This window comes from Strongylocentrotus purpuratus, unplaced genomic scaffold (assembly GCF_000002235.5).
Source record: "Strongylocentrotus purpuratus isolate Spur 01 unplaced genomic scaffold, Spur_5.0 spur5_scaffold_5, whole genome shotgun sequence".
NCBI lineage: Eukaryota > Metazoa > Echinodermata > Echinoidea > Camarodonta > Strongylocentrotidae > Strongylocentrotus > Strongylocentrotus purpuratus.
The window spans coordinates 19,173,871-19,245,959 of NW_022145611.1; the positions used below are offsets into that span (position 1 = coordinate 19,173,871).

The following is a 72,089-nucleotide window of genomic DNA, read 5'->3' on the forward strand; positions in this document are numbered from 1 at the left end:
ATGATAACCCGCTTAATGGGTGATTCGTAGGGACATATAAACCTGTGTTCCTCGTCAAATCGGTGCACCATTATGTGCGTTGAGATGTCACCGAGAAGATTCGTTGAACGCCATTCAGATTTATCGGCTACGATATAGGGTTATATGACGAGACCCTTCCCCTTTAAAACATAGGGGAGTGGAGAGAGGACGGAGGAATGGTCATCGGAGGATAGAATGAGGCCTAGCAGCGGACATCAGCTGCCGATTTGAGAGAAAACTGATCGAATCAAAGGCGCCTAAGACATGAGCCAAGGGAAAAGGGCGGGAATAAATTCATCATTGATTGAAAGAATGGTGGATCGTCTGCTGAAAGGAATGAGGGTGTTGTTAGCCAGCAGCGGCGGGACTTTGTTAGCTTATTTTCCAAAGCACGTCACTGCTTGGTGTGTGTGCATGTTGCTATAGAAAAGCTGATTAAAAAAACTACATTGTGAATGTCCCCAAATAATAATCAGCGTTGAATTTTTCTGCTGAAATAGCGTGCCTTGTTACGCTTATTTTCTTGGTGATAAGCACGTATTATTGACACGAATATCGTATTATACCCCCGGTCTGTTTACTCTGCTCTGTTTTTCATTTTCTGTTTCTAAAAGTTGGTCAAATAGTCAGAAGGGTCTACTTTGCCAAAAGGCCCCGAGCTTGCCCTCTGTGAATCAATAATCTGTGTACCATGTGACATGTTAACAACACATATTACAATTTTGGATTGTTTGAATACTCCACTTTGGCACGAGATGATCACTGTCTGCTTTGAGAACGTGGTTTGATTGCTGTGGAGCAACTAATGCTTTTTTTGTCTTTCTATTACAACATCCTACCCCCCCCCCCCCCCCATTTAAGAAAGGAATTTGAGGAGGGCACTCTTGCAGGTTATTATTTCCTTTTTATTTGAGTATTGCTTAATCTTAATATGAAAATAGTCATTAAAATATTGTAACGTATCATGTCTGGAGATATTGTCCTTCTGTTAATGGTGAAATGTTAATCAGAAATGTTATAAATTCCTTCTTTATTTGGTTCGGAATACTGCGAGAATTTGTTTTGGTTTAAAATGGGACTATTAATGCGTTTTTTCTTCTTAAAACATACTATCCGCGTTTCTTTTTGAAAATCTTACCGTTTGAAACATTTAGTGCAAATCTTCTGAAATAACGTAGCTGTGGATGATCATGTTCTGTGCAATTACGTTCCAGGTATGGGTTGCATTGACACTAATTGAGAATAGTTGAGACTGCTACAACTTTCAAGCAAAAGACGATCAAAATGTTTTTCTGATGGTGTAAATAAATAACCAGTTTATTTTGCCCACACCTGCCTGTGATAGTAACTGGGGATGACCTTTTGGAGCCCGAGTTATGCTGTCACAAATGTTGATGCTAGCAGAACGGTTGGTGATGTGGGCGGATGGAGAAATGGGCTACCCTTATATAGAATGGGCTCTAGCAGTCATAACAAACCTCGTGGTCCTCGCCAACCTCACGACCACGAATATGGTGACATAATGATTTCCCCTCCTATTGTTCCAGACAAGCACACACACACACACGCACACATACACACGCCCACATACGTGTACACACGCACTCTAAATACTCGTTCAGATACGATGGAGGCAAAACGGATGCGGTTTTTTAAAGATAACGTTTCTATATCCTAAAACACAAAGCTCAGTAAAAACCCACAAGTCCTTCTTCTACACGTGAAAATTGTCTTAAAATGTTACCAAGTGAGCATTTTGTATTCTATTGCATATGGAATGCAAAATACGTAAATAATTTGCATTTCAAGGAGAGACATTATAATCATGAGTAGAGTGGCATAGTCACAAGGTTACAAATATAACCCATAATCTGTGTATTGTCCAGAAGGATGTGGAGAGACCATTCGTCGCCAGAATGATCAACATTCTGAAATGCCTACTCTCCCTAGTCATTGTAGACGTAAAACGGCAAGGACCGGTACGTCCAATTATTTGCACACACCGGTACCGAACTATTCACGTGATTATATCGAAGATGGTGGTAATTTCTATTCAATAAGCGGCAGGATCCTTCATAGAGCCGATCGGATGTTTTTTCAATATGTTCGCAGTAGAAGATTTGCTTTACATTTAGGAAAGGCCTGTGTAATTAAGTCTTCTTCTCTGAAACAAACCTCGGTGGATGTGTGTTGCAACCGACTGAACTTTTCTGATGTTCACAAGGCGATTTAATTCTCAAGAGAAGTTTCATTCAGGTTTAAGTATTGGTCCACTCCAATTCAACCAAGTAAATTGCATTATACTCTCAATGTGCACGAACACAGCGCAATGCTACGTTCTCTAGAGAAGTTATAAGGATTTTGCCTCGTGGGTGCACGAATTTCAAATAGGATCAGAGATCGTTCCCGGTCGCTAGTTTTTATCTCACCTGAATCTCTATTTATAACTGGAGGACTATTTGCAGTGTCGAAAGGTTGATACAATTACACTAATGGTTTTTAAGAATCTATTGGCCTATATTATTTCATAGAACATATTGTATAACTGGAAATTACGGTAAAGATGTAGGTACATGTTTAGTATATTTGGTCATGTGAGAATTGATCAAAGTTAGATCTAATTTCTACGAAAATTATTCGAATAGCTGTTTTTCCTTTTTTCCGAATCAATTTTTATTTTTTATTTCCACTGATAATATTTGAGAATTGGATGGTTTCTGCGCAAAGCATTTTGATGTTGACCGGAACGCTTTTGTTGAAGAATTCATCTAACACCCTAAGGGCTTAGCGTTGACATTTGTTCAACCCTCACTGAACAGTATTCACCTGAGCAACCTTTCGTTGCATGGCATTACGAAAAAAAAATCTATCCACGTTCCATGTTCGTCAACCGAAGCTAGCAACAACTATTTCCCAGGAGACACTCCTTTAAAATGGGGTTTGTAGCGGCTTACACGTGTGTGTGAGGATCTTAACCCTTCGAGGTTTAGTCTTTAAATGAGATGAATTGAGAAATGGTGAATCCGATGGGCTTTTCCTCGCAGCTCTGCATAAAGATTTCATGGCGATGTAGGTCGAGTCTGTGCGCTGTCCCGATGGCGCGTCTAAAGATACCTTATCCAACTGAACAATAATGACTTCAATTTCCACTGTGCCAGTGCAATGGCATCCATGTATCTGACGGGGTAATGTAATCATTAATGGAACGGTTTGCCGTCTCGAACTTTATCAATGATAATTATCGCAGTTTCAAAGATATTTAATATGAGGGAAGTTTCTATTAATTGAGAAGTCACTATCTATAGTAGATGTGGACTAATCAATATGCAAAAAACAGGTTTGTAGGATGTCGTCATATACTCTTGAACATTGTACAATGCGCGTTAACTCAGTATAGCTCATCATAATTGTCATATTTAGTAGAATACGGTTGAAGACACACACAAAAACAGCTGTGTTTCATTTCTGATAATTCTTAATAATATGCGTGTGATATTTTATGCCAAATTTTAAAGAAATAACAATTAACCGAAAAAAATAAAACAATTGGTAGAAAAATTGAATTTATATGGATTAATTCACCCTTGCTCCATGATGACTGTCACGTTTAACATAGTTTTCCCTTCCCTAGTATTGGTGATATAAACACTTTCTACAGTCACTTCTTTCGAATCATTAACGTGAGACGTGAACGTGACAATAACTCGCGGGATTTTGGATGTAGTCTTGAAAATCCGATTCAGTTGCATCCCTCTTTGATAGGAGAATGCTCCAAGAGATAGCATGTCATTCATAAGATTATGAATGCTGGAGTCTGGTATCTTTCAAGACGTCATCGTTAATAACTTTTTAGCCTCCATGGATGCCCTCCATCTCCTTGGATGCGTATCTCGATCATGTGGTGCTGGAATGGCTCCTTGTCTTCCTCCGGTTATTCCACTCTTTGCTATTAACAGAAAAGGTGTCGGAATTCCTCCATAAAAGATGCGTCATTCATATCCTATGGGATGTATACCCCTGGCAGATTGCATTGCCCTCCCAGTCTGACGAGGGGTTTGGCTTGATGTCATGCTTCCTCGTTTGCTTGATCTTTTTTTAAGTCGTCATTTTGGTGCAACCAACAGGCATAGGGTATGTAGAAAAGCTATCGTTTTCATATGGAAAGGTTTAAAATGGCGCACAAGCTCAGTTTGTATTGTTTTGTTTGTCTGCTTTTTAAAATTATGTAATAGGATTTTCAACTTGAACTTTAAACAATAACAATTTCACTGAACAAATTACTCTAAAAATATTAAAGAGTAATTGTTCTATCATAATATGTTAATGATATTTTTTTAATACTACTTCTACTTTTCTGTTGACTCTGCCTCTTACACTCTTGAAGAATCCTGTGCAGGTTGTTCTCTTTAAATAGTTAAGGTACAAGTAAAAAGAAATGTTCTGTCTAGTTTTAGTTGAGCCACTGCATTCTGTCAGTCTTTGACGGAATGCATCTACCGATGACGCCATTAATACGTCTGATTGAGCCATTCAAAATCTGGTACTGCTATATAAAATACTAACCGTGGAAAATAGGAAATAACAACTGATAAGATAGCTTCGACCATACATATACATTTATAAAATTGGAAACACCATAGATGGAGCATAGTCAGATCCCTAACTCGTGCCTTCTGTAAATAAAACAGTGGGTTAATTCGTCCACTTTTTACAGATAATTACTACAACAAACGAACGTGTTGGTACTGGACTTTCCATAGCAGTATTAGTATGCCAAATGGCAATGCTAATGCGAAAGAATCCTCCACGCTTTTCTGTTGTATATTGACTCTGCAGTATGACGCCAATACGGTTAAAGTAAACAAAGACAGAAATACAAACGACTGTTCACCTTAATTAGGAACCTGTTCCATACAGACGGACGAGACGCAGGGTTAGATGGAATGATTATGAGAAATGAATTGTGAGATGGAGAGTGTAGACAAAAAAGAGTGGTGTGTGATACAGGGAAACAATGATAGACGGAAGGGGTGGGTAGGAAATGATGTATGATATTATCAAAATTGAGAGCGCGGTTATAGGAAGAAAATGAATATAATAAGAAGGTGTCAAGGAAGACTATGTCTGAGTGCGTTTGTATGTAATTTAATTGAAGTTATTTTTCTAAAAGAAATAAAACATATGATATAAAAAACGAAACCTGAAATATATATTTACTTACGAGACGTATAGATTGAATATATTTAACTAGCTTTGAGTAATTCGTAATTCACAATGCCAACAAAATATGCAAAACTATATAGATCCTTTTTTTTTGGATGTCGAATATTGACATAAATATTTTAAAGAATATTTGGAAAGCATTGAGACTAATCAAAGCAGCAACAACAAAATGATGTTCAAGACAGTTTTTATGTGCGATATGCATGATACTAGTGAAATAAAGTATTAAAATAAATTATATATGTCCGAGAGAAAAAAAAAAAAAATCTTATTGCTGTAAGATAAAATACGTTTAAAAAAGAGGAAATAGGTTAAAAAGAAAATGAGAATGGTATTTATTTTGCCCAGGAAAGAGAGTGACATAGAATATGATTGTTGTGATTCCCCCACTCCCCTTTCCTGGACCCCAAACCGTTACGCACATCAATTCTCTGTATGTTTATATGCCAATTTACTGTCACCTTGGACGAGTTATTGTGATGAAAGGCCAGATTAATCGCGGGAATTTTCATTTGGGTAAACGTGTGCTCAACAGTTGAACCTTCCCTGTATTGTTAGCAGGTGCTTTAGAAATTTAGAAATCTAAAATGTCAAGGAATGAATGCATTGTGTATTAGTTTAAGTCCAATCAGTGTGTTTTTTTCGTTCGTTTTTTGTTCTCATTGTGTATTCTTTTTTATATGGCGGAAATAACTATTACAAAAATGAGTGAGTTACTATCTACTTTGCATTCCTCTCAGAATTTCCTATTTTCGGTGGATTAGCATATGTTTTGCCTTGCTTTTTACAAAGAACAAGGGATGTACATCTATTATGAACCTTAATATGACGAATACGTGTGCAATTGAATGCTCAGTGTAACAACAAGAAATACTGAATCAAAGAAAGGTTACTCCTTTGTATAATTAACGTTAAAAGTCATTATTCATTGATAATAAGGGTGGATATCCTGTATGATTTTTAACATGAAAAGATAATCACATTTAAAAAGCTGAAAATTTCAGAGGAAAACGCTTAAGTAGAATCTAGTGACACGTTTTGCGTCATGTTCACCATTTTACTGGCACATGCATGCATGCGTACGCCTAGTTTTTTAAATAAAACTGCGGAATGAACATTCATGTCATGTCTCCCAACTTATAAGAGATAAGGGGGTTCAGAAGAAGTTAAACTTTGAATATTGATTGCGATTCACTATATGTCCTACCGGAGGGGAACTTTTGACAAAGTTGGGCTGGAATATATGAAAACTTCAACTTTTTTTGGACCAATTTTTCTTCTTCAGACGAATGATTTAAGTATTTTTCAATATAAATATCAGTTTCAATCTCTAAGTTTTTTAATCATCCTCCCTTGGGATTAAAAGCTTTTAAAAGTATGATATGAGCCAAGAACTTCAACGAAACATGAACCGGGGAAATGCTAGAGCCCTGTATGATCGAACCACGTGTCAATGCTCTAGGGAAACACATGAAAGGTGACCGACACTCCAATTAGACAAGTAGGGTATCATGGTTAATGGGTGTCATAGGTTGCCCTCATTCGCACCCCTTTCTTTAGGTATATTTGGGGTTTATTGAAAGATCACGAGCAGAATTGCAATCACCGGCTCAGCTCGTGTGGTAGGGCTTACAAACCGAGTTAATGCTCGCCTTGTAGCGTTCTCAATATGACGTTTTTTTCGGTCCAGGAAGTCATCTGAAGTTAATCATGCGAAGGGAATACTGAACGAGATCTTTAAGACATTTGACCCCTCTTTCATTTGAAGAGTAACCTATTTTTGAAATACCCTAGCCCAATTATGATAATCTCTTTTGGAAGGTAAAGGGCAAATGATGCTATGAATAAAATATATGCATCTGGGTCAAGTAATAATGGAAACTGTCAAAAAATTATTTAAAAGGAGGTTTATTTTTTTCTGGAAGTAAGAAAATAAGGTTTTTAATGATCATGTACACGCACATGTATGTACTAAACTGCTTTAGGTTGATGCGAAAAAGCACTAGACATACTTCAAATTTGATCAGAAGGGCTATCAACCTGCTTCCATAATTTCTTTCATTCCAATCATTTTACCTCAAGAACAGATTCATTAAACGCTCTCGATTCAATCAGCTGTGTCCCAAATCACACCGAAACAGGTTGTCCTCTGAAGCACAAGATTCGCTTCAATTTTTTTCTTGAAGGAATCTGGAAAGAGCACAAAAATAGGAAGTCAAGTGTGAAACGGTTAATGTCAAATTACTCCGCTAAACTCGACAGCCCAAATTTGATTTTGGCTTGCTTGCGTCATAGATCTGAGCGATCTGCCTAGTAACGGAACCAGTGTGCCTAGATACGGGAGAGCTACTCATAAAATTAGAGGTCAAGTGAACATTTAAAACTGGTTCAAAGACTACGAATTTCATAATGTACCCCTTACTTCTTTTCTCTGATCTAATACAAAGATATTTGTTTAACCTTTTTATATGTATTCATTTTGTACGCAACAGATTTCTGCCTACACCACTGGTTATTCCACGTTTTAAACACACACTACATGCAACGTTTATTAAAGTATATTATTTTTCTTCATCTTATCATGTCGTTCAACTATGAATTCTTTTTAGTTTCTTGTATATATGTATTTATGTACAGATGTGCGACTATTTTTTTCTTCAAAACATACCCATTCACCCACCCACATACAATATGCATAAATAAATAAAAATAGTTATGCATACTGTATATACAGTTAACAATGAAACTCTTGATACCCTTACCAAGTTTGTTATATTTCAAGTTACTATATGAACTTTTTGATTTGTCACGATTTATGTTTTGTGAGAATGTGACATTAATGAATGTACATCTAACAGTATTTAGCAAAGGCAATAATTCAACATTTCCACCTTTCATTCTTGAGTTACGAAACACACACAAAACATAAAATTTACAAGGGGTATGAATAATTCAGTTTTAAACGGTATACATATATACGGTATTATATACAAACATAATTATAGTGTTGAGCCAATATGCTTTCTCGTCCATGAGGTACCAGAAATCCAACCTTGCTCCTTCTCGGAAAATGCACCCTTTTCACGCAGGTGAATCCTGAGTATTAATTGTCAGCAGAGTAGAAAGAGGGACCTTGGTTAATGGTTGCATGGAAACAAGCAATTCCATTGACTTTCACTCGCTATTAATAGGCTGCAAACATTCAACATTGTAGTGATTGATACTATGTCGAAGGTAACGGGAAGTGCATATTCAAAGAAGTACATTTTATTCGTGCGAACCTTTTATTTGTATAATACCGTTATAACAAATTATGAAATGGACCGTTACTGATGATTTCCCAGTGCGTGCATGAATGCGTGGACATTTTGTCTAAGTGTTGTGATTTTTTTCTGCTGGTCTTTTTTCCTGCACATTTTCAAACATGAGGGTCATAATGATGGACAGCATACTATACTTACACATGTGGTGTTATATGTTGACACGAATAAGTGGACTTTTGACATGGTGCTCTTATGTTCTATTCCACTGTTTGCAGTGCTCCTTTTATAATATACGCCCAACTCGATTGAGGAAACGCTTTATGTATAATTATTATGCTACGTTTATATGCCACAACTCAAGTTTAAATCAATATGCTTCCCCCAACCTATCGTATTCTGAATCGGAATCCGGCACTATCCTTTTTGTGTGGGCCAGAGCCATTATACCCCCACCCCCCTTCCCAACCTATCTCTTCTCTCACTCCTTTTAGTTGTGTTTTTTATATCATACTTCCTCTCCCCTCTTATTAAATGTCTTAATTTCTTTGTCTTCTTAAGTATATTCCATCCAAAATTTGTAGAATTTGTAGAAATCATCTGCCAGTTCTGCCCGAGATGACAAGAAAATTTGTGCGACATTATTTTGTACAACGACCGTTGTAGAATCTTACTACGATTTACTTCCGCAATGAGAAACAACAACAAACGCATCGAAACACACACGCGTTCACATCTACTGCCCGCTATCATGGCGGAAAGGGTTTTGTCTCTAGCCTTTGTTCACATGATGGCCCATGATAAGTTGGCGCCTGGATGCCAAGGTTTCGAGTCTCTCACTTAACCTTATACTCATGATTGACAAACAGTACACGTCATTCTTTAAATTTTCGTTTGTTTTCCTACGATCCAATCATGATAACAAATTCACCAATATAGTGCAAAGGAGTGTCGGTGCGTGGTTCTCAATTTACCATCGTATTGTGCATGGTATTTCATACATTAAAAATAGTATTCTATTTTAAACCTTATCTATGTGATAATCGAATCATTTAAATGTTCAAATGGTTTGCGAAGATGGAAAATGAAAAAAAAGTCATTAAAATTAATCATTCATGTCTCTCGAAGGTATACGTTTTAACATTTTTGCGTGCATCAACTTTTCACATTGATAACTTTGTAGGTCCGTATACACTTGTACCTTGATAGCAGATCTATTTTCTATTAGCTCGAGATATACGAAGAAATAGAATTTATAAGGCATTTTTTTGCGGAGAGGGGGGCTATGATAGTGTTTTTGTTAATAGATTAAAAAATAACAGTACACTGTGTTGTTGTACACATTTTCACCAGGTCGGGGAATTTAAAATGCGTCTTACCTATAGGTAAGGCTATAGGCTATAGCCTTAAGATATTGTCAACTTGTACATCTTCTTTGTTAGTACAGTGTAATTTAAAGGCCTTCAGTCGTGGTGGTTGCGATATAATAATCTGGAGTTAATTTAGAACACGGAGAAGGGAAAAAATCGAATCAAAATGTTATGGGTACGAGATCATTTGAAAATGATTTCATAAACTTTCTCTGATATCGATTTAAAGACAGACCAATATTTTCTCGGAACGATTGAGGCTTAGAAAAACAATTGAGAGCTAATAGAGATAAGGTGATGCAATGTTTTTTTTTATGAAAAGGTGCTTCCTATTTGTACTTGGATCATTAACATCGTGCTTCGCGTTGGCACTAGCGAAACCCTTAACTTAATTGCAAAATTTGATTTTCCCAGCTCGCATTAACGATTTGTTTTATTTGTATGACGTCACTAGCGTACAGGTGTCAGAAGTATTATAACTACCTTCATCCCACTTGATGCTTAAATCACGTGCGATCAATGATGCCAGATTGTGAGATTCAATTAACACCTGTTCTTAACCCTCTTTCGCTTCAAATGAAGCCATAAGGGGGTATACTTAATCTTCGAGAGAAATTTGGATACCAATGTCTCCATAAGGACTACGAAATCTTAATTGCATGTTAGGAATGAACTTTGTTCCCACTTTGTTTGAGTGGGAGAGATCTATATTGACTTGGAATCTGCTTTCTATAGCGGGTTCTGGTGTTGTGCATCTGAACAAAGAGTTTCAATACTGTTATGTATGAATGAATGTATTACTATGGCGACCTTTATTTACCATAAAGGCGTTTGCTCTGCTTTGCTTAACGTTACGGAAATGATTTGCAGGAATTTCTTCCTAGTTGCATGTTGGTATCATTGCAAACAATTACTTATTCCAGTCTAGACTGCTGCGACAAGCTTGGTGCTAAACGTCAGTGTTCAAATTGACAGATTGACAATATGCGGTGTTGAGGTGTTTCTATAATCGCTATTTAATTGATGATTCCCTGACTCACGATGTCTGCTTCATCCACAATCTAGAAACACGAAGATATTTTAAAGGTAAGTGATAGAGCATAATATAGAATGTCGATGTTTTAGGGGTAACATGATAATGATGACATTTATATATTTTTTTTTACTCTTTACGATATTTTACTAGAAAGAAATGTTAATAATTTTTTAAAGGCTAATCATACATCCTTGATATAGTGATTCCATTCCAATTTAATAACCAATCTTCATTTCTAAATACCACCTTAAGGTGTAAACTACCGGTGTTCCTTTGTTCCTAAAAGATCATGCATTTTGAAAGGGACAACTTTGTGATATTAAGTGATTCTGCGAATGTTTTCATCATATTGGCTTGGTTTATTTACTACCACATTCGTCTTTATGATACGTTGATATTAGACGAAATGAACAACATATCATGTACTTCCATGGTATAAAGTACGCTGCCCTTGTTGTTCAAAATGGATTTGAGGGCTTGCAAATCCTCTGAAAGTATGTCACGGTCAAACATTTAAGAGCTTCACTTTCCTCCTTTAAGCTGTTCCATCCTTACCGTTTTATCGGGCACGCAGATGATAGGAATAGTAATCTGCACGTAGCCAATGGCGCTTTTTTCCCACGTAAAAGCTATCTACCCGCTCACACCAATCTCGTCTGCATTTCCTTTTTTCTTCACGCTCTTGTTTATGATCCTAAATCCGGTCCGCTGAGGTGTATTCCGACTGTCCCGAGTTTGTCAGAGCATGTATACCATTTGTTGGTTCGAAGGATACCAGTATAATGAAATGTGTACAGCATCTTGCAGTGCGCAGTATTCAAGATGCATTCAGTGAAGGTGGTCGAATGCGTACGTGCTCTTTCCATTTAAATCAATTGTCGCGGTCCACCTCTGTGTGAAATATTGCAATTTTAACCTTAATTAAGGTTTAGAGAAAAAAGGTCACAAGTACCTATTTATACTGTGATCTTTTCATCAAATTTGTCGAAGTAGGTTATAGGTAACTTGCCTTTGACAGTTCTTCTTCCGTCGGAAAAGTTTCAATTTCAGGCCTTTCAGGAAGTGAGGTGTTTTTATTCGGTTTTAAGGTTTCTTTTCGTTGTAATAAAGGCCTAGGCCTATATTTTGGGTGACTAGAAAGTGTTATTTTGATAGAATAGCATTTACTATTTTAGTTCAAACATTAGCTACTTACTAAGCTTCATTATTACAAGTATTGCGATGTGCAAGTATTATTTAGTAGTAGTGCCAGTGTCTCTTTGATGTGGCACATTAGGTAAACATATTTGATCCAATTCAGTTCTATAATACATTCACAGACCAGGAGGACAGGAAACAAAATCATGTTGCAATCATAGAGCGATTTATGTGGCACCAATATTACTAAGGGAATGATAAATACTTGTTATAACATTTAATGTTTCTTCAGTTAATGATTTACTGCAGTGTGTACACATTGTGATCATTAAAATGAAATGTGTATGCCCCTCAACATCTGAGCAGTCAGTTTCAATGTAAAATATGGACTAATTTAATGTTCATTTCCATCGTACTGCGGTATCGAATAATCGGCTTTCTAGGGTGTTCAAATTAAAAAGCTGAAGTAACTTATTTCGAAGACAACAATACATTATTGTTTTAAATATAAAAAACACTCAAGAGAATGCTTGGAAGGCGAACTGCATTGAACATATTTTATTAAGAGCTCAAAACAGTCTGTAATGCTATGTAGATGGATTCAACATTTGTTGACATGTATGATATCCAGATAATTTGTCGAATTTCCCATCTGTATGTGGTGAGTCCATGAGACAAGCGACATGATTATAACTCTGTGTATTCGTAATGTGATTAGAGGTTGTCATAAGGTATTGTATTTGCTAGCGTTGATGATCAATGCCTTGTCTATGATTTTCCACCCCCTTATTTTTTGCCATTTCGAAACGGGGGCCGGGGAGGATGAGCAACTGCCCCAATAGTAGATTTATTGAGACTTTGTTTACACAATTAATGTTTGAAATATGAGTCTGTTTGTTTAAATCATAGGAATCTTCGCCTGGACTTCCCCCAAACAGTAATGTCCTCATGCACCCCCAATTACTACAATGAGAACTCGTGTCTCTCCCTTATATGAAAACCTGGCTGCATATGCCTTCCTGTTCGTTCCGCCATGCCATCTTCATTTTTTCCCTCTCTAAAATCTTGTTCCAATAATGCCTTCTCGGTAATGAGGTTATTAGTGGGTTAGGGCATACTCTTTGTCAGAAAATATAGTAAGTAGTGCTAGAACAACATAATTAGGATAACGGGGTTGATATCAAACGTGGAGAGAAGGGAAATTAATTTTGTTTTATAATCGAAGTCATCTTTAAAAATTAACACATCACATTTAGATATTATAACATTAATTAATATCATGGCCTATATCACTGCATTGATTGCGATCACACATGAAAATAGTTGTTCCAGCAACAATACATGTACCAGTCCATTTACATTACCATTAACCTTCAGCTTTAATTTATTTACTCTGTACAAAATATGTTGTTATATATACGTCGTTTGTGTGTTCATTTAAGAAAAAGTGTTATCCTTAAAGTGTAATGAATACAGTTGTAGGGAGAGGGTCCTTCCCCTTCCAAGTGGTCATTTAAAGACATTTTCGGCATATACATGTAAAATCTTGTACCTTCAAAATAATGTAGGTTTATTAATCGTGTTCCTTTTTCTGTAAATGTGCTTGACTTTCCAAACCCCACACAAACCAACGCCAATGATTCTTTCATTTGACCTCCGCCCCTGGTCCAATGCCCCCCCCCCCCCAAAAAAAAAAAAAAAAAAAAACAAGAGGAAAAAATCAAGGCAATTCATGTTGCCCGGTCCGTACATCCAAATACAATTTAATTCCATAATGCTGGCGAGTTGTGCATCGATACTGATAAAGCTTTCTGTGGATAAAACTGATGACATCCAATAATGCAGACCGACGTTTGGCGGACAGCCGCTTTTGTCATCTATTACATGTATTAGGTTATACAGTCTTTCTAATATCCACAGTGCGTTATGGCAATCATCATAAAATGAACGTCCCGTCTGTGAAGATTATGTCCTGAAAGGTTGTAATATGGATGTTCGACCCCCCCCCCCAATCTCACACAGACAAATTACAACTTACTCGGTCATCTATACCTGTTCTGGTATGTTTGTAACAGTATTGATGTTATTTTGATATCATATTTTAAACCCACTTTGTGAGAAGTTCGGAAGATTATTACCTAAATAATATTTTTTAGAAGTAGAAGTGGTATTAGTAGTAGGAGTAGTAGTAGCAGTAGTAGTAGTAGTAGTAGTAGTAGTAGAAGTAGTAGTAGTAATAGTAGTAGTAGTAGTAATAGTAGTAGCAGTTGTAGTAGTAGTAGCAGTAGTAGTAGTAATTGGCAACCTTTTCAGAAGTAGAAGTGGTATTAGTAGTAGGAGTAGTAGTAGTAGTAGTAGTTGTAGTAGTAGTAGTAGTAGTAGTAGTAGTAGTAGTAGTAGTTATAGTATTAGTAACATTATTAGTAGTAATTGGCAACCTTACAGGTGGAGTCAAATGCATCGAAGTTCATTGTTCCAAAATCAAATGCGAGGAACATTATTGCCTTACTAACTGCAAGCAATGCTTATCTTAAGTAAATTCATATCCACTCATACTAAGAGACTCTTTAAAGAACATACAACCATTGGAAGAAAAAAAAGATCAAGTGACAACCCCTAAAAGATATCGGTTAAAGTTCGTCGCCAACACGTCCTCGATCCTTTTAGAGCGTTTAGACTGTTCCTGGAAGGGAGGGAAATTAACAGCACACTTCGCTTGAGCATTAAATAATTTATATTGTCCTTGACTCAGCTACCCAAACACATTAAATGACGATAATGGCGAATGATGACACTTGTGAGGGCGAGCACAAATGACGAAGCATTGTGCATGTTACCTAGCAACAATTTTTTGACACGATATGGAGAAAATGTCCTTTTAATGTAAAATGCTGCTCTTGATATTACTACTGAGGTTCACTCTGTATAACTTGAGGAGCTTGGCATCCCTCCCTACCCTGCTATCCCATATCCCTACACCCCTTTTCCTGCTCATGCCATTGTGCCTGTATTGGTAATTACGCACTGGCCGAGGTTATATTACACTTAAATGAGTTCATTAGATGAGAGGGGATGGGTTCCTTTTATGTCGGCATTCCTCGTCATTACTTGATTCCAATCAACCTGAACACAATAATAGAGGCCATTATCAGTAGCCAGCCAGCCATGCACTTGAGGCATGCGCACGCAATGCAATGCCATGGGCTAACATTTACATATAGTGAATTACCTCAAATCTCGATCCGTCAATTTGTTTTTTAAAGCACAACGGGAAAGTTATTTTATGGACGTCACATTGTGCAAATTGTGATAAACACAATTCAGAATTTTTAAGAGGAACTTGAGCGATACCAAAGTGATTTCAAGAAAGTGATTTGTTTTGTTTTGCAATAGTTCATTCTCACAGCACCCTTTTCCCCCTTCTTTTTGGCATATGTGTATTTCTTGCCGTTCATAACCTCAATTACGAGCTCATTGACGATAAGCGCACATGCATTTTAACTTTTTTGAATTATGGAATTTGGAATTGGTGAATTTCAAATAATACCTATCACTTAAGGATTTACAGACCGGAATGTGATATGATTTAATCAGACTGATGAAATGATTTGATGCAGTACCGAGTACTGAACTGATAAAATAATTGAATTTGACTAGATAGTATATTAATTTACCCAAAATAGCAGAAGCAAAGGTAATAAACGTCATTCTCTGGCTCCTTAATGATGATTTTCAATTGTGTTTAATTATTGCCAGGTCCGTTCACAAAAACCGACGTCTTTTTACGGTACTACCAGTGTAAGTCTTCTTTAAGCCATTTAACTGTTGATTATCTTATTGAAATGTACAGTACACCATTCCTGTAAACACGAGACAAGCCCTTAATATAAAAACAGCAAATTCATTTAAGTGTTGGCATTAGCTCTGTTTGTTTGTGCGGTCATTGTCCAGTGTATTACTCGGGTCGATGATGGGTAAAGAGGATGATCATTATTTCTGCCCTAATTGGTAGTTTGATCTTGCATCGAGCCCCACTCCCTGTGGAATGAATGTGAAATGAGATGAAACTAAAACTCATCAAATCGGAAAGTGCAAAGAGGACGATTTCGGAGCCTTGCGAGACACTTGCCGTTTGACAAAGTTGAGAATTTTAGATCAGCAAGTGGTGCCTAAGTAATGATCTTTTAACGGCTTGTGACCTTGATGCATGCAATAATTTGCCTCTCCATTGGTTACAAAATGTGTGAATGATGTGAATCCGAAATGACTTTAGAATGGAGTTGTGATGACTGTTAAAATAAACATGTAAGGTTCTCTCCATTGTATATTGGTCGGTAATGTCAAGTGCACATGTTTACTACTTCTTGACTCATTTGGTAGATAACATTCCGTCCTTGTTAATAAATAGTTTGTGATGATAAAACATATTAAATATGACGATTTAATAATTTGAGCTTGCGTTCTAAATGAATAATTATTGGTATTTAAGCTGATTCAAACTCTTAACAAAATCATATTCATTTACCACTAACGTCAAAGGGGCGTTAACATTGGACGCTGAGTATTTGATCATCTTGAACAAATAATGCTCAATTTATCGCGCATGTAAATAAGAGTAGGGACTGCATGTGGCCATGACGAGACACGTTGTATTCTCAGCAAGGCAAATATCTAATCGTTTTCCTTGATAATTGTATTATCCATAAATAGAAGATTTTCTCCTCTTGATGAATTGTTTTTACCCACTAGTTGAGAAAGCTTCACATTACGCTTTAAGTCATGATCAATCATTCTGCACACATTAACAACGCTAAAAGGCGATACGCTTTTATGTCATGAACAGTCTTTTCCTCAACATTAGTGTCCGTTCATACTCAGAAGGGCGTTAATCGTGAATAAAGTTACATGATATAAATCCCTTACCTCCGTCCAAAATCGAGAGAAAAATAAAGTACAAATTTATTCATATGAAAGGAGTTCGTACAATGGTCATACTGTCTATTGAGCGCCGACAGTGGATCATGGCTTGACGGTGCTATCGTAATTACGCTTCGATCGTGAATATTTCATAAATGTCATGCGAAACGCGCGATTAAATCAATTAAATTTTCACCGAGAGCACTGGAGATGAGTATTGAGCAATGCAATTTTAATTTATGCTCCAAGCAAGGAGAGTGGCACGTTCTCCATGTCTTTGTTTGTTCTTCAATATGACATAACGAAATAGGATTAGAGGGAAGGTTTATGCCTCATTCACACTGCGGCAAACTTTTTAAATGTTAATCACGAATTGTTGTCATCTCCTAACCACAACTGCACCTATAGGATTCGCGGATCCGCTCTGACAATTTGGAAAGATCAATATCGTAACTTCGCCGTGAAACCTGCGCGAAGTCCAAGTTGAGTTTGTCAGAACAAGATAAACTGAAACAGAACAGTTCAAACCGTCTTAAAGTTGTTCTCTTCACGAATATACAATATTACAATGATAGTTCAATTTCTGCCATGAAAGGAAGAGGTGTAATGAAACGACGTACACTATAATTGTCGATACACTAGAATAATTGCCTTAGTTTGACAGGGGCATTAGGAAGACCCTGCCTGACTTACTCCTTTGGGAACAATATTGGAATATTGCCCAGTGCAGATCGGACTGTCAGTATTTTGAATGGATGTACTTTTTTCAGCCTTGATTTATCAACCTTTACAAAGGTTAATGTATTTCAATATTCATATTATTGATAAAAATATGCACGAAAAGTTTACCATGGCAGATGATTGGTTTAATGACTGAAAACCAAGAAATTCCAAAGTGATTTGCTTAGTGACGTACACTGTTAGAAAAAAATTAAACAAGTTGTTTAAAATTTTAAACACCCCGAGTTAACCGGTGAATCGCTCAACGTTGTTTAAAGATTAAACAAATTAAGGTTGTTTACATTTTGAACACTTAGTTGTTTAAAAATTAGGAAACCTTTTAAACAACAGTTGTTTAGTAATAAAATCGCACAACTCAGTTGTTTAAAGCAAGTTGTTTAAATTTTAAACAATAATGTTTAAATTACTAAGCAACTGTTGTTTATTCAGTATTACTGCACAACTGGGTTGTTTAAAAGGAGTTGCTTAAATTTTAAACAGAACTGTTTAATGGTTATTATCTGGTTGTTTGAATTTGTGAAATGACCTACTGGAACCACTCCTACAATAATCACAACGATTTATACACTGCAACATGCAGAGCTTGTTGCCAATTTACTTCAACATTTGTTCATCATATTCATGGCAGTGACAGACATTATTATTTGTCTCTATAACTTCACCTAAACCCCATCAGCGAAGCCGAGAAGAACCAAGTCGTCGCCTTGCCCTTGTTCCGCCATTTTCGTCTGCACTGCACTGCACTAGCACTTGCACTGCACACACTAAGCACTGCATGCTTGCATGTATGTATTATGTACGTACTTTTTGAATATCGCATGTGTGTGCGCAAATAGCAATCGCGTATCGAGAAAATATCAACGACGCCCCCGGGACTTTTTAAACAACTCTGTTTAATTAAATATTTTTGTCTTTTAATACATAGTTGTTTAAGTCAATCGAGCACTGATTTTTCGATTTTGAACAACGTTGTTTACTTTTTAAACAACATTCTTTTAAACAGTGATATTTTAAACACCGTTCTAACAGTGTACTGACTAACCTTGCGATTAAAGCGAGGGCCCCCGCCGATTTTTTTCCATTCGTTGACCGGCTTCATACACCTCTTTCTACTTGACTTGTAACTTGCATTCTGATCCTGACAATGTTTGTGTTTACATGTGAGAAATGGGGAGAATTTTTCGTCATGTAATTGTGTAATTATGTAGATGTGAACGTGATTGTCACGGTTAAAAATGGTTAAAATTGACTAGTATTTGCCGCAATATCTGGTACACGGATAAGAGTCGATGGTTAGGCCCAGTGGTTAGGTTGATCATTATGATCATGTCGATAAAGTTAATCTTTACATACATGAATACCGACTCTTCTCTTTTACTGCAATCAAAATGGCAGCGAAACCAACTTTGTCTTAACATATCGTAAATGATATTGTTGCAGTTGCAAGTCTTTGCATCTGCTACTTAATTTCTTAGGGGAATTTATAACATATTCCTAATTATATAGTTCTTCTTTGTTCTAGTTTAGCGGTTAACCATATAACTTTGTCTTCCATTCCACCCAACCAAGCATCCTGCAAGAGATACGAAAAACCTCATATCAAAACACCGTCAGATGAGCGAAAGTCTGTCCCAGATAGCCGATTGGAAGTATGGTATCGTAATCGCAACTAAACGCCTTGTATCGATTGGTGGCGTTTGTAATTATTGTCGAGGTTGATTCGAAGAAGGTCCTTGAACGCACGCTACATTTCCCCGATAAGTTACCTACCCTAACACAATGTATATCTTTTCCAATGGGAATGCAATGGATTATATGACGGTACAGATTGCAATTGATGGGTTGCATGTGTTAGTATAAGATATCATGAATGGACATTCTGCTCTCGAGCACTGTTGTAAAGTTCATATTCTACCAACATTACAATGCAATATAATGCTACATGGGCAGTGACGGAAAACGCAAATAGCAGTTCTACCAATTTATCTCAATGTTCAAAATTTAATCGCTACATGCAACAAGAGATGCGATATTAGTCTGGCGCTCTCTGTAGGTGGGATTACGATTAGAGATCGAACATGGCAGGAAGAAATGACCGAAAGCCTGACCGAGCACGAATCTTTACTTTGCTCTTGGCTACTCAAACAGAGTTTGGACAGGGTAAAAATCAGTCAACCGACATGGCGAGTACGTGACTCTCTACCTAATTGTTTGTTATTTTAAGGATTTTTTTCCCTGTCATACTTCTGTCAATAAATCAGTCTTACTATAGAAGGCACAGATGATCATATTGGAAAACTGAGATCCGATGGGGCTGGCATAGACGTGTAGAAAAAAGCTATTGGGGACGATACTGATCACATGTTTGATAATTAACCAAATTCTATCTACAAATCAATTAGGCCTATTCGATATAATACTATATCAAGCATATATCTGTATGACGTTATTCACCTTACCGTAAATATTAATGTCATTCGTAAATAAAGTATATCCTCCTACCACCCCAATATTTGTATCAGGTAGATACAAACAGGAGCGGATCCAGCCGGCGGCAGGGGAGGGGGCCCAACTCGTGAGAAAAAAATTTAGCAGCGAAATAGCCGGCCGATAATTCGCTCAGTGGGGGGGGGGGGGGGGGGGGGGGAAGGGGGAGGGGGGGGGGAGGTAGTGAGCACTATATTTTTTTTGCTCCCGAAAATGTGAAAATCGCGCCTGCCGATAATTCGCTCAGTGGGGGATGGGATTGGGGGTGGGTAGTGAGCACCTCGAAAATTTGAAAAATCGTTCCCCCCCCCCCCCTCCTTGAGCGCCAGGGGAGGGGGCCCATCTCCAAAAAATGTTAAATTAACGTGTTTTTACACGTTTTCCCCCCTGGATCCGCCACTGGATACAAATATCAATTTCATTTCATGTATTCATAATTATGTCCAAAGTACGTTTCACATGGGTATTAATTTCGCTCACAAATGGCTTAAACAAATTATACAATGAACATAATTGTATGATATGTAACGTATTTTATATAATACAATAATAATACAATATCCACTTGCAGATTTTAGCTGTCCAGTTCATCAATTAATATTAGTTCAAATAAAATCCTTACTATCCAGTGTATATAAGAATAATATTTCAGTTATCATTTCTCGTCTTTATGACCTTCTAATTTATTGTCACAATGTTTTCGTCTGTAAATTATTATTTCCTTTTTCCTTCTCTTTAATTGACTCAATTACCGTTTCTCTCAAAATGCCAAAAGCCTTCCAAAGAATCAATGTAATTAACACTTATTCCTCCAAAATGTGAGTGAATTTTCTCCAAAGTGATAAAACGGCATTGACATGGTCTACGCAGTGCATTTAATCATCTCATACACAAACTGTACGAGGAGTTACTTTTCATTTCGTTGAATAATGGAACGTCCTAAGAGACGTGCTAAATGAAAACAAAACCTTGTTAACAAGAATTCTTGACCGACGGACGACAACAACAAGATTTTCTAAAAAGCGTGAATTTCACCGCAATTTACTTTCCTGCAGCTCGCTGATATTTGGCGCGGCGACGGTGATATCGGTTACATGCAATTTTGTAGTCTGTGAATACAGGCTAGCTGGATATTTCATGCCCTCTTTTAAATAGTATTTTGCAATAGTTCTCGTAATGCCGCAACTAGTTGTGAAGTACGGTTGTCTCTAGAATACGGATTTTCTTTAAGGTATGTTGCTTTCCAACGGATATTGGGGATAATGTGTCGGGCTGCGGTTCATTTCAGACCTAAACCTTCCTTTAAAGAGAAGATAAGGTCAGAACACGATACGCTGCTCTGGTTTGCGGCTCTTCAACTCTCACAATAGCAGAATTTTCCCTGGCAATTTCGTGTTGTGGTTGATTTGCAAAAGAGATTCAGAAACACGAGGGAAATCAACCGGGTGTTTTGTTTGCTTTCTTTTATTTCTTTTTGTGCTGCCACATTGCCAATGCTATTTTGTCGACAATAGCAGAACTGGTGTTGTTTCGTTTTTGTTATTCAAAAGGTGTTATGTCACTTATGACGTGTAGGCTTGATATAACAAGAAAACTTGATAGACTTATGGAACCATAGTCCCGTAGCAACAAGCCACACACATAAGTTGACGACGAAGATGATGACGGTAATGATGGTGATTTTGACAATGAAAAAGATGAGCAGGATGATTGCAATGATGATAATGAGGAAGATAACTATGATAACGAACATTATAAGGACTATCATTGACACTCTGTTTTAAAGAAAAATACATAAATAATAAGAGATATCGGTCATATGCTAATATCATTTTTTTTCCACTTTGCTTTTCATTTACTGCAGATGATTATGACAAGAGGCGCATGGAGTAACAACCCGCATGGAAGCCCTACAGAGCGCCCCCTATAGTGCAAACCTTCCACCGTAAGTATTTACCATTCTCAATATGTGTAGGGTTCCCACGACCTCTGTCAGATCATTTCCATGAAGGGAAGATTAATGAAAGAAAAATAAATCAAATCATTTTATTCACGAGGAGTAGTGGCTTTTCTTCAACATAGATTGGCCAGTTCATGGATAATTTGGAACCACAATTAAAATGATTACGGTTGTATAATAACTAATGGGTACATAGATATTATCATTAGTTACTAGTATGCAAGGATTCTAGCCGAACGCGATACGAATAAAATGACCGGTGTTCTTCCAGGAAATAAAGAAGATAAAAACAACTTTGCAAAACCAAAATGAAATAAAACGAAACAAGCCAAAACAACAATAAAAAAAAAATTAAAAAAGTAAGACTGCAGAGTTGGATAAATGGTATATCTAAACCAAATTGTTGTGATTTTGTTAATCAGATCAAAGTACACTCAGTCTACCTTTTCTTCTCTCATCAGTCTACATGCTTTCCCTTTCCACATCCAGGCTGCATGCAACTAGACGGTTACTTCGTTCAGAACACACTCCTGGAGCTATATTCTTTGTATTGTTTTGGCGAAACTCCATCTAAGTCTTGCGGGACCAAAAATCTAATTTACTGATTGAAATATAACAGGAGCCGTGGAAGGGGAAACTGTGGACCGAAAACAAACACATACCTCATATCCCCGCTAGCTTTCTTACGGCGAGTCATGCATGGATTCGTGCAGACTATATGTAATCACGTTCCCCTGCTTTTGGTTCTAAACTCGATTTTTATTTCTTGGGAATAGGGTGTCTTGTTTGGATACCTAATTATGACGTATGTTATCTGTCAAAGAGTCAAAGATTTAGCTAGCCCATAGTGGAAGGGGTGAGCATGAATTATCTAGGTTACCTTTAAGCAGATATGCAGAAAAACGAGCGCGTTGCGAATAAGAAAAATAAATTATATGCAGCAGTCCTCAAGTTGGTTGCACCTTCTTTTGACTATTTTCCCATATTTTAAAAATGTCACTGTAGAGCGATTTCCAGATTTCAGTGAGGTTTTTTTTTATGTTCATGAAACAAGATCTTCAAAAATGAAGTAAATATGGCTGTTCTTATTCATCATACAATATTGTGGTGGAGAAGAATTGAAAGTATCAAGCATGTTCTATTTTGTATGCTAAATTACATGTATAGTTTCACTGTAATGAAATATATATATATATATATATATAACAAGACAAGATAATAACTACTTTCGAAAAATCAGATAAGGGCAATTTCAATAAAATTGTGCGTCACCTATTGAAATGTGCAAACATGACACTGCCATATTACGTAATCAGAACATATTTTCTATGGGACATACAATTGGATATTGATATTGTCCTTTTAGAGTCGAATTTTCGAACAGAGTTGTGATCGTGTTATATAATATGTGGCATCCACGTACCTTGATTGGGGAGAGAATATGGCGCACCAATGCCTTATTTTAAAGGTGGAATATCCGATGCCAGTGCCATTTTTAAATTCAGTTCATGTGCAACTTGTCTGCAAGAAACCCTAGCGTACAGATGACATTAAGAGTGTTTTTTAATTGAACATAATACCTACATGTATAACCCATAGACTACCTTTAGCACTCTTTTACCGACTTCCATTCAATAGGCAGTTTTAATCAATTATCATTAAGGTCAAGCTTTGGATGTGTGTTTACGAAGAGTAGGTGTTTTAAATTTACATCTTGTTACAGTATGAAACGAAATATAACTCAAATAAATTTATTTGATATTGAATTGAAGGTGAAGTATCCTTCGGCGTTGATATTCTGATATTCTAAACTTGAGCACTAGTTGACTCGTGCACACTTGTGATTTATTAATAAAAACGAATAAAAAGTAAATTAAGATAACACATTTCATCCACACTTCTTTGAAAAAAAGCTGTGGTTATGTCAGAAATTTGCTCCTCAATATTCTTCCTTAGTTATAAACGGAAATACAGTAATGTCGCTGAACTTGACGGTTAATGGCTCTTTCCTCGGTTTGCTGTTCAAACAACAGCCATTCTAAGTTGTTTGCAAGAGACCCTTGCGTACAAATGACATTAAGGAGGAACGCCGGCGACGGACTTCGTCGTGTTTGAGAGTAATGTGTGCGTGTTAGTGTATGTGGGTGAGGGTTGGAGTGCGGGAGGGTTGGAGTGCGTGTGTGTATGTACACGAATCGGACAGCCAGTGATCTCGCGCCAATCAAGCATGTCCGTCCGCCTGACGCGCGTCTTGGAAGTTGGGCAGCAGTCATACGTGCCGAGATCGCCTTTGAGTCTCCGATGAAATCCTCAAACAAAACGTTATTTGTTTTCTGTCTTGACTCTCCGTTCCTTAAGAGGATGTGCGTTCGAAAACCAAACTCTACCCGCCATCACAGGGCATCAAGGGGATGGGGATTGATTCTGGTCGGTTAGCTCCCAAGGTCTCCAGCTAGTCTACCTCTCCGCACTTTATCTCTCAAGCATCAGCAAAGCAAGCCGAGATTAGTAGATGAAAGATGCTACCATGATAGCATCCTTTAGGATGATTCAGAAGGATACAGTTTCTCAGCCTTTTTGACAGATACCCTTCTAAATGCAGAAGGAATGTCTATATTTCATGTACTCGCCTTACTCAAAAGTTTGTTTCTTTTATACCGATTTCCACTGTGTAAAAATGAAATGGAAGATATTGCCATGCAGAAAGTTTGCATTTATCATATCTATTTTAGAAAATATATAATAAATTGACTTCGATGAACCTACTGAGAAGATTATGCTAAACTGAAATGTAAAAATGCTATTAATATTTTTTTTAAACATCGACCTAAAAAAAATTACATTCTAGGGGGAAGAAGATCAAAAACCTTTTTCCACGATGAAAGCATTGTTTCGTAAGCGGCATAAACTGGCCTACCTAAAACCAGGGGAATTTCTAACCAAATACGGATTACCTCACATACCATTAATGTATTCCTTCTCACAAGTCATCGCTGAAATTGAAGACAGTATTTGATTGCATGGCTGTGAGGATGCCTCTATGGTGTCCGTAAAGCGCCTACGTCATTTTAGTGTTATTTGCATTCAATTCTTATTCCGTTTGGTGTTCGGAAGGCACGATGAAACCATCGTATATCAGGGAGCCGGTCTCCTCTCGTAAAACTTAATCTCATCACACGCACCAACCAGTATTAAGTTCAAGGTTCCGTACCTACTACTGGCATACTGAAGGAGGCTAGAACACAACCCCCTTATATTTCGTAGAATTCATCCCCCCCCCCCCTTACAAAAATAAAAATACAGATCCCCCAGAAAAATATGTATGTTTAAAATTTAAACCGATGAATAATGGACTATTATCCAAAGCATTTGTTTTCTCCTACATGTACTATGAAGTATTATCTATGAAACCGAAAATAAAGAAATATGGTTAATGAAGCATTACAAACAACAACAACAACAAATGTCGATATATATATATGAAAAATCCGAAATCTTAACAAAAATTTAAATTTATAGTCATATGCTGAAAGATGAGAAGGTAATAAAGGAAAAGATGAAGAGAGAGAGAGAGAGAGAGAGAGGGGGGGGGGGGGACAACGTCCGACGATTCCCCCTCCTGCGGTAAAGTTGATATTTCAAAATTGCTTGGTATATAATACCAATGAAAGTACTCCTGCAAGTACTGAATATTGTACAACAGACGCGGAAAGGAATTTTAATACAACTTATCCAGTGTTTGACACTATTTTTCCCCGCCAAATAATAGACCCAATTTAAGGAATGCTCCACCAACTTGTAAGTATGATATCGGTACCCTTTGATCCAATCCCAAATTGTCCAACTCTTAAAGCAGTACAATAACAACGGGTCTGATTAATCGTCGGTTTATTCCTCCCCCTCCCGCGCGCATACAAACACACACACACACAGACACACCCACAACTAGGAGCAAATGACTAGATACGCCATTCAAGTCATGATTCAGATTGGCCAATGGTCATCTCACGAATAATTGTACTTGTTTCCAAAATTTCGCCATTAAACGATTTGTGTAAAAGGCTACTAATGGACATTCAAGTCAGTTTTATATGCAACGTCATGGTCTGAAGGTTTCACTGCATTGGAAACTTTGAATTAGGAACCTAACCAGAAACTATTACGGTTATGATCGGGGGAAAGACACCAGTCTATTTAAAATAAAAAGAGGCTTTGAAATGTAAGTATTTTGACATTTAAAATTATAGAATTATAGAATTATAATGAATCAGTAAACTTCTAAAAGATATGGTGCAACAAGTGTTCCTGAAAGTTTTGGGTGCATTTTTAAGCTTTATTTGTTCTATACGTTTACATCTACCGTAGATCTTCGTGCCCTCACTGTTAAACTAGCAACCGTTGGTACCGTTGGTACAAAAAATTATTTACCATGAACAAAACTATGTTTTTATTAAATGTAGTCAAACCTGATGCTGGTTTACGAAGCTTCCTAAGTGTAATAGGTCTACATCTACCTCAGATATACATTTTCTTAAATTTGAATATTGGATTCACTGTTATGGAGCATTGTCCAAGTTTTGTTGGCCGCTAGTTCACTTGGGTGTTATATCATAGCATACATGGCATGCCTAAAATGTAATTTGATTTAACTGCCATGCGGTTGCCATGTGAGTTTACCAGACTAAATAACATTGAAACATATATGTTTTAAGATCGGGCTTTGTGTGTGTTTTTATGAATATCTGTTCTTTTAAATTAATATTAAGTTAATATAAATATGAAATACACATTGATAATGATCACTTTTAAACATTTAGGGAAAAAAAAGCGGTGGTAAATTTAAATGGTGATGCTTCCATTAAACAGTATTATAACCCGATGTAACATGATGACTCGATATACTTGAGAACTATTATGACGTCAAAAATTATGACGCTATATCATGTGAATGAAACTAGGTGAATACCTTCAGGCTGATTAAGATCGGAAGTCCATCAATATACCAAGGTCACTTTTTCATTAAGACCATTGACATCATCGCCACGCCCTTGTCACTCTTAATTCATCCCAGGAGCATATCAATTATAGAATGTAAACTTGATACCATTTACTTTCTGAAGTGTTCTCCGAGGATGCTTCTTTCCTTTCAGCCGCAGCAATTTTAACAATGATTGAGACCATAACATCCTGTTTTTGGTGAACCAAGCTTCGCCGAAGGAAAAATCACCCACAATACGAGAAATACAAAAGAAGCGGAGAAGCTATTCAAAACGTCTCGAATTTCTCCTTCAACCCCATTCATAGATCGATGTAAGCTACATAACTTTAATTGCTTTTCCCTAGGCTTATTCCGCCTGATGAAATGAAGAAGCAAATATACGCATTTGTACTAAGTGCGTGGGTTAGAAAGAAATGGTACTTTCAGTGATGGCATATTGATTCGTGCGAATTAATTTTACGTTTCATCAGGTCCATTTTTCAGCGGTCACTAGTGACCTGATGATCTATGGTATTACAAAATGAACCAAGGAAAGTAGTTGGTATATGAAATCGATTGCTAATACCCGTTGATTTGTTGCCCGGCTTAGTTATTCTCAATCCAAACTCTGAGAAGGGAAAGTGTGTCACGGCTTCTTAAAGATGACACGCTTCTTAGGCCTGCTCATTTAGCACTCAGACATAAATCTCGGAGGTTATGAGGTCTTCGATCCCTCTTCTTTAATTGCCTCACCGTACATCACCCAGGTTAAGACGCTGGAAGTTCTCGGCTAATCCATTACAACTTTCTGGGTTATGTTATCGGTAAGCTTGGCTGACTTCGATAATGTCCTAATGGTGATGATGATGACCCGAGTAGAGAAGAAACACGCTTCGGGGTTCTTCTTTTCCCCTCTTAGTTGATATACGAAATATTTGATGTGCCGCTTCTTCCGTTTAATGAATGATTTAAATTGAAAATCTGATGTGTATAATATATTTCTTACTGGTCATTTTCATAATACCCGCATTTATCATAGTGTACCGATTTCGAGAACGATCAATACTCACTGAACTGGACATTTTGTATGCAGTTTTGAATTATTGCATCTTATGAAGTATGTGGTTGTCATAGCAGTAGCGTATTAAAAAACACGAATGGAAGCCTGTCCAGAACGAGAGGTGACGATGAAGGGGGGGGGGGGGTTAACTCGGGCAAGCTCATATGTATTAGACTCTAGGCAAGTTGTACTAATTCTTTCTTAGTCTTCAAAGAGAGGACAGCAGCCCTACATCTTGCTGAACATATCACTGAAATGTTCTGGCATCGCTTTCATTCAGTACCGCTTTAAAACGTGTGAATGAATTAAAACACAGCCCAGTATTTCTAACTTGTTTTCTTCTTAGTGAATAGTCTTTACAAACTACTTTTTGATAATGTAGCTGCACATATTTTGGGGGTATAATGAGAATGAATCCTACTAAGAGATCATGCAATACGACTATGTGAGATACGAAATTGAATATGGCGACCCCACCCTCCAACCACCACGGCACCGTGCTCCAAACACCCCCCCCCCCCCCCCCAATCCTCCTCCCCAAAGTTCATGAACCCTCGAGGCAGGCTAATGCACTTATTAATGATGGTAAAAACGAGCATATACCGTGTCCCAAACATCTTCCCGACGAAACGTGGCGGTTGAGTGAAGGGTTTGCCCAACTTCGTCACGGTCGAGACCCCGCAGCTAGAAGTATAGTCACATGATCCTTATTCGTCCAATCGTCTCCCATTGCATTGATGTAATCCGACACCACCATGGAAGTTCAAGACCGGGGGGCTTACATTTTACAATTTTCCCCTGCCTTCGAGGGACAACTTCTTCACGTTATCTTCAAATTTATTTCCTGATTGCCGATATCAGTAATATAACCTTGCCTCTATGTACCTCCTCAAAGTACGTTCATACAGGCCTGTTCCTCATTTCTCGTCATTTTTATATTAGGACCATCGAGTTGCATGCACTCATTCATTCTTCGTTCTCATAAACCTGAGTGAAGTACACTTCAGTGGTTTAAGACCACTTTTGAGAGGAAGGTAACTTTTACCTGTAATCACTGACACAATTTTGTAAACAATAATTTGAAAGCAGTCAATGTACTATTGGTCGACGCTAGTGATAGAAAAAGAATGATGTTTACAGTGTTCGAGACTAAATTGGAGCAGTCTATATCTGTGCCTCATTTGTTGTTCTTCTTCTTTATAATTGACTTTTTCAGGAAATATAGAACTTGCATGATCTAAAATCATTTAAATGAAAAATTGCAATAGGCAGCATTCATGTCTTCGGCAATGAAAGAAATGTAGTATTTAAACGAATGTTCACGGCACACATCCGCTTTAAGGTGCACATTTTTCCTGTTGATTGGACCCTTTTCTGTGTTGATGGAAGACAGACATTCCAACAGGACGATACAATTGTGACGTGCGCATGTACTCTCTGCTTTTGAAATGGGGGGGGGGGGGAGGGGTAGAAATTGTATTTGCAATGTATTTGTCCGTCTGAATAGGTTAAGAATTGATGGGATCGGCTTAATGTGCCACAAATACCGTAGGACTTCTGACCCAGAGAGCTCAAGGGGGTGTACGCAAAGTGAAAATATCACGGATCGAGGAATTTGTTTTCTGATCGATTTGGGCTTGGCGTTTACCTGACGCATGACGTCACGATGCCCGACTATTAGATGCAAGGCAAGCCAGGTATCGACAAGAGGGGTCCCCCGTAGTCAATGTGCATTGTGCAATGTACAGTGATGAATGGCATCGGAACAGGACAAACCAAAATAGAGCTGCATTCTCTGACCGAAAGCAATCACTTATGACTTATGGTTCAATTTTCCTTCCCGATGCGGGAATATATTTCTTTATTGTTCAGGTGAGAGGGAGAGAGGAATTGGTAGTAGAATAAAAGGTTTTTGCTTGGCGGTTCATGTTTAAAGCAGACTAAAGATGGTTCTCTTACCTAAAGACCTTTTCTGTGTCAAGATTTTTTCCCCGGATAAGAAACGAATATTGGACGGGAATACGCTCTTGTGACGTGAAGGAATCTTGATATCTCTATAGCTACCATCACAAAAAGCTTTACACTCCTCTGTAGACAAGCTAGAATGGCGCGAAGAATGTGTATCACGTGGTTTTGATCGTACCAACATATTCCATAAATATGTTATCCTATGAAATACTCCATTATCAATTTTTGTTTAATGTAGCTTATTCCATTCCTTCCTTCAGGAAAAAGAGGAAAAAAGGAATGCTCTTAGTTTCATGAATATGATGCTATTTTTATTGTAACCGTAGCAAATCACAGTGTTCTAAGATTCACCATTGTATTCCTTGCTCAACATCGAGCATTGAACTGTGACGAATATCCTAATCGATCCTCTTTTGAATATATGCAGTTTTGTTCTTGATATCTGTTTTTCATATTTTATTACTCGAGAAAACTACGCATAACTGTTTATAGTTTTCTGATTGTATATTTCTTATTCCTTGTTATGAAGTATTGTCTGTAACAATCTCTTTTAAAAGCTCTACCTCGTCCTTAACCCTCAATTTTCCAACCTTAGTCGCCCGGAGTGAATAACCGAGTGCCATGACGTGTAGGGATCCTCATTTTTTCAGTATCACGTTTATATCCAGCTCTCTCTCCCTCCAGAGTCAAGCATTCATATGCTTTCTCACGAACCCTACCCCGAGAGCTTAAGAACGCGCCAAAAATCGATTCAACAATTCAAGAGCGCCAACTGAGGAATCATCTCGGTTGAGCCATCGCATCAAGTGCATACCGTGGCAGTCGTTTACTGATCGCGGTACCCTTTCCAGCTTTGCAACAACTTAATCATCTTCTGAAACAATATTTGGCCGTCCCTGTCACGTTTAGCTCATTTCGACGGGAGAAGAGTCTCCATAAGTGGCAAGAATTATTTCCTGATGCTCCCACGAGGAACACATAGCGATCACATTCCCGTGGAATATTCCATTACAGGGCCATTAATTCTGCACACATATCACATTTTCATAGCTATTGAGGCCAATATACGAGCAGAGCGCTTTATGTTTCAACTCCATGAGGCTTTGAGCCTCTTCAGCTTTAGTGCCAACTTTACCGCTTTAATGGGGTCAAATGTTTCCTCTTTGAAAGCTTCCAAAATGATCTTCAGTAGCTTACCAGACTTGTAAGATTTCAACTCGAGGATATTCATTTAACATAGAGGATTTCAGGCAGCTTTCAGTTCCTCCGATTATCTTCAAGTGCACAAAAATGTTTTCCCCTTCGTGTGGTGTCTATGTGCGAACTTTCCATTATCTGTTGGTATAAACACGGTTGCAAATAATGAAGAAACAAAATCATTTGCCAAACAGACACTTCTCGATTTGTTCATAACTGTAAATTTTAGTGTGTTGTACTTCTATGAACATGATTCAAAAGAGGATTTGCTTGATTATTATTACACGCCAACACCAATGGTATGGCAAAATCAATTTACACGATGCGTTATATAAAAGAAAACACAACTACAACAGCAATACTATATTTACCCCCCTCTCCCCACCTTGGTTCTACCTATCCCTCTTTTTGATTTGTTTTTTCTCAACTGCCCCACATGCATGCCCACATGCCTTTTGACGACATGATTTGGCAAATTGATACAAGCGTAAGAAACGTTCGAATCGTGCAAGATCTTGACAAATGTGTAATTTATTCCCAATAGCAGCTTCCATGTTACTGTATTTTAATGATCACATACACGACTTTTCGTAGTGTATGAACAATGTCAGAGTTGCCCATCACAGTAGTGATCATGCACTTTGTCCACATTATTTTGTATAACATGTAAACTTATCCCCATAGTGATGAGGTAGAGGTGCTGTATAATTATTTTATTTTATGTGAAATAGTATATAATTTTGTAACTAAGACGATTGTACAACCTTAATAATTGATTAATGAAAATGAAAATATAATACGGTAAATCAAGATTACCATTGTTAACTTATGTAATGATTGAAACATACTTGCCACATATTTATTACAAGAAAAATCTCAAAATTACCATATTTCATGTCTCTCATCTGATTGCATACCTACCGATTAATTTACAATATATGTTTTCCATAACTCACCAATGAAAATGTAAAATGTAATTCATTAATTTTTACAACCAGTATTCTCTCTGTCGAAATTGTACTTTTTACCTTATTTTCGATATGTCTGATAAACACTCTCATCCTCAGCATTATCTTATATATATATATATATATATATATATATATATATATATATATATATATCTCGCTTTGTCTCTCGTTCTCTCTCCCTCTCTCCCTTTCTCTCTTTCTCTCACTCTCTGTCTGTCTCTATCTCACACTTTTCCTCGGTCTCCCGTGCTGTCTGCACTATTATCCTCCCTACCTCTGTTCTATATTTCCCTCCAGCCCTATGATGATTGTGGAATAGAATGTTAAGCGAATTTTATGAATTGTATTAATTTGTATATATATATATATATATATATGTGTGTACACTGATTTTTTAATTCATTCACTGCGTTATATGTCTTAATACGTTTTATTTTTGTATAAATATTTATGTTTTTACAATGTACAAAGTTCTGCAATTCAACCATCTGGCTGCAAATGAATTTTTAATAAAACCATTACCTTTACCATTACCATTACCAAATGGTAAAGCCTGTTCTTTATTTAGTCTTTGTCATTGTCCTTGAAGGGTAAATGAAATCATGACGCCCTTGTGGTGGTTTCGTTGGATAACCAAACTGATGATTGCGATCTAATAAAAATGCATACTTGCACGCATACATGCATACTTCTGTTTACAATGTACCTTGCAACGTGCATGTACTTGCAAGGCTTTTGATGATTGGAATATATTGCTCCTGCTATTCTGCCATGTTTACGATGTTCTAAAAATACGGAAAAAATGTCGTCTACGTCAACTCAACGAAGCTGGGCTGACTCGATCCTAGGCACACAACCTCTGACAAAATTACGGATAATGGGCGTGAAAGGAGATATGTATTAGTCAAGGTAATTGTCAAAGTGACTCTGACATTTATGGGTATCATCATCAGTAACACGGTATACCTTAATTATTGGACTGCAAATATTGATTGTAAAGGCAGCATAAATGACATTAGTTATCCATGAGCCGCCCCTCAGCATGAGGTTTAGCAGTCCAAGCGAGGACATCCTGATTCCTATCTGCGCGCACCGCGTGCCCCAAATTACGTCATAGAAGGTTAATTCAAATTCAATTTGGCCGAGAAAAGAAGAAACAGGTTGGAGCATAGATGGACACTGCAATGTCATAAAGGAAACAACAATGTCGAGATCTTGACATTTGATTTATAATCATTTTGGTTTAATACAGATAAGGTCAGGCTCGTTTGCCTCGTTAGGTAACACGGTAAACAGTATGAGGATCCTTCGCCAAGAACGGCGCCATGCACACGACAAGTTGCTGATCATATATTTTGAGAGGCGGGAAAGAACACGATGAATTGTTTATTTTCATCGCTCTTAAAGCTCGGATAAGTGCATCTATCTTTATGGTAGGAATACCAAGCAGAGACATTTAATGCCTTGTGAAACCTCATTACATTACGATAAGTCTTCTAACGCTTCAATTAAGAACTGGTGTTACCGAAGAAAGGGAAACGGCGATTGTGTTGCATGCGTTCTTCTAAATCTGAAAATAGGTGATCATTTTAAAATATACTTGTGAGACTATTATCTCGTTATGCTTTCAGTGTCAAAACTGTCAAAACTGGAGCAAAAACATGAATGATTTGAAATCTTCTGTAATACATAAAAAAGGACTTCTGAAAAGATAAAGTCAAGCGTTTATCTCTAACTAGATAATAAGTTTTAAAAGAGTGTTTTTTTAATTTTTTAACAGGGACCAACGTCCAGCCATGAATATACCCAATGTCAACGATGGAAGGGGTCTGGACATCTGGCCCACCCCTGCCAATTCCACTTACGGCAGAGTGGGGTAAGTTGTGTTACTTTACATCACCCTTTCTGTAGGTAGACTCCCCGCTCCATCAGGCAGGTGGTGAACATGAAAAGCCTTGCTTAGAGCCAGAAATTTTATATTCCGGAGAAGAAGAAAAATCCACCGGCCTAGGGCTGGAAATTTGGAGCTAAAATTTGTTGTATACTCGGGAAAAACAAGTCCACCGGCCCTCTTTCAAGCTTTTGGAATATAATACACATTGGGATCCCCCCCCCCCCATCACCCTCCCTTACTGAAAGAAGCAGAAGGGGATCGATTTGATTCCCGAAATCATATTCCAGGGGGGGGGGGTGTTTTTTCTTTTGCTCAAACCCCTCCCCATCCCCTCCCCCCGCACTCCCCAACTTACCACCTCCTGAGAGAATGATGGGATTTCCGAAATCAAATGTCCGTGAATTTCTAGACCTTTACGGTAAAAAAACGCGTATGTTTTGTTTATGTGGGTAATTTTTTAAAGTTTTTTTAAAAGTTCTTAAACACCACCACCACAATTTTGATATCATATGTATTTGGACTATAGAACGGTATATTTGTATCAATTTAAAATGGAAGTAGAGCAACGCTGTCTGTTAAATCCGATCTCGGATACTGACACGTATAAGGTGCAATGTTGTAATAATTCTCCACTTCATGGAAACTATACTGCGGGGCACAGTGGAATACATTTTCTTGATATTTTGCTTTGATATATTCTTCTGATGAAGAGGGAGAATGCCCCTGGAATTTATTTAACCCGGATGAGTTTCCCCTAAGGAAAGAAAACAATATTTCTTCATTGTAAGGGTTTCATTCGAAAGACTTGTCACCTTACTGAAAAACTTGCCTTTGAGTAACCTCTATATAAAAATATGTTTTTTCGCCTTTTTGTTTAGAAGGTTGAAGGTTTAAATGATGTTTTCAACTGATACTTAATAATTATTTATTCTGTTTTCATTTCTAATATTATGTATATTATTATCTTTGTATATTGTATAAACTAGCCCCATGGAAGACCAGCAGCAACAATATAGTTGAAGCTGAAAATGGGCTACCAGCCGTATTTTTTTTTCTCTGTATGATTACTTTGTATGTAATTTATTATACAGAAAAAAAAAACAACAACAAGCATATTTAAATAGATATGTTTTCCCGGTTTGATATTAATTTCATTTGAAATGATGATTTATTCATATTTTGTTTTACTCTATTGATTGAAATCGCAGATGTGCAGATATTCATTTTGTGTAGGAAACAATGTTGTGTCCGCTTTCTGGGTAAAATCGTTTTTTATTTCCTTCAAATTCTTAGAAGGAAGCTTGCATTACTTTTCGCCCAAAGCAATAGCAATTAGATGATCAAAAAAAGTAAACTCCTCGTACAAAGGGAGAGTCAAGTAGTACTTTTTGAAGAAATAAAGAATGTTTCCTCGGGGTAAGGATGTGACAATCCCAAGCTATTAAGAGATAAATACGGAGAAAAAAAATAGTGAGCCATTTTCCATTCAAGCGATTAAAACACGCTCTCTCTCCAGAGGGCTTTCTGAGAATATGTGACAAATCAATATTGAACTAACGCGACACTTAACAGGTTGGGTTGAATTTCTTCGAATAATGTGTCCATCGTGCACGTTCGCGCTAAAATATACAGCGGTTCATACTCATCGATCGTTGAACTTATTCCATTTACCCAGCGTAATCATGATATTGTATTTCGTTGCGTCAGCTCGTAAAAGTTTAGAGTATATTCTACTGACTGTATTAATACAATTTAACACCCACATTATCAAAGCCGGATGACCTTCAGTACCATTCTTTTCTTAAATGTCTTGTTATATGTCGAAATGATATTTTTTCTTTAAAACTGTCATCCGTTAAGGTAGATTATAATAGAACCTATATTTTCATTATTGTTTTAATTGACAATCTCGGCTCTAATCTAATTATTCCCATCTTCATCCATTTCCACACCCGTTCTCTACATCCATTCTCCTCCACCTGTTTCGGTCTCTTCTTCTCTTTACTGAGATGGCCAAACAAATTGTCGTTTAATGAGTAATTGATTCACACATTATTCATGATTTAGTTATCAAGTCTGTTGAATGAGCATAAATGATCACCATCTGTTTTCAGCATGTTCAGTATGATTTATTTCCATAACATACCAAAGAATATGAGTGATGTTTAATGTCTACCTACACACACTCTCGCCGAAAAGGTCTAAACCGTATAATGCTGAAACAATAAATGTCATATCTTGACATTAATTTCCCTACCTCGTACTTTCTGAATGTAGTCCCTCGTTATCTGCTTTTACCTTTTTTTTTTATACCTGGAATGGGAACATAATTGATTTTCTTCACACCGAGAGCCCCTCTGCAGGTGTCTTTTGCTCTAGCCTCAAGCTAACTTAGACGGCTAATAAACAAGCGAAAAAGAAGAAAAAAAGTGGCATTTATGGGGCGATGATCATCATCGCCGAGAAGCATCGTCTGGATTAGAGCGCGCGTTTGAAAGGATTCCAGTCTGAAAGCTGGCATCCATCATTAGATGTAGTTGTACAATAATGCTGCTTTGAATCTAGGTCTCAGATAACAATTGTTCCAAATATTTAGATCAAAAACCGGGGACCGAAGTTCATGGCCCTGTTTCATAAAACTTGCTATCAATTAAATTTCAGTAGCTTATGCCACTGAAATTAAGGCATTCGATTGGCTGAGAGCAGTTTGTCATATAATTTTAGCACTACATTATTGATAACACGTTTTATGAAACAAGGTGCGGGGTGCTAGCGAATGTACAGCTAGCTTAACGTAAAGATGGGGCGGTTTTGTCCGCAAATGGAACAAAGTTTTAACGCGTTATCCATTCTCGAGTGTGAAACAAGTATATAATTATCATCTTAAATTAACTTATCATTAGAAGATATTTAATTCGTTCTGTAGATAGCCATCGAGAATGAAGTCGGTCAAATTGAGATTTATGCTTCTTGAAAATGGGGTTATGTCTATTATTGGGTTGGTCTATATTGATTCTAACGAGTCTTATGGCTAAAAATATTAATTATTAATTATTGTATCGTATACAAACATTGTGTGATTTAACGATAAAGGGGTTATCGTGCATAAATAAAATGACATATTCCCATTTAAACAATGCACAATGCCCTTAAAAGCGTTAAAGAGCTAAAAATGACTATACAGACAAACTTCAAGACAATAAATATGGCATTCAAGTTAATGTAAAACGAGGGATGAGCTGCATCACAGTTGGTTTTGTACTTTTCATCAATCAAGCTAGATTTTGATGCCAACATTTTCATGTAATTAATATCCTGTGTTTTTTTCCCATATGCGAGGCTTAATAGATGAAATGAGTCAACTACTATTAAATATGCCAGATGATAATTTCAGTTTTTTTTTATACCAGATTGAAACACAAGCTAAAAAACCTGAATCGGAAAAGCACTTGTACTTTTTTTTCTTCTAATCTTCCAACTGAATACCAATGAAAAATTGAAAGCAATTGAATATATCAATATATATTGTAGACTCTTGCGGTATTTCGGAAAACAATCGTTGATTTTGGGTGCTTCGCGGTATTTTTCACGCTTCTGTTTAGTAGGGCTACCAGTTAATGGGATATTTAATCATTTTACTTCGACTGACAAGAAGGATCCATTCACTGTGGCAGTTGTTCAGGGCTCACTTACGAAAGGTTGATTCCATTATCCTGGCAATATTCTCCCTCTTCCCCTATTATCCGCCATTGTCGTTTCCTCGATATACCGAGAAATTGAAGACAGAGAGAGAATTCCATACGAAGCATCGTCTGAGGGATTGATGGTGGAGATAAAGAGCAAAACGTAAAGGAGAATAAAAAGATGGTCTCTCAAACGTGCCCTGGACCCACATTTCTCGCTGATTTCTCGTGACTTGTAGATACTGTTAATGACATTCGCCTTTAGACATCAATTAACTATCTGCAATGTCCGGCTTAGTCTATAAAGATACGATCTCGAGAACAGAAGTGGAATGGACCCATTCAAAAAGTGCGAAAGATAAAGTTCATTCTTGAGGGAGTTGGGGGGGGGGGGGTGGTACAGAAAACGTTGTATCGACTTCAACGTCGTCACTGATTTGATGGAGAGAAAAAGAAAACTAGGCCATAGAAAACTTTTGGAGAACGCCAACAAAAAGTTCACTTTGAATTCTAGAGAATATTTCTTTTAAAGAAAATACCACATTTCATCCAACTCCGAGTCTGAAAGTGAGAAGTTTAGATTAAGATTGGTTGATCATTTTCTCAATCTACTGATGGCCAAACCAATTATTATTTGCGCTGTAAGCTATTAGAAATATTGCCTATGTAAGGCGTAAATTACAAAAACCTGTGATAGCGTTTTTGATAGCTGAAATTAGTTTGAATCCGGAAATACTCTTTTGTGTATACCAGAATGAAAGGAACCTTGATTAAAAAAAACAATGCCACGTTGTATTCTCAAGGTACATGTATACATTATACCGTTTAATTCTTTACGCTTAAAATACGAATGACATCGTATTATTTAATACAATTTAATGATTTAGGTTTATTTTTGAAACTGTTCTATGATATGTCATACACAATGTTGTAAAATATTTCTTAAGAAGCAAACGATAAGCTGATTTCGATGGAAGTCAGAAGACGATTGAAAGGTTCGGGAGCATCGCAAATGTCCTTTAGCAGACTGATACATGGTTTACAATAGTTAGGGAGCCCCAGAGTAAACACGTTGTGATGGATTATGATGAAGCCAGAATCCAAGGAAGATGTGAGACAGTGTTGCCCCATTTGTAAGATTTTCTGGGTTAACATTAATTTGACATCTCGTATGGAAAGAAACAACAATAGAGACGAATATGATTTTATCCCCTTTGTCGCAGATTCGGTGTGTTATTTGTAGTTGCTTTGTCTGTGGTGTGTTATATTAAATTTGGAATTGGGAAATACAAAACCAATTTTTCAAGCAAAACGTTGAAGTCAAAAGGAATTTATTAAACAGGAACTTGGGAAGAACATGAGTAAATGAAGAAGCACATAAAGATAAAAACTTAGCATCGCTCCGAACCATTCGAGTTGTTCGTTATCAAGTATTAAGGTCGGCAGAACAGGTGGTGGATATAGAGTGGAAAAGGACGAGACTGATTTACGATTTAAGACAGAGTCCGAGGCATATTACCAGGGGAGATTCGTGTTAGCGATGTTTTAATCAAACTCCCTCGTAATCCGACACAATGTTTATCTAAAATCGGCAATGATGTACCCTTTCAGTGAAGTTTACGACAGCCATAATTCAAGAATTATCGCATAAGCATGAGCTGTCTCCTCCAGGGAGGTTCCTTAAATATTATCCTCAGAGCGGCGTCGTATAGCCTGCAGATGTCTGTTTAATGAAAGCCTAAGGAAGATACGATGGCGATTGAAGCTTGAAAAGAAGAAGAGAAACTGTACAGTGCATGTTTCGGGCTGATTGATCATCCCCGTAATGTTAAATTGTTAGGAATATCAATGACAGGACTGATACTAGTACATATCGGATATGATGCGTCAGAAATGTTTGAAATACATGCGCAGGCTACTTAACTTTGACAAAAGCTTTTCACGAACTCGTTATGTATTTGCTGTATCAATATCAATTTCGAACTTGATATTATTTCTAATACCTCTGATTTCCCTGGAGATCACAAAAGGCGGAGATCTATTCCTCCCATGATCTGGCTGAACAAGAAAAAAAATCGCGAGTAACTTCTATTTTTCTAGACAACTTTTTCGCGTTTTGAATATCAATGCTACTTTTCTTCTTCTTCGCACATACTCTCGTTGATCCAATACCAACTCAATTATATACAGCTTAGAATGTAAACGCATATTTTCACTACTGGCCACGTGATTATGACAAGCGTCTTAGGAGAAATAAAAAGGTGAAGAAAAATGAAGCTTTCTTGCGCTCCATGGTGTCTAGGTTATCAGGGTGATTTAATGGACAACTCGAGAAACAGTGATAAGTTGTCGCAACCCGATACATAACACTATGAATTCATCACGTTTTCATCTCCATTTCAGTAAACGTATCCAGAATTCTATACCGCCAGAAGGTCGCCTGGGAATTTTGCAAGGGGGTGATGTGGGTCAAAACCTAATGAAACCTCCGAAATCCTCGAAAATCTGATGGAAATTACTGTTTGACAAAGGTGTGTAGTTTGCCAGGAATTGCGCCACGAGTTGGTGTTGAAATTTGAAGCATTTCAACCATCCGCAGAAATCGAGTTAGGAATAGTTGATGAAATATGCCCAAGCAATCACAATATGAAATCCGATTCCTATATCAATATGATATGATATAGTTTGAAATCTTGTAATTTGTTACTAGGAAAGAATGGTTACTATACGTAGGCCTAAATGTTCCATATTCTACTTACTTCTTAGCACTGACGTCATCATAAGTCCACCCTTTGAAATTTCGCGAAATCTAATGGTTAAAAAGTTTTAAATTCTGTGTCACTGTTCCTGTTTAATAGGAAAATATAGTCATTATAAAATCAAGACGGAAGAGTTTGACATGGTTTTCAAATATCAAATGGTATATCAGACGGCCGCCTTCTGCTCGGGATCTATGTATGCATGGTATATTAGCTATTTACATCTGCTTAACATGCTTTTAAGACATATTTTTAGTTTAAGAAACATCTTTATCCATTGTTTTCTGGTATTTGATTTAGCAACTGATCAACACCATTACATTTTATTTTGTGAAATGTATATCACTGCTTTTTTCAGCAAAAGGAATACACCAAAATATCATCACAAAAGCACGTGTCAACATCAATACAATTACATTCTTAGTATAACCCACACTATGAACACGATGGACAAAGAAAGAGGACAAAATATACAGTTCCTCATTCTACCCTCAACAATTGCTGTGGTAGACAAAGGAACATCCCTTCACTGCTATTATGTAAAAATGTGTTGAACAGGTGTCACATGCATATTCACATGTTCTACACATTTTTACATAATAGCAGTGAAGGGATGTTCCTTTGTCTACCACAACAATTGTTGAGGGTAGAATGAGGAACTGTATATTTGTCCTCTTTCTTTGTCCGTCATGTTCATAGTGCCTTGTAGCTATAACTCTCTATTGCGCAAGCGCATAGTTTTTATTTCTATATTCTCGGATGTAAACGTGTTTCTAGAACTTCCTCATCTGTAATTCGGAATAATAACCGCGCAGTTATGAGAGCTTGTGTTTACAAAATTCACATGCTCATGGTGAAGAAAACCGAGAACAAACCACAATTATTGCCAGTTTTAAATCCGGTAAGATACCCTGTATTTCAACCCCAATTCGAACGAAAATTCGTTTGATCGTGATTGGACACAATTTCGCAAAAGTGCAAAAGGCTTTTTGCGGCCCTTATCGGATATATGGATATTACACATCTACAACTTCCCATGCCATTTCCATATGGCATATGGAAGGCCGTATTGCATAAACATCAACTGAAGCGCACTTTTTTCTATTAGCAAGTTTATCTAAAGTTTAAATTATCAATTTTAGGACTGTAATATGAGGTATCTATATTCAAATGGTTTCCGATGCACTGACTAGAATCCGATAGAAAGTGATTTACATTCAACTGTACATAATTATGAATGAAATGATAGGCCTTTAATGTAATAACATAAAATGAATTTCCATGTATGACCATGTAGAGCAATACTGATGTACGAATATACATAATGTAAATATTTCGTCAGCCATTTGTCTTCATTCTTCATATAAAATCAAAATTTAAAGTAATATCTAATCTGTTATACCATAACCTTTTATGTCCAATTTGACATACGAATATTGTTAGAATAATATTTATTAAACCATTCAATTGTAGGACGAATGAATAAGTAGATTTATATTTTGCTGTGATCTGATTCTGTGATCATTCCATTTAGTATCATGCACGGTTAAAATATATAATATCGACCATTTGAAATGCTTGTAATAAAATATTACAAAATATATATCCGATATATCCGACTGCCATCCTGTACGTAGATTGTAGAAGGCATATGAATACAGTACTTCGTATTTTGCATTGGTTGTAGCCATCGATGAACATTTAAATTGCCCTTAATTTGAAAAATATTGGAATCAGAGTATGATGTTACGAATGAATATATGTTCATTGATTGGTGGGCGTTTTTTCTGTTTGGGTTTGATTCTCTGCATTGGTTTGTTCTATGAGGGGAAATAAATCGAATTACACTAATTTGACCTGCGATGCATTGTGCCAATCTATTCAGGACTTTTTTGACGTTAATATGAACTTTGGGATTCATTCGCGAGTGGCATGTGGACAGAGATATGTATATTTTACACCATGTTTGCCGTGTTTATGTAAGGTAAATTTGTTATCATTTGCAATGCTTTTACCCTAGGATGTATATCTGTAGGTTTGAATAATGAATAAAATGGAGTCATAATTTTAGATTTGGAACATGCCTGTATAATGTTGATAATCAAACATAAAAATAGAATCGAATATCAATCGATGAAGTTGATAGCTTTACTATAATAAATCAAACATGATAGTGGTTCCAAAAGCACCGATAAGAAAGATACTTGTCTTTTTTCTCTTTTGAATAATGAAAACATTGGACTTTTAATATTATTGTAGCATGCTTGATTCCTTGTTTTAAGTTACTTTATGTAATATTTATCTTGGTTTCGTGTGGTTTTCATTCTCTACGGACTGGATGTTTACAAGTTTATGTACAGTTCCCACCGTATGTTCACTTCGATGTCATCACATCAATGTATAGTTATATTCGACCGATTGCCTTTAAAATTGTGCATATTTTAAGTAAAGCAGTCACGGTTTCTAATGCTCGAAATGCTTCGTGATTCCATAATATATTTCTAAGCCTATTTTTGACACTTATCATAAATATAGATTTTGTAAATGTTGCTCACAATCCATTTGTATTCTATTTCTCGATCGGGTGTTTATGTTGTACCATCCGTAATTGATGATTTTGGTACCATCTCTTTAAACGCATGGTCCGGGCATCTAGCTACCTAGCATTGAAGTTCTATTTTCTATGTTTTAATGTGTACGTATGTCCTGAAAATGACATTCATCTACCACTTCTGGAGCAAATAGAATTATCGACCATTTTATACCGGTACTTCTACGTCGAACCAGTCTCTCCATCTCATTATACCATTCACTCGTGAGGCATATTTGGGTCATTATTTACGCACGCCTTAACGCACACCCACAAGCACACCCTCGTTCACTTTGCTAGTCTCAGTCCCCCAACATTTGGTACTTGAAGTAACCATTGAATCAGACAATCAAAATGTATAATACTACTCAGAGATAACCTCAGCTAGTTTGGTTTGAATCGGAGCTTCTGTAATGAACTTAGCACATAATATGTTTTGCTTAAAGAGTTTGAATAATTGATGCATGTTTTAAAAACAGAGCAATTCTTCGTTGTTATATCTTATGATCAGAACTATATTTCATCATGCGTATTCACATGTAACACATTACGCACCAATTGTAAACGTATGCATGCACGTATCACTCCGCAGACAACCCGACAAACATGGAGTAAATAAATACACAGTAAACCTGAACATCACGTCTAACTTGGCTACTTTATTGACTCGTATAGAACACATAAAGACATAACATGGTGGCAGCGGTAAACCATAACCAGAAAACAGTGCCTTTGTTGTGATTCAGGAACTAAATATGCTCGAAAATTGACATTTCTAGCATCGATCGTCAGCGTCTTCGGACTCCGGCGAAAAATCCAAGATGGCGGCCGCCAGTGCTGCAGCCGCAATGAATCTTCATCCTGCGATGAACTGGGACGCCGACGATGTGGTGGAAGCATTCAAGAAATTCAAACAGAAAAGTCAACTAGCATTCAAGAGCTTCCTGAAAGGTTCAACAACTGAGGAACAGGTCAGTTATATCCTGTTATGGTCTGGAGAAAGGGGATTAGACCTGTACAATAGTTGGGACATGCCAGAGCCCGACTGCAATGATCCAATAAAAGTCCTAGAAAAATTCGAAACACATCTAGAGCCTAAATCAAATCACAGGATCCGTAGATATGAATTTCAGAGCCTCAGGCAAGAGCCACAAGAAACAGTTGACAATTTCCTAGCCAGGCTGAAGAATGTTGCAAGTAAATGCAAATTCAAAGATGAGGAAGAGAGGCTTGTAGACCAATTCATATGGGGATGTGTGCATCCAGAAGTCCAAAAGATGCTCATAGGCAAGGATGCTCTCAAGTTGAAAGATGCAACAGACACCGCTAGAGCACACGAAGCGACGAAAAAACAGATGGCCACACTCTCGCCCCAGGCCTCCAGCAAGATAGATGTTGTCTCAAAGCAGCCATGGCAAAAGAGCCAACAAACTTGCAGAAATTGTGGACTGGTTCATAGCTTTGACGACCGACAGAAATGTCCAGCATTCGGGAAGGAATGCAGAGCGTGTGGAAGGCTTCATCACTGGGAAAAGAAATGCAGGTCAGGCAAACCAGACAGAAAGACCCAATTCCAGAAGAGTGATAGAAAGAAAGCTAACAAATTCAAACGTAAAGAAATACATGCTCAACAAGAGGAAGATGACACATCAGAGGATGAATTCTTGTCAGTGGGCATGATCAAAGTCCATGAGATGGAGAGTAAGAACAGCGACGAGGATGATGAGGCATACAGTACAATCCAAATTCAAAAGAAAGTGGGCAAGAAACGAACATTCATCGATCTGAGGGTAAAAGTTGACACCGGAGCCCAGAGTAACCTTTTGCCTATCAGCCTCTATAGCAGGATGTTTCCAGAGCACATGGCACAAGCTGACAAAATCAAAGACGGAATCCTCACTCCCAGTAAGGTAATTCTGACTGCATATGGAGAGCACGTTGTTCCACAACTGGGCAAAGCAACAATTGCAGGGAAACACAATGAAAAAGAGGTTAACTGTACCTTCTATGTGGTCAAAGCAGAAGGACCTGCAATCCTCGGACTAAGCAGCTGTCGAAAGCTCAAAATTGTAACGCTGAACCTTGCAGTCGTGACATCATCACCCAGAATCGACAAAGACATGCCAATAAAGGACAGGCCTCCTATCAGAAGCAAAGCCGAGTTGATCAATATGTACCCAGAATGCTTTGATGACACAGTCGGTTGCTTTGACTACCAATACCACATAACAGTTGATCCAAATGTGCAACCGGTGGTCCACCCGCCTCGCCGTGTTCCCCTGGAGTTGAGGGAAAGACTGAAGACGCAACTTGAGGAGATGGAAGCCAAAGGCATCATCACTAAAGTCACACAACCAACTGACTGGGTAAACTCGATCGTCGTGAAGGAAAAACCAAATGGCAAGCTTCGCATATGTCTAGACCCAAAAGACCTGAATAAGGCGCTTAAACGTGATCACTACCCTACTCCGACCCTTGAAGAAATTACACCTTCATTGGCTGGGTCCAAAGTCTTCAGTAAATTGGATGCCAGCAACGGGTATTGGAACATAAAGATCACTGAAGAGTCGTCTATGCTCACCACTTTCAATACACCCTTTGGGAGATTCCGATTCAACCGTCTTCCATTTGGGTTGAGGGTCAGTCAAGACGTCTTTCAGAGACAGATAGACGAGACATATCAAGGCTGCAAAGGAGCAGTGGGGATAGCTGATGACATACAGATCTATGGAAAGGATGAAACCACACATGACTACAATCTTCACGAGGCTATGGAGAAGACCAGGAGAGCAGGCATCAAGCTCAACGTAGATAAATGTGTGATCAAAGAGGATGAGTGCAAGTTCTTTGGGTTGATCTACTCTGCAAACGGAGTGAAGCCAGATCCTGCAAAAGTGGAAGCGATCAACCACATTGAAGCTCCCAAAGACAAGAAAGAGCTGAGAAGCTTCCTGGGCCTCATCCAATACATGGGTATCTTCATACCCAAGCTTGCCGATCACACTGCCAATCTCAGAGAACTGATGAAAGAGGACGCTGAATATGCTTGGTGTGCTTCACACACCAAGGACTTGAATGCAATCAAGCAACTCATCAGCAAAGAGACAACTTTGCAGTACTACAACAGACACAAACCAGTAGTGTTGCAGGTTGATGCCTCTATGAAAGGAGTTGGTGCAGCATTGATGCAAGAGGGCAGACCTGTAGCCTTTGCATCGAAAGCTCTCACATCAGCAGAAACAAGGTATGCAAACATCGAAAGAGAGCTCTTAGCTGTAGTATACGGCTGTGAAAAATTCCATACATACCTTTATGGCCGAAGTTTCATCATTGAATCTGACCATCGCCCTCTTGAGCAGATAGACAGAAAGAACCTCACTAAAGCACCAGCCAGGCTGCAGAGGTTACTATTGAGACTACAGAGCTATGACTACAGCATCACCTACAAGCCAGGAAAGGACCTACTACTGGCGGATGCTCTATCCAGACTGTCACCACATGACAAACATGAGATGGATGGACTGAGTGTTAAGATCCATCACATTGTGAGTGTGACAAACAACAAGCTGGACAAAATCAGAGACAAAACCAGCAGAGACGAGGAGCTCCAGCTACTCGCCCAGACAGTCACGCAGGGGTGGCCAGAGAAGAGACACCAAGTACAACCCCTCATTCGAGAATACTGGGCCATCCGCGATGACGTATCAGTGGAGAATGGAGTACTGATGGCAGGATCTCGAATAATCATACCCCGAACCATGCAACAAGAGATCCTTACTAAGATCCACCAGGGACACCTAGGTATGGAGAAATGCAAACTCAGAGCAAAATCAGCAGTGTACTGGATAGGCATGTACAAGGACATAGAAAAAACGGTAACTGCATGCCACACCTGCCAAAAGTACAGAAACTCTCAACAGAAGGAGGAGATGATACCTAGTCACATCCCAAGCAGGCCATGGCAGACCATAGGAGTAGATCTGTTCACAGAAAACCAAGAATGGTATTTGATATTGGTCTGCTACTACTCCAAATTCCCATTCGTGAGAAAGGTGAAGGACTTGAAAGCCACAACAATAACTTCCGTGGCTCGAGGATTATTTGCAGAACAAGGGATACCAGAACAGATTATCTGTGACAACGGAACCCAATTCACTTCTCAGGAATTCAAGAAGCTAGCCACTGAGTATGGGTTCACGATTACGACTTCCTCACCATACTATCCCAAAGGCCATGGGTTTGTGGAAAGACAAGTGCAGACAGCAAAGAAAACACTGATCAAGTGTAGAGAAATGAAAGAAGATCCACATCTGGCACTTCTGTCCTTGCGAGCAACACCACTGAAGGCTGATATGAAATCCCCAGCAGAGATGCTGAATGGCAGGAAGTACAAAACCACTCTGCCAACAAGGATTCAAGGTCCTATTGACCAAGAGGAGACAAGAGCCAAGCTAGAAGCAGCCCAAGCAGAAGGACAGAGGCACTACAACAAACATGCACAAAACTTACCTGAGCTTCTTGATGGACAAAATGTGCATGTTCAAGACCCAATATCCAAATTATGGATCCCAGCAAAGATCATCAGCAAAGCCGAAACTCCAAGGTCCTACATCATCGAGACGGAGACTGGCAGGCAGCTGAGACGAAACCGGGTCCACATCCGCCCAACACCTACAACTCCAGTAGCAACACCTACAACACCACTAGCAACACCAACAACATCATCTGCAACTCCCGCAGCAAGTACAACAACAGCACCTGAAATAGATGACAACGCTAACAATACACGCACCACCAACCAGATGACACCACAACAAGGGACAACCTCTGGACAGAATTCATCCCAACAACCAAGCGCTACAGCAACACCACAGGCACCGCAGACCACAACACAGTCAACTAGGTGGAGAAGCAACATCTTGCCACCAACGCGTTACCGCTAGTTTTGGAAAAGAAATATCAAGCACAGAGGATGGATGCAGATAGGCTAGTTATGTTAGGAAGCAGATTACCAAGTCATGGGCAGAATAATCCCATGGTATCTGCTATAGGATTGTCACCCTCGCTCTGGCAATCCAATAGTGTTTATAGAAATAGTGTTTTTAGTGAGTTTTCATGTTAGGAAGCAGATTACTATAATGTGGGCAGAATAATCCCACGGTATCTGCTATAGGATTGTCACCCTCGCTCTGTCAATCCAATAATGTTAAAATAGGCTGTTTCATTCTTTTACATTTTTGATAAGTGTTATCACAAAGTTATTATAGTTGAGTTAGTCAGGAGCTGATTTTAGGACTATTCGCAAAGTCTACATTACCAAAGTCTAACAGGACACAGCAAACTCTGAACTTTTGAACTCATTGAACCATTTCATCTTACAGGAATTCATTTTAAAGATAAACCTAGAAAGGCTTATTTTTATTAGAAAGGGGGATGTTATATCTTATGATCAGAACTATATTTCATCATGCGTATTCACATGTAACACATTACGCACCAATTGTAAACGTATGCATGCACGTATCACTCCGCAGACAACCCGACAAACATGGAGTAAATAAATACACAGTAAACCTGAACATCACGTCTAACTTGGCTACTTTATTGACTCGTATAGAACACATAAAGACATAACATTCGTCATCTTCAAAGTCGAGGTCTTGAGACTGTTACGCTTGTGAGAGGATGCAAACAGAAGTCAGGAGAGAAAACGTGATCTGGATCTCGAATTAGCGGCGTGTTTTTTTCGCCTCCGTCTGATCTATGACATTAAAGGCCGCCCATATTTGTTAAGACATTAAATGAAGAACGGAGAGCTAGGCATCTCGACCAGCCTGCGCAGGGATACCTAATTCTCATCAGATGTGATGAAATGAGGTCCTGACGCCGTCTCATGACGAAGCGGATCATAATGACCACGCTTCAAAAGATGATGTTCTAGTGTATTGACTTAAGGTATGAAAAGGCTGCCGATTTGCAATTCATTCAGCAGCATAAAGGTCACGTGAACCCAAGGGAAAATGTGTTTGTAGATTAGTATTTGGATTCTGGAGTGTTATTTAATTCGAAAGCAGTGTGGGTGGAGAGTGTGGACTGTTCTTTTGTTGCTGCTTGCACGTGTGGCTTTGGTTCCAGTTCAAATCTTTGAATTGAAGAATTGATGCCGTTTTTTTAAAGCCGTTCCTATAGGCTTGGTATTCGGTGAAATCATGTCTGTGAATTGAACACTTTTGTCTGAGGCTTGTCCAGTGCTTCAATGAAAGGAGCACAATGCAAACAAAAAAGACTAGACAGCCAGTCGAACAAGAGAGCAATCATGACAAGGAGTGGCCACGTGACTCTGCATGCTCGATTTTATTCTCTCTTGAAGAATATTTTTCTGATGTCACGTTAGATATGCTTGTACATCAAGTTCTTCTCAGTCTTAATGCAGTTTAAAAAATACAAAAATACAACAAAGGTCAGGATGATGACCACGAATGTTCCTTGATCACTTATGATCACGGTCTGTAACTTGTTTGCTCTTAAATTGCAAGTGCGATACAATGTTGTCGCCACACACATACAATCAGTTTGACCATAAAGAAGAATAATGGATTTAATGATGAATTATCTTTTCTATTTCACTATTTGTCTATGATATCCGTCCGAGGGTAAGAGCACTTCTCTTCAACGGTTGGCTCGATGGATATACGACGCTTGTAGAATAACATATGATTCATTTTAGTATTGATTTGTTCTTGCTATATGATACCATTATCAGCGTCCTCTGTAGTATGAATCTCCCTGCCTCAGGTGATCCTTTGTTTTTATCACACCTGATCCATCAACTATCCTTCATCAATATGTCTATCATCCAATCTGTTGTCTTGAAAAGGTCATGGAGGTAGAACTGAAATTACTGCCATACATCATTCTACTCCACACAACAATAACCCAAAGTATGGCCCATATTGAATCCATATTAATATATTATGAATAGCAGTTAATAAGATTGGTATTAACTGCGGGATTAGAATTCGGATTAGAGTTTGGTATTAGTATTGGTACTGGTGCTGTTATTGGTAATGGCATTGGCAGCGATACTGGTACTGCTGTTAGTGTTAGTTTTGATATTTGTTTGGGTATTGACAAATTGGTATTGGCGTTGGTAATGTCATTGGCATTGGTATCGGTATTGATATTGGTATTGGTAATGATAGGAATATTTATATCGGAGCAGGGATTACTGGTATGTAACTATATTTACAAATATTGGTATAGGTATGTTTTGGTACATAAATCGGCATAATTGGTACTTTTATGGTTGTCATTGGTCTTGATATTAGTATCAGCTTGGTCGCAAAGAGCAATACAAAAACTTTTTGTAAAGCACTATCCATCTCTTTTGGAACACATTCTATCGAAAATATGATAGATTAGACAACGAATATTTCAATCTAAAGCAAAGTTTAACCAATCACAGTATTGGGCAAACGGCTACTTCCGGGTCTGTTCAATGAAAGAACTGAAAATATGGCTTAACATTTAAACGGTTAACCGAATCCAAACGTGTTCTATGGACATAAATTTCTAACTGATATTCGTGGTCTTTGTAGTTTGTATATGTTCGTGTTCGCATGGTAACGCACGACGTCATTGTAGTTTGGATTTTAGCCGATTCTGCGAATGAGTTTGTCGTTATGATGGAGTATTCAGATATCACTACTAATTAATTGGTATCTCGGTCATTATATATGGACGATGACTTGCCCCGCGAGAGACCATTGTCATGATTATCGGTAACCTCATTGCCATGATTACCGTACTGCATCCTGTATCTGACTATCGAGTCATTCTCTTTAATTTGGGATGCGTTAATAATGAAATGATTTATGTAAATGGTCCGGATGAGGGAAAGACATTGTACAAGCATATTTTACGTGATGTATGTTGATGCTTTAAATAAAGTAGAAATAGAAGAATTTTCTAAGAAATTGGTGTCGTGTCTTGGTATTGATATGCTGTCTTGATATTGAAGGAACAATAAGGATGAGCAACTAAAAATGAAAAGACAAAATCATGAAGGAAGTGTGTTTCTTCCCCGTCATTGTTGTACTTCATTATTACAATGATTAGATAAGGGTAACATCTGTATGTAGTGGGGAAGAGAGCCTGCGGCTACGATTCATATCTGATCTACTATAACTGTTATTATTGGCATCGTTTTCAACAACAACAAAATATTGTCATCATCATTTTGGGTGGCTTGTACAGTAATTCTGTTCCAGTAGGCATCATGTTATTGCGGAGAACTTGCCTTTTGTGCATAATGACATCAATATGTTACTTGACATAATCGTTAAATTGAATGAAAATAGAATTGTTTGAAAAAACAGCACAAAGTTGTAGAGGAGATATTGCACCAACACCAAAATACTTGTAAGAGATACCTGTGTATCCTTATGAAAAAGGTTGTTTGATAAGATGGTGTATACGCCAATGGTAATACTGTAACTCTTGGAGTAATCGCACTGCGCCTGCGCACACGACCGTGCGAATTTTATGAACACCTTTCCTCTGCGGGGTGCTCCCGCTGAAATCACACTGCTCACTCGCGGAAGACGGAGGAGCAGCACAGGCGGAGAGGCTGGCTGGCTGGCTGCTCATGGATTTACACCAGATCGAGTAGCAGCTAGTTGCTCTAGATCACCTGGCACAGTTTGTTTTTACCACCAGTTCAAACTGTTTCACGCTTGCCCCGCTTATAAGGAATACGCCGATGGTCCTTTCCTCTCAAAGTTGGCCGATCAACAAGCCGAGCAGAGGTCATTCAGACCGTCCAAGCAGTTTACTATTCAGCAGCTAATATTCATCCGACAAACAGAGATTGTGATTATATCGAACGCTTATTTGGTGGATGTGACAATATCATGGCCATGTGTCCTTTTTTATCTCTTGAATATTTTGCTATTCTTGCCTAAACATGGACAGTGCTTGGTGAGTACTTGTTGAAATATTCTTTCAGTTTCGTTGGCATGTGGGCCTACAAATTGTGATTGGGTTAAACGTACTGTATCACGAACTTTGTTCTAAATTATTTTTCATTTCATTTACTTTTGCTATTTCTTTAACATTGATCTGACAAAATATTCAATTTGAAAATTGAGAAACCATACCCCAAAATAATCAGAAAAGGTCATTTCGGTGTATTATAATGGTTGTTAGTGATTTAGAAACGACCAGTAATAGCAACTTGAAATAACTGCTGGTAGATATAATTATGTATAATGTTATTTTTTGTTCGTTTGGTACGATCTCTTGCTCAGTCCTTAATGTGAAAAACCAATCCTTTTGTAATGTTACCGATGCTTCACTTACAAAGTTCTAAAAAAAAACAAGTGAAATGCTTACATTTTAATTTCATTTCGTTCATTGTAGATACCATATGAGTTCCTTTAATGAATATTTTTTCTTAACATATTTGCTTACTTTAATCAGAATATATTCACCGCAGACAATTACACCTTGCGAGTGGTGTATACCGCAGTGGGTTAGACTACTAAATGTCGTTTTTATATCTTGCCGCGTTCTTGTGAAAAATGCTTCAACAAATCTTCAAGTTAGCTCCAGTGTTTGTCTACAGTCAAATGTTGGTAATGACCACGGTTTTAAGAGCATCAAGTAATCAGATCAACGCTATCATAAGATTATTCATGTACTTTGATGCTGTCAAAGGATGATTATGTCGCGCAGGATCACTCCTCAAGAAGCTGTAATATGTGCATCGCTTACGTAATCTTCTATGTAAATTCAATGCTTTGCATTTAAACCAGTCAACGGACGGCATAAGGATGACAACCTTACAACTATTATAAAACAGTCAGTAATACCATGGACTTCCCCAACTTTAACAACTTTTATGCTATCAACTCAAATTAAATTCGACCTTACGCTTTCAAAGCTCAACTTACATATTTTGGCCTACGGGTTTCACTGGTGCACCCGGTGATGCTAGTATTATCAAAATGGTGATTTTAGGAGATTAGACAGCGGCCAGCCTGTATTATAACAGACCCACCACGGTGTATTTTCAATCTGAAATTATTTTCTAGCACCCCGACTCAAAATGCAATCCCGTGAAATCGATCGCCCACCTATAGCTACATCTCAAGTCGTGTTAACTCCTCGTCATATTGAAATCATCGCGGATTTCCACTCCAGAAAATCCATATATATTCTGCCTCTTCCACTCTGCAAAATGCAGCATTGGACGGTGAGATCGATCAATGTGAGTTGCAATAAACGTAGATTGATCGATATGGCTGGAGGGGATTCGTTCGAAACAGAAAGCATCAGATATGAACATGATAAAGAAATATAAAGCTTTTTTGAGAGAAACAGTAAGAACATAGATGGTATAGGACAGGGAAAAAGAGGAGACAGAGAACAGAAGACGATAGATATAGAGATACAACTTTTTATATTAAGGGGGGGGGGAAAAGACCTTATAGCTGGAAGAGCGTAACGATCTGCCTCGTTTGCTTTACTATGTAAAACAAATACGATTTTTTTTTTTTTTTTTTTTTTTTTTTTTTTTTTTTTTAATGCTGGACGTTGTGCGTCATTTCCTATTTGACAGTAATGTTGTGTTATATGTATAAATTATTGATTGTGCTACCATGCGCATAAACAGTATTTAGAGCCATAAAGAAAAAGGGAAGAAACAAGCATGCGTGCGTGTGCGTGTGTGTGGGAGAGAGTTTGTAAATGAGAGTGAGATGATTGGGAGACGACACATTATAAGCTGAATGAATACTTAGCAGAAAGACCAACATGTAGAATTATGCTCTCCTACTTATAAAAAAGCATCTGTTGCCAGTCGCTTTCATTAAATGGCGGTAAGATAATGTTTCCTGTTTGAATTGGCTGCGACAATTTACTCACAGTATTTCCATCACGGACTCGGCCTTAGTTCTCCAATATTGATCCTGAGCTCATAAATGATTAATTTTGAATCCATAAGACGGTATTCCCTTTCGGCTAATCTACTCAGTAATATAGCGCAATACATTTCCCTCGTTTCCAATTCATTCACTTCCACTGATCTTATAGGATTTCATATACGATCAATACCGCGCCTAGAGTATCAAACAAAATGTCATGAATGTTAAGAAACGAATCCAATTTGATCCCAGAATCGATGTCATAACATTCAATTGGGGTCCCATTGATGGCCCCTGGGTCATGAAACATCGGGAGAAAAACAAAATTAGTTGCCTATATATGATTCTTAAAGCTATATTCACCGATACAAAGACAATGAGTGATCAATACCGCGTGTATAAGAAGTGAATGCTTGAATCTGAGGGATAAAATCTGAGAGGATACCTTTACATGGTTGAGTCGTAGTATAGGTCAATGGTTGAATCCTGCAAATAAGGCGAATGCTTTAACCTTCGTGTGCCGAGAAGCGGGTAGAATTAATCTGGTCGCTGTAATCAACCGGGAGGTATGTTACCCCCTTCAATCTGTATTCACTGAGTAATTTAAAAATGGCTCCCAGTAGATTAGGTATCATTCAACATACGAGAAACTCGCATTATCTTCATGATCATGTTGATCATCCCTCTATGCGTGCTTCCTCTCTCTCTCTCTCTTTCTCTTCCAATATCTCTGACTCTCTCTGTCTCTCTCTCTTCCTCTGTTTTCTTTCTCTCTCTCTCTCTCTCTCTCTCTCTCTCTCTTCCTCTGTTTTCTTTCTCTCTCTCTCTCTCTCTCTCTCTCTCTCTCTCTCTCTCTTCATATACTCAAGTTACCACTCTCGCCCTAAATTCGTATTTTGCAAGCCCGCCCCCCCTCCCCTGCATATACGGGTAGCTGTATTTGCCGTCCCATATCCTAAAGACCAAACACACTTACCTATACAGGTGAGCTACCGCTTGCCAATTTGTCTCTGTATTTAGCCTTCGTCATTTAACGATTCGATGGTAAATTTGCTAATGGGATAAAGTCATTCCCATCACAAGTCATGTCTAAATACATTCATTTTCATACATACTCGCATTAATTCCTAACCCAAATAATTGATCACCATTTTAAAACAACTCTAGTCTCCCTAGTGCAATTAACGAGAGTTGATAATGTTGACTCGTGATTTGTATATTTCTTTAGGGTGACGTTTATGAGGTAGTGTATTTATCTATATTTCAAATATGTTTCCGCCAGTGCAGTTTTTTCCTCTGTTTTATGAAAGACTGGTGTTTTTCTCTCCCAACGTCTCTCTTTGTTTCACTGAACTATAGTTGACATATTTTTCTCTCTTCCTTTTATCTCCCCCTGTCTTTTTTCCTTATCATTATTTTCTCCATGCCCGTATCTCTCTTCTCGCTCTCCTACCTATACTGCCAACTATTTACATTGCGCTTCTCCAATCCAATCCAACCCAAAAGGCCTGCCTCCTTGCCTATGCACTCTTAGTAAGATGTCAACATAAAGACACTGATGTTTTCCTCCTCTTTTTGGTAGTTTCATGCTTAACTGGATCATAAATATTATGTTGCTGAATAACTAATCATCCCTTAGCCCATATCGTGCACGGTTACAAAACAACTTAATCAAAACAGTATCACAATGCTTAATTTAAGTTTGCTCTAACATGAGTGTATATACTTCAGATTTACTTATAGGCATTCAAAGTGATGCTGCTTATAGGTTATTTATATATGTCTGATCCCGTTTAATTTGATTAATCAAGATAGTTTGGTAGTGCATGGTGATGCCGTTCTCAGCGTCCACCTCTTTACGACACTCTTTTGCTCGAGATAAGATAAGAAATGTTGATAAGTGAACTTTAATGAGGACCATTTCGTGCAAGACACAGTCTTTCTTTTGTCGTTACGTAACGCGTACTAGACCAATAACATAACTATCATCAAACCTTCTTCTGATTATAAAGTTTTGTCATTGCATAAGGTGATACAAGTTTTGTTCATTGTATTTAAATGAAAGATTAATATAAATAGATAAATGCATTAATGAGAAATAGAAAACCATAAAACAATCAACCATATTGCTTCACTCATGAATGCTGATTAATATGAATACATGGAATGACTGCTAAAATGCGTTACGGCATTCTGTGAAAGACACGTTTGATACATACATGTATGAACGGCATATATTAAAAGGCCCAGCTATAAATCATTGTACTCTGAGAACCTCAAGTAATTGATTTTATCTCTGCAGAAAGTGTTTATTGCCAAAATATCCCGATAGAAGATTACACCAGTACGTTAGCAAGATGGAGCGATGGTGTCATTTGTTTCGTTGAACATGTTGAAGAATGATATGGGTTGATGGATGCATGTAACTCCATGATGGATGCAACCCTCCCATCGCAAGGTGTTTGGAAGCCGCAGCGACTACACCACAATAACACTCTTGTGCTCTCAATCACATGCAGACTGAGACAATATTTTATTTAAACGAGTCTCAAGACCATCATCAGATTGAGTTTTAAAGCCATGCATGATGTGGTTTAAACGAAATACATGATTATTATCACTGTACTTATCCTACAGTATTATATATATATATATATATAAATATATATTTTCATTTGCCACCTATTTTGTTTATTTTGACTGTATCTGCATTTATCATGTTTATTGTTTATCTTTATATTCATATTATTTCCTTTCTTTAAATCTTAATTAGCATCGTACAATATGTACAAATCCGATTATTATATAGCATCTTTTTAAGTTCCACGATATACTTCTAAGTCCCCAATAAAATTACTCGCGATTTATAAGATATATCCAAAATAAACAAATGTTTTTTTTAATTTAATTTTTACTCTATTTGATGAGAATTATGTGGAACATTTCTTACGACGGATGTAAGCGCATCCGGAAATAACAAAATTGTTTCATTGTAAGCCCAAGGTCAGGACGATTCTATTACGATTGTTCTTTCTATAGCGTCCATCTACGTGACGATTCGAAGTATATATATATATATATATATATATTTTAATTTGCCACCTATTTTGTTTATTTTTACTGTATCTGCATTTATCATGTTTATTGTTTATCTTTATATTCATATCTTTCCTTTCTTTAAATCTTAATTAGCACCGTACATTATGTAAAAATCCGATTATTATATAGCATCTTTTTAAGTTCCACGATATACTTCTAAGTCCCCAATAAAATTACTCGCGATTTATAAGATATATCCAAAATAAACAAATGTTTTTTTTTTAATTTAATTTTTACTCTATTTGATGAGAATTATGTGGAACATTTCTTACGACGGATGTAAGCGCATCCGGAAATAACAAAATTGTTTCGTTGTAAGCCCAAGGTCAGGACGATTCTATTACGATTGTTCTTTCTATAGCGTCCATCTACGTGACGATTCGAAGTATTAATCATTTGCTATTCGAAGATTTGCGACATCCCACATCGTATTCATTACATAAACAAGCTCTATTGGCCGAACCCTGATAGAGCAAAGAAAGAAAGAATAACGAAAGGAAATTTGATAGTGTGACGCCTTTTGGCACCAATAATAGATCAAGGCGAAATTTAACAACTTAACATCATGACATATAATTCCCATTTCCCCCCTTTTTCACCCACCCTTTTGTATACCGCTCCTTGTGATGGTGGTAAATGGAGGTGATATCAATTTCCCGTTGTGTTTAATCTATAAACACGACATCGGCCATGACAAACCATGGAGCAAATACGATTGATACAGGGTGGATGAGATTAAGGATGTGGTAAGATATACGGGGTGGAGGATAGGATTACTCGTTTTGTGTTACCATGACAATAAAGTGAAAGACCCGCTACGAGATTCACCTACGTGTACATAAATTCACATCAGGAGGGGCGATGGTCAGATTTAACTTCTCTCAATTAAATTCTATCCCACTGTACTTCTATTCATAAAGTCACAGTATCCCATTTCCTACCTACATCTTGCCCTTGTCTGTTTTGTTTTCCCTTTCATCCTTGAGCAGGCCCATACGTTTCCACAGTACTCTCATTTGATTACTTCATAATACTTTGCTGCTTGACATTGTTATTAAATGAGTGATCTTATTAAAAGTACCAAGTATAAACTAAGGTGGTGGAAGTGGTCTTTTTGTTATATTCTTTATAATCGTATTCGTCTATTTTAAATATCCTTGTGAACTGCATGAGTGGGCCCAATTGTGGGGGGGGGGGGCATGAGGCACACTTTATCCCTGGTCAAGCGGATGGCCAGGGGGATTTCTAAATAATAACAATTTAAAAAATGGCCCACTCCAGTTCTGTTTTTAAGTGCGTGACATCTTCCTGTGCAACATATGCTATTTTTGCGTTGATTTTTTTTTGTCATAACACTTTATATATTTTTTTTTTCATTTTCAAAATGTTAATCGCCATAAGAAGTTGACTCACATTTATTAATCTTTATCTGTCGTCATTACAATTCCCCCGTAAATATGAACGGGAATTTATTTGTAAGCCGTATCAAAAATATATATTTATGTCATTATTCATAGTGGCTGCCAGGGCAATAGCACCATGGCGCCTAGAAACATAGTATTAGGCGCATTAAAAGTTTATCTCATTAATATTTTATTGGTACAGTCATGTATCCTTATCTATCACCATTATGGTTCATTATACTGTACACAAAATTTTACTAGACTCATGGAAACAGGAAACATTAACTCGAGTACATCCTTTTCGATATTTCAGTAATCTAAACATCTTTATAATTATCACTAACAAGCCACAGAGGACCGATAGCTTACCCTCATTGTAATGATGATATTTCCGCTCATTGGATCAGTCATAAATAACACCCATTAGACACTTTCCTACCTAAACCACAGGAAGCAGTCCCGTCATTATTTGTCTTAGCAACAAATTAAAAAAACGTAATTCTCACGTAGCAAACATAATCTCAGGAACTGTACATTCATTTGGCAAATCCGTGAAAGCCTTGAATTTCCCATGGGTTGTCAAAATATCCATTATGATTTGCCATCAATTCCTCGGCGGTCTTATAGCATTATCATTAGGAGAATTTGAGAATGGTGTCTAAATTTGATCTGCATTCATCCTGTCATAAACTGTTACACGTTCTCAGAATGTCATTGTTGGATTCAATTGGGGAGCGAATGGTGTTCTTTTTTAATGTGCAGTCATCTCTCAACCATCAACGATACTGCATAACACGAATATATTGTCCAGCAAAGGTATGTATACACGTATTTATTAGTCTTTAACTTGTTGAGAAAAGGACAATATCAGTTGTTTTTGTCTAAGGCTGTATCATGATAATAATATAATTGACATAAATTCCACTAGTAGATGTGTGAGTTAATAATTCCCTTTTTTATAAAATTTAACTTTAATAAACGATATTTTAGCATAACTGTGAGATTTCTTTTCGCTATTGGAGAGAAGTACTTTTAAAAATGTCGAGTTTCTTAGCGACTAATATTTCAATCAATTTGAGTGAATATTTCGTTAAAGCCCCTCCTCCCCCCCCCCAAAAAAAATAGTGTCGGTTCCTGTATTAGAAACATTCGATATTTGGCTTTCAGGTGGAGAGAGAGAGAGAGAGAGAGCAAGAAAAAAAGCGAGAGCTTAACATATTTAGCTTCCAAACATTCATACATCCAAAAGGTTCCCTTACCCATGCCCCGAGTGAGTAAAGGAAAACCCTGGTTACTCCAGAATAAATAAGCGCGCCAAGAATTGAAAGCGGCGTTAACATCATTTATGGTTTTCGCTGTCATGTTTTATTCCAGTTTCTATCAATTTGCAAAAGGGTCGCCTTTTCTCCTCCATTCTCAAAGCGTATCTTTGTCGCCGATTGTCATTAGTGATGTAAGTAATTGTGAAGGTTTTCCCCTTTCTGCGCTAAAAAGAGAGAATGTCGTTATTCACATGCCCTTTGATGCAATACAGCAAGAGGCAGTTTAGGGCTTTGATATGCGTCGGGATATACAGCGAATCATTATGTTTCGGATGTTGCCCTTTTTTCAGTAGTATTAACGTATAATTTACAGTAGATACCTAGTTATTGTTTTGTTTACTCTTTGAAATTCAAACCAGGCGAGGCTGCAACCATAAAAAGAAAAGAACACGTTTACCACGTTTGTGTAGTGTGTTTTCGCCATTTGTTTTGACATACACGTTGATTGAATTTCAAGATTTTCATTTGCATATCGTAATTTTATTAGAATTTTCAATCTCCAACATTATTGTTTGTGTATCCTCAAATTAAAGTGACACCTCCATATCTTCGAAATTCGAATCAAACTTAATTTTTCCCCACCCACCCACCCACCCCACACACACACACGCACCACACGCACACGAACGCACAAATCTTTGATCTCCATGCAATTATCACCGCAATGTGTTAACTCTATCCTAATAGAATTTTCCATTAATAGCCGTACATGTGCATGAATTGCCTTGTCTGCATTAAGAAAAAATTGGGGCCGAAATCTCTATACAACGTGCTATCGTCCTTAGATGTTGAAGTATTACCCACCATTCATCGCCTGTGACGCATTGCAGTGAAGGGGGGGGGGGGGGGTCTGGATGAGACCTAATTTCTCCAACCCTCAACTTATTTACCCATTTTCAAGGGGTCATTCGAAAGGTCAAAAGCCTGTTCTACCTAGCCATGCGTCTCCCCACTTCACCTTAGCCGTTTGTGTATGTGTTTTTGTTTTATGTTCCGTGTTCCTCTCTCCCTGAGTGCTTGAAATGCCTGATTGGTTCCGCGAAGTCACGTGATTTGATGGATGATGTATAGCATAACACCAAGTGAATGTTCTTTGGATCAACAGGTTGTATCGGTCTTTGCTTGTCGTTGAATTCACCTCACACAATCACATTACATCCTATTGTGATAACAGAGTGTGAGTAGCTTAAACACCGAATGGCTAAAAGGTAGGCCTAAATTTAAATGAAATAACTGAAAACGAGGAAAACCATTTCACTTGTTCAGGCAGTTCCAGTGCATATTATATATGATAGTGTCAAGTAAAATTATACGATTAACACTGAATTCTAAAGGCGTCTATTTATAACATGTCAAGTTTGGTTATAATTCGCCTTTTGACCTTTACTGGTTTTTGAGGAGTACATGTATTTAGTGTTATTGGCTGATATCCGTGTATTCAGCATCAATGAAGTAGGATATCTTTGTTTTATTCTTTGATTGTAGATAGGCGAGTGTTCTATAACACATCATACTCTGAACATTTCCCAATACATGTATAATATCTAAACCAATTGATATACCTGCAAATGTTTATTGTTTATGAGATTGTCGTCGAGTCATTGCAGACATAAAATGTCAATGGGTGACGGTAGGGGAAGTACAGTTGCAAGAGACTGCCGTCGAATAGTTCAATAAATTGTTCTTCAATCTAAGCCGATTGTTTATTGTATTCTGGTAACATTACGCTTTGGCCAATACGAGAAGAGGCTCACAAGCTTGGTTCGTTTGCACGTCCATTCATCATAGCATGGCAAGCGCACCGTCTGAAGATCCGTTCATACATAGTGCGTTTAACCACCTAACAAAAGACGCAAAGCTTGCCATTTCTTTTTTTTTTCTGCAGTGGGTTCTGTTTGTTTGATGATGACGATTGTTTATCTCGACTGCTAAGAAAGCATGCATATGCGTGTAAGTAAACAACCAGGGGACCGATGGCTTTAAGTTCTCTCCGAGGGACTTGGTAATGAGGGTTAATGTCTTCCCGAAGGGCACGAGCGCATCGACTCGGTTTCGAATCCGGGATCTCCACATTGCGAGACCGCTATTCTACCACTAAGCCTTCGCGCCTCTGTGAGAAGGTTTACCACGTCATATGTGAAAGGGACTTAAGTCGGGATTGGGGGTTTGGGAGAAATATTGTCTCAGACGAAAGGGGTGGAAAGGGAGATGCTAGGAAAATAAATAGAGGAGTGCAGGGCACCTTTTGAGCTTAACAAAGTGTAGAGTATCATTCTTTTCTTAAGCTTTAGCTCAGACATTCAGACATAACATTGTGCTTGAAGTCACCACCGTATTTCTTGCTCTGATAAAAATATATCCGAAAAGATTTAGTCGATGCGCACAGGTAGCTATGGTTATATGAATGACACATTCAGAATGAAGGCACACAACAGCATCTACTGTGAGGAGGAGAAATACAATATCATACAAATAGAAAGGTGCGTACTTTCCTTGTTGTAAACTGATGAGAATTTAATATTTGTATCAAAAGTATATATGCAATATAATCCAAAATTCTCAGATTGTATGATGTTACAAAAAGCACAGAATTTATTTTTTTTCATTTAAAATACATTTTCAACTAGATATTTGATACAAAGAGTTTAGCCACCCCCGCCCTCTTAAAAAGTGTTATGCAGGACATGTTTTCACGCCCTATTTTTTGGTGTAATTTCATTTTATTTTTGTAATACTCTCTCTCTTTCTCACTTTCTCTCTCTCTCTCTCTCTCTCTCTCTCTCACATACTATAGCTCTCTCTCTCTCGCTTTCTCTCTCTCTCTCTCTCTCTTTCTTTCTCTCTCTCTCTCTCTCTCTCTCTCTTTCTCTCCTTCACGACCTATTTTAGTCGAATTTTGTTTTACCCCTTCTTCAATATATCTTCTTTTTCTATTATATTTTTCTCTCAGTTGGCTATATAAATTACTTTCTTTTAGTCCCTTTTTTGTTTGTTTCTCGTTGGTTTTTTCTACTTCTTACAAGTCTGTTTTGTACCTTCAGTAGTCATGCTCTCTTTGAAAGCCAGCTGGATGCATAAATTCACACCTAACTTCTCCCACTCACCTGCGCATGTGAATGCGTTTTTCACTTGACATTTTGTATCAAAATACACGCCGCGCCGCAAATGTGCATAGCGAAGACCTTACGGGACCATCTCTTCGGCCTACAGATGTGAGAGGTAGAGGGTGAGTATAAAACAGGGGCATCGACAGACTTTTAGGAAAAACAGATTTGCAAATAGACAACAGAAATCAAAAGTTGAAATTCGAGCGAGAACAAAAATAAAGTTTATGAAGATGGACAGATGAATAAACAGTCGAATTTCTAAATCTTTTTTTGGAAGAAAATTTGAATTGAAAGAGTAAAGGGAAGGGAGAGAATTAAGAATGAAGTAAAGAAAAAGATCAATAATTTAGAAGCGATTCTTCCCCGTATATTGGTATTACCAGGTTTGGGATTTTATGATAACCCCTTGGTTTTACCAAGTTGCAACAAGGACCTATTGTAGGCTGATGGTTGAAGAATGTATGGGTAGATACATTTTATTCATGATATCAAGGCCGAGTTATAGAAGCAATAGTGATTATCCAGGCTTGCAAAGGCAAATAATTTAAACCAGGCCTTCTCAACTGGCGGCGCGCGCGCCACTTGTGGCGCTTGCGGTCAGTCGAAGTGGCGCGCGACCGGTTCCAAAAAAATTAATAAAACAATATTAAAAAAAAAAAAAAAAATTACAGAAAGAAAAATTCATAAATTATATTTGAAAATTAAAAAAACTCAGCAAAATCAAAAAGTCGCAGTCGAAGGTGAGCCCAAAATGTAAGCAAGCCATTTTGTTTGTTTGATTTTCACTTGATTTTGACTTTTTCCGTGTTTATTGCATCAAAATAACTACATATAAATTAACTTCCAGTGTAGATTTTAGCCAGGAATTGTACTAATTATTTCACATCAATATGAAATTATGACTGATGTTTTTTGGAACAAAAAAGTGTTTAAAATGCCACATCTGGGCCTTAAAAAAGCCCTAAAATCCACTAGCTTGCGGGGGTTTCGCCCCCTGGACCCAACCCGTATCGGCTCGGTCGCTACGCTCCCTCGCAACACGGTCACCAAACATACAGGTTGGCACTTCAACCTCATTACATTTTGGTTTTGGCACTTCTAATAAACTAGTTGAGAAGGCTTGATTTAAACGTTTAATATACTCGGATAATGTCCTGACAACTCCAATAAAATCGTAGATGCAATTCACTTGATGATTGCGTTAAATTGACAGCAATGCTTTGAGCATGGAAATAAGTAAAGATAAATCATAATGATACTTTCGATGTCGATGTGTGATCATTATTCACCATGTTCCGTTACATGTTGGAAAGTTAGAAAACAGACAGGTCTAATTTGAACGTTTCCCGTATTTTTAAGAAAAGGGTTGAAAGTGCGATCTACAAATAACACTTGTTGTTCAGGCATTTTTGTACAGTAGCAGAACCAAAGTGATGATGTAGTGGTAAAGACACACTATCCAGTTATTTTTGTGCACAATCAACGCTCCCAGCTCCTCCCCCGCTAGCTAGCTGCCCTCTCCATCAGCGTGTATTCATTAGCAGCACCCGGCCATCACAAGGTAAAATAAGTACCCGCTAAATCCTATGTCTTTTCGCGAAAACGTTCTAGCAATATGGCGCGGAGATTAAGACAACACTCCAGCTCGAATCGTTTCTAAGAATCTTGTTTAAGTAATGCCTTTTTGGCTCATTTTGGGAGAAACATCACCTACTTGTGGGTGACTTTTGGTTATTCACAGAGAGCATGTGTAAAACGTATCTGCCTCGTCGTTGATTGGATGTTGCATCCTTTAAAGGTATAGACCAGTTTTGGAAACGCCCCCTCTCAATAATGAAATGGAAGCTCTTATAACAAATCATGTGAAAGAATATGTTTTGACTAATACATGATGATACAAAATGTTGAAACCGCCTATACTAATTGATATATTTGGTAAATTATCATATCGATCCGGCCTGGATAGATATCGCGAATGCACTTCAACGTTGAACATTTGGGCATATATTTCTTCTTTTTTTTGCGAATTTAGGTTGAAGAATTCCCAACTAAACCTCTAAAGGCAATATTTAAACAATATTGAATGGATATTTTGCACCCAAAACCCTTGAACCGCAAATTTACCACTACCGGTCTTTATCTTTTAACAGGATATTGCTCTAGGTTTACATTTTGAATTGAGATTTAATGGTGACAGCTTGTTTTACATGTCGGGTTGATGTTTCAAAGTCATGTATGGGATTTCCTTCTCTCGTCACCCTCTCTCACCTGTGCTATTTTCTAGTTTGGTGCTTTGAGTCTTTTTCTCGATTTATTTACAGTTTTCCCGCCCCCAAGTCTGCATATATCCAAGGACGAGTAAACATGGTAGAGCCCCTCACCCCTTTTTATCTTCTATCTCTCTCTCTCTCTCTCTCTCTCTCTCTCTCTCTCTCTCTTTCTCTCTCTTTTTCTCCCTCTCTCTCTCTCTCTCTCTCTCTCTCTCTCTCTTTATCTTTCTCCCTCTAACTCCCCGTCTTTACATTTTCCTCTATGTCAAAGCTTGATCATAACTGGATTATTTAGACGCTTGCCTTATTATCACTTTCATAACGTCAACAAATTTAGGACGCCGCACTGTAGTGTGGATTTAGCATTATATGTGTTTATCATATGACAGTGCGAGGCGATTCCATCGTCAACATTTAGAAATAAAGATCATGAAAGTTCATTCTTGGTTATGATTGATTGATCGAGTTCTTATTCAAATACTTACATACTTGAGTACAAAGAAAGTGTTAGGAAAATAAATCGGAGAAAATCTTTGTTTGATATGCGGATCTGTCAAAGACAGAAAGTAATGTTAGATGATTGATAACTTTGTTGTAGATACCACAATGCTCACCGCACTGCTTTCTTTACTTCAATAACCGTTCAAAGGTAGTAATAATATTAAATAGGGTTCATTATTTTGTCCAGGAAAGCCTCTTTCGTATTGTACTGTTCTTCCTGAGGGCCTGGAAATTGTCATTATCCCGGCATTGTCGGGCATCCATTTAGCACGCCTGGGTCGAGAGAGGCAATTGTAGGTAAACCACTGTAGCCAAACCTGTAAGCATCGGACGTGGATTGATCATTAATGGGCCTCGTATGGGACTGGGAGTCAAGAGCGTTCACCAATCATACCAATATACCTAACATTACCGTTCTTTCTTTTTATCATGATGGTTTGCCGGATAAATTTGTTTAATCTTCATTTATTAGTACTCTAAAAAGCAGAGCGTAGGTGACTTTGACAAGTTGAGTGGTTCATCCTGATGCCTTACCTTATAGATCTTTGCACAAGTCGTGATAACTCACCGATAAGACTGAGTCCTCCTGTCTTGCAGTGTGCAAGGTTGAAAGACAGTAAAGCCAAGCTCTCTCAAATAACAAGTAATCACAAGATTCAAAGTCAGATTAATTCGGCGACAGCCTTTCCCGGACCTATCTGTGACGCGGTCAATATATTTATCACCAAGTTTATGACACTCTGTGCATGTTTATGCCCTCTCCCCTTATCTGTACGTGAAGCTCCAATACAACAGTTACACAATTTAAAGAACAATATTGAGCCAATGTCAAACCATGCAATGTGCAGTATATATCTTATTCCCGAGAATTATTATTCTCTCGAAGACAAATGCTCTGTCCAATCACGTGTGCCATTGCAATAGATTACAAAGTTAAAAATCAACTTAATCAGATCTTAAAGGGAATTTACACACATTGGGCTCATCTTACTTTTACAATCTGTATATTTCAGTCCATAACGGCCCCGAAATGCAGCAACAAGTGTGATATTCTCTTGATTGTGCCGCTTCTTTTCTTTTCCACTTGGGTAAGAAAAGCTTACCATCTATGGAGAAATTTGCATATTCTTCAGCCCATTGATAGAACCCTTTTCGATTAAATGCAAAAGTCACATTCAATGGAAAATAAAGAAACATAAAGGTGCCCATATTTTAAGAAAAGAACAAGAAACGTCATTTCCGGTTGGATTCAGTCTTCGTGCCGAATCTGTGATTGACCTTGATATTCAAGTTTACGAAACCCCAAAACTGCATATCAAACTTCGGCCTGGATATTTGTCACTAATCTCTCAAACGTCTGGAAAAAGATAAAGGGACGACTTTGGCAGATCATTAGTCCGTATATCGTTGAAATTGTCTGGCAAGACCATATATTGGAAGTCAAATGAAGGTCTCTCAATTTACCGATTTCTCGTCTGATCACCGGGAGTCCGACATCGCCTGAGCTGAGAAGGGAAACTTTAGCTGTTTTAATCACCGTATCTGTCGACTCCTACCTTCTGCTCATATGTTAGTGACCAGTGAGCTGTCCCCGTTGATATCTCCAACCCTTCTTAATCCCTGATCCTTCAAGATGACATCGGGCAAAGGAGAGGAAGAGGATTAACCGCAGGGGTGTCGCGAGAAGGAAATAGGGGGGGGGGTCTGAATAGTTTTTTGGAGAAGCCACCCCCTCCTTCACACACACAAACACACACATGAACTTGGAATTCATTTCCTCAGATTTCCAAATTTGCCGGTCGTAAAAATTCAAATACAGGTATGTTGGAGATCCTTTTTTTTCTTTCTCCAACTAGCAGATGACGAACCGCGATTGAATTTATGTATTTTAAGTAATTGTTTTAAATTTATGATGCATTTTCATTTTAACCGTTTTTCCTCATCTAATCCTTATGGAAATATAACTTGGTATATTCAGCTTAAATGGTTGAATCCTTGGGATACATAAATAATTACAAGTGCTCTTAGCTTGTTCTGAATATATACTTTTGTATATGTATTTAATTACAATTTCTATTTTACTTCTGCTACTACTGCTACTGCTACTGTTACTACTACTACTACTACCACCAATATTAATACTGCTACCACTACCACCACCACTACTACTAGCTCTATTACTACTACTTTCTCTAAAAAGTGATACATTAACATTTTGGATTTAGGAAATAGTAAAAAGGACGAAAATAAGATTAAGATACAATCTTTTTACTGATTTGTTCGATATGAAAATTGTATACAACTTTATTATATTAAAGGAAATATTTAAATGTTTATAGCTGACCACGTATGGTTATGTTACCAGAATGTAAACATGCGTTTACTTATATGGGACTTTGGCAGCGTAATTAACCTCTGACTATAGTATTTCAATATCCAGTATCGATATTTATAATTGCTCTTGGCAAAAAGTCACAGAAATTCCACGAGAGGTCAGATTTTGGCGGACCCTGCCTGTATGAATGACGTCAAAGTGACTCTTTGACAGAAACGGAGAAAACTTGAAGTTATAACTTCATATTCAGTTTGGAAGAACAAATTGTTGGCAAACTATTGTTGGTTTTTTCCATTTATTTCGTTTGATTCTTTTTAAAGTTATTTTTGGGTGTAGATGGGCGGGGTCTCTCAATTTGAAGTCAAGAAATCGCAAACGGTAATGACGAACTCCTGGTGATTCAAAGGCTTAGGGCGTGTATGAAAGATATGATGGAAGGCTTTCATTCGGATTATATCAATAAGCTATGGTGCTATGGTGGATCAAAAGAGCTATCGATCCGCTTCATTATTCATACTGTTTGGTTGCCGCTTTAATAGACGATTTCAAAAGTAAACAAATAAAGAAGGGTGTGGTTATAATGGGGGATGAATAGTTTTCTAGTTTCTGTCGTAAGAATTTACGTATATGGGTTTTATCGAGAAATAAATCCTGTGAAATCAAGGATATAGTTCTATGATGAAAGCGGACTTAGCTGCTAATGTAGGATGGAAATCGTATCGACTTACGTGTACGGAAGGCGGAACATGTCTAGCAATCAATTTCTGGCTGCTAAAAGGCGCTTGTCTTTTTGTTATCATGGTATATATAAATCACTTTCACGAAGCTTGCACTGGGCCGTCAACTAATCAGAAACCGGAGGTGCACTTCATTGCCAGGCGCGGATCCAGGATTTCTTAGGGGGGGGGCCCAAATTTGAAATTATGCGAGCCAAATATTGGTACGTTATGGTGACCAACAGTGACGTAATGCGGGGGGGGGGGGCGAGTTTCCCCCTCCCAGGCTTTGACGTTTCATTATATTATTAGAGAAAGAAGACGATTCGTTGTACCGTTCTCGAAAATAATTCTCGTCTGAATTTAGTTTTTCTCCTCCCGCGCGAAGCGCGGAAAATTTTACGATTTATTAAATTATTAGAGAAAGAAGACGATTCGTTGTACAGTTCTCGACTCTTAATCCTTGTCTAAATTCAGTCCCCCCTCCCCCTCCTGCGCGAAGCGCGGAAGCTTTGACGTTTTATTAAACTATTAAAGAAAGAAGACGATTCGTTGTACCGTTCTCGACCCTTTATCCTCGTCTGATTACAGTTCCCCCCTCCCGTGCGAAGCGCGGAAGCTTTTACGTTTCATTAAATCATTAGATAAAGAAGACGATTCGTTGTACTGTTCTCGACTCCTAATCCTTGTCTAAATTCAGCCCCCCCCCCTCCCCTCCTGCGCGAAGCGCGGAAGCTTTGACGTTTTATTAAACTATTAAAGAAAGAAGACGATTCGTTGTACCGTTCTCGACCCTTTATCCTCGTCTGATTTCAGTTCCCCCCCCCCCCTCCCGCGCGAAGCGCGGAAGCTTTTAATCTTCATTTAATCATTAGAGAAGAAGACGATTCGTTGTACAGTTCTCGACTCTTAATCCTTGTCTAAATTCAGTTCCTCCCCCTCCCCCTCCTGCGCGAAGCGCGGAAGCTTTTACGTTTTATTAAATCATTAGAGAAAGAAGACGATTTGTTGTACAGTTCTCGACTCTTAATCCTCGTCTGAATTCAGTTCCCCCCCTCCCGCGCGAAGCGCGGAAGCTTTTACGTTTCATTTAATCCTTAGAGAAGAAGACGATTCATTGTACCGTTCTCGAAAATAATCCTCATCGGAAATTAGTTCCCCCTCCATCCCGCGCGAAGCGCATAAGCTTTTACGTTTCATCAAATAATTAAAGATTCGTATTACCGTTCTCGCCTCTGAATCCTAGTCTCAATTCAGTCCCCCCCCCCCCTCCTCCCCTCCTGAGCGAGGCTTTGACGTTTTATTATTAGAGAAAGAAAACGATGCGTTGTACCGTTCTCTATACTCTTTAATCCTTGTCTGAATTTCAAAGAGGTGGGGTCGAGGCGGCGGAGCCGGCCCCGGAAGCTCAGGGGTTTTAGGCGTTTAATTAAGGTCAGATGAGCATATTTTGTGACACTGGCAAGTCACTTTTTGCGTGGGGTCCTGGGGGCGGAGCCCCAAAAAATCAGGGGTTTTAGGCATTAAATTACCGTCAGATTATCATCTAAGGGCCCGCCGTAGGGCCCTAGATGGAATCCAGGGGGCGAAGCATTTAATCACGGTCAGATGAGCATATTTTGATGCCTCGAGGCTCTCGATCCCCGCCGTACCTCGGGCCCTGACATGTAGGAATCTCAAGAATCATATTTTTTGCCTGGTTGTAAATTTAGGAATTTTTTTATTTTCCAACAAACACATACAAACGTATAATTTACTAAAAAGTGAGGAAAAATTTCGTAAATTATGTCATTTCAGCATTATTTGTAATACACCGTTGTGGAATCAGAAATAAACCACGTTTGAATTTGATTTCCCCCAAGCCCCCCCCCCCCTCTATCAGTACGCCAGTATCTCCTCTTTTCCTTTTTTTTTTCTTTCCCTTTCCTTCCCTCTCTCTTATTTTTTTTTTGATGGGGGGTTAACAGCCTGGGAGGCAAGGCCCTTTCGGCCCCCCCCGATCTCCTTCTTCCCCCTTTACTTTTCTTCTTCCTCTTCTTTCTTTCCGTTTTTCTCCTTTTTCCCTTTCTCCCTTCTTTTCCTTCTTCTCTCTTTTTTTTTTTTTTTTTTTTTTTTTTTTTGCGGGGGGGGGGGGGGGGGGCCAAGGCCCGCTCGGCCCCCCCCCTGGATCCGCGCCTGTCATTGCAACGACATGTCCTGAGACGAGCCTCCATGTTCCACGCCTTTTTTTCTTGTGCGTATGTTCCCCTTTTCTTCCCTTCTTCTTATATTTATTCTTCCTCTGTTGCGATCGATATATCATGAGAACATTTCTCAGACGCGTTCGGCAAAATAATCTGCGGAAGCCGATATGGTGCGCTACATGACATGATTTTCTTTCACTTCAGATGAGGATTCTTCAATTGGCGATTGGGATGGAAATATTCAACCACCTGTCTAGTAAGATCACATCCTCCGCATAAACATTGCTCCATTTCTCCTCGTCTCGCCCTCTCTCTCGTTTTCTCTCCCGCTCTCTTTCTCTCTCTTTCTCTCTCTCTCCCCCTCCCTCTCTCCCTCTCTCTCTTTCTCTCTGACTCTCCATCTCTAATCCAACGTTTTCGATGTCTATCCTATTTCTGTATTACTCTGTTTTCGTACCTCTCACTTACTTATTTCTCTTATCTAGTTCACTTTCTGTTTTTTCCCCGTTTTCCACCACCACCTCCATTCTTGCAATGTTTTGAATCATTTCTGTTTCTCCGTGAATGGTGTCGTTTTAACAACATTTCTCGGGGGCATGCATGTCTCTAACGAACAATCGTTGTTTACATTTAGTTTCCCAAAAGGCTACTGTCATTAGATTTAAACTGTTTCTTCTATCCCATTTTTCACATTTCGTTACATTTGAATATCTCAATTCACCCTCACCATCCCCCTCTCTCTCTCCCTCCCTAATTTATTCGTTTTTTTTCCAGTATGTCAGTAATTTTTTGCGCTTCTGCTTTCCGGTCTATATTTCTGCCTTTGTCTTCATCTATCTCGTTTCTTTTTCCTTTTCTTTCTCCGTTTCTACGTCTGTATCTCTTTCTCCCTCTCCCTCTCCCATCGTTTCCCAACTTTCGCACTCTCGTCCGGCGTTGAGTCCGTCTTTCGTCGCCACTCTTTCCCCCAGCGAGA

The 72,089-nt window shown here is 38.0% G+C and overlaps 1 protein-coding gene and 1 long non-coding RNA gene across 2 annotated transcripts; both read left to right on the plus strand.

The window, feature by feature from the left end:
• Window positions 1-10,586: 10,586 nt before the first annotated feature.
• Window positions 10,587-34,224, plus strand: LOC586892. The gene is made up of 3 exons (XR_004066504.1): window positions 10,587-10,960; window positions 22,057-22,137; window positions 34,107-34,224. It is a non-coding gene; the product is annotated as an uncharacterized LOC586892 (long non-coding RNA).
• Window positions 34,225-44,073: 9,849 nt separating this feature from the next.
• Window positions 44,074-48,195, plus strand: LOC115929596 (uncharacterized protein K02A2.6-like). Its single transcript, XM_030999118.1, has one exon. The coding sequence runs from the start codon at window positions 44,074-44,076 to the stop codon at window positions 48,193-48,195; it is 4,122 nt and encodes a 1,373-aa protein (XP_030854978.1).
• The last annotated feature ends 23,894 nt before the right edge of the window (window positions 48,196-72,089 follow it).

Coding starts and splice junctions, on each gene's coding strand:
- LOC115929596 (XM_030999118.1), top strand. CDS start 44,074: ATGGCGGCCGCCAGTGCTGCAGCCGCAATGAATCTTCATCCTGCGATG.